The sequence below is a fragment of the Mercenaria mercenaria genome, chromosome 17 (genome assembly GCF_021730395.1).
Source record: "Mercenaria mercenaria strain notata chromosome 17, MADL_Memer_1, whole genome shotgun sequence".
Taxonomy (NCBI): Eukaryota; Metazoa; Mollusca; class Bivalvia; order Venerida; family Veneridae; genus Mercenaria; species Mercenaria mercenaria.
Genome location: NC_069377.1, coordinates 41,327,772 through 41,399,860, shown reverse-complemented (window position 1 = coordinate 41,399,860; position 72,089 = coordinate 41,327,772). Strand labels below are relative to the sequence as shown.

Sequence of the window (72,089 nt, the reverse complement as noted above, 5' to 3'; positions counted from 1 at the left end):
CATATCAACAGCTATCAGAATTAAAGCACAAGGAGCAAAGCTAACAGCAAGAGATGTATTGAATAGAACACAAGCAAAATATTGCTGAGGATTACAAATTCATGAAAAACATTAAAGGTACTGCAGCATATTGGAAAGACCAACTTTATAACTTGCTTGCAAAAATGAGACTGCTGGGTGCACCAACATTTTTCATATCTCTAAGCAGCAATGACTCACATTGGATAGAACTTTACAAATTCATTGACCCTTCATTGACTACCGATGACATTGAAAAACTAACACCTAAACAGAAGAATGCTATGCTGTGTGGCAACCCAGTCTACAGTGCCTTATATTTTTCCAGAAGATGGGAAAAATACCTCAAAACATATATACTAGGCAAGCAACAACCTTTAGGCAAAATAACGGACCATTTTGCTAGAGTTGAGTTTCAAAATCATGGTAGCCCCCATATCCATGCTTTTCTGTGGGTATCTGATGCTCCTGATATGGAAACTGCTGCTGGCAGGGAATCAGCCACACAATTCATAGATAAATATATATCAGCTAACATTCCAACCAATGATGATGAACTAAAAAACTTGGTTGAAACTTTACAACATCACAGACATACCCATACTTGCACAAAGGGTAAGAACACAACAAACTGCAGATTTGACTTTCCAAGGTATCCATCAGAAAAAACCACTGTCGAAATTTCTAACATTTCTACTACAACTGGACGTTTTTACAGCTTAAGAAGAGACGCCAACAGTACTTGGATAAACCCATACAATAAAAGCATACTGAAAACATGGAAAGCTAACATGGATATTTAGACTGTAGGATGTAAGCGTGCAGCTGCTGTATATGTATGCACTTACATATGCAAAAATGAGCCAATATCTTTAAGGGAACAGTTGTCTCAAACAATTCAGAAATTACCAGAAACAGCTACGGTACGTCAAAAGCTGTCAAAGATTGGCAATATCCTTTTAACACATAGAATCATTAGCGCGCAAGAAGCTACATTTAGGCTTTTAAATATACATATGGTGTACTCCTCTAGGACAACAGTATACATAAATTCTAGTCCTCCACACAAAAGACACAGACAACTGAAAACAACAAAGTAACTAAGTGAAATGCCGGCAGACAGCACAGATATATTCACTGACAGTATACATGACATCTATAAAAGACAGCCCAAAGAACTTGAGAACATATGCTTAGCTAGATTTGCTACAAACTATGCCAAAATCTATAATTATGAGAAGAACAGAAAAACACAGGAAAAGGACTACCAAGATATAAACTGTCAGGGACCCCAAATCAATACATACATCAAAGAGAAAAACCAACAGCTTTCCGTTCATATATACCTACGCTTTCAGCTAACCCAAACAAGTATTATTACTCCCTTCTGTGCTTATTTACACCATGGTATACAGAAGCTGATATACAAGGTGCCTACCAAACTCCAGCTGAAGCTTTCAGCCACAAATACTCTCAGGTGGACAAAGAATTTATCGAACATTATAACTACTCTCAAGAGTTTGAAAAAGCTGTCCAACAAGTGAGGATGCTAAATGAAGATGTGTATGGGGACATACAAAGTCAAATAACACCTAACTTTTTTACGCTGCTACATGGTGACTGTGAAGCAAATCCTCAACCTATAGATAGTGTTTTTACATTTGCTGACCAAGACCCACCTTCGGAGAAACAACAAACCTCACAGCAAAATACTTACACATCTGGAGACTTCAAATCGCTATCCCAGTATACAATGACTGATGATGAGTTTAATTCTGCCAGAGTTTCACTTAGCAAGCAACAAAATGCCATCTTGGGGTACATTGACAACGCTTATGACAGAGAAGCCCAAATGCATATATTCATTACAGGTGGTGCAGGAACAGGAAAATCCTACTTGCTGAAGCTCACAAGAGAACATCTCCTACGTAAGAATAAAAATGATTACCCAAACGTTCTTGTCTCGGCTCCTACTGGCGCTGCAGCCTATAATGTAAATGGGTGGACACTACATACCTTGCTACATTTAGATGTGAATCATGACAAGTATACACCTTACATGAAATTATCTGACAAGAAACTCTCACAACAACGCCCCATATTCAGACACGTCAAGGAATTGATTATAGATGTAATCAGTATGGTAAGCATACAGATGTTAATTCATATACACCTCCGACTTACACAGATCATGGACACTCAACACCTACCCAACATGTACTTTGGTGGCTTATCTATTATAGCTTATGGAGACTTATACCAACTCAAACCTGTATTTGGCTCTCCTGTATTTGCAGCACATACAGACCTACCAACTACACACATTTGGAAAGATCTGTTCCATATGGTCTCATTACAGGAAAATTACAGACAGGCAGGAGACACAATGTATGCTTCACTCCTAAACAGGATACAAACTGGGCATCATACTAATCAAGACATAGCTATATTGAAAACTAGGCTTACAAGTACAACACAAGGAAATATTCAACACATTTTCCCCACCACTGCTAAGTGTTCAGAACACAATAAAGAGTGTACAAAAAAACTCCTAGAAGACAAACAAAACATTGTTGTTTCAAATGCCTCTGATGAGCCCCCATCAACAGACATACCTACAAAAGACACTGATTGTGCTGGACTCCACAAACAACTACAGCTGTGTATAGGGTCAAGAGTTATGCTTTTGCGCAATATCCAGACAAGTAAAGGCCTTGTGAATGGAGCGCAAGGAAATATTGTGGGGTTCATATTCCAAAAAGGGAACAGCCAATCGCACACAGGCGAATTACCATATGCAGCTCGGATATTATTTGATGACCATAAAGTTGGAGCATTCTTTGAAGATGGGCAACACACACCTATAAACATATGCCCCATAACAGCTGCGTTTAGAATTAAAAACACAAAAGAAACAATCCACAGGACTCAACTTCCTTTAGCTGTCTCCTTTGGTGTTACTGTCTACAAGGTCCAAGGGCAAACCCTCAGTGAAGCAGCAATAGATATAAGAAGTAGCATTTTCCAAGGGGGCATGGCCTATGTTGCTTTAAGTAGAGTGTCTACATTAGAAGGACTCCTAATTAAAGAACTAGATGCAAAGAAATTATATCCACCTAGTAATGTACATGCTGAATTAAACAGAATGAAACGTTTAGATATATAGATAAACATGTTGGTAAAACTAGCAAATAACTACAATCAAACTAAATTATTCCATGTTACACAGTACTTATACTTTATGTATCATACTTACTGTAATATTCATCTTTATGTCATTATATGTATTTGCAAACAAAACTAGTAGACAATTAAACATATAAATTGTTGGATAAACAATGTAAAGTACTTGCAAGCAAACATGTATTTCATATTACTGCTTAAAGTTTGTATGGTTACATAAATAATAGCTGGCTAAGCATGTTTCATTTCCTCCTTGTGTATAAACTGAAACCTATACTGTTAAATGGGAATTACTTGTTAAAAAACTTACAATTGAATATTTACTACTGACAAGTTTTAACGTGCCAAATGTACATCTACAAATATTTTCACAACTGTTGATTATCAAAATGTATGCTTACTATGTATGGTGTTACTTACTCATATTCTTTTGAAGTGGCTGACTGTTGATGTCTATGTACTTTTAAAATGGTACATGTGTTCTTATGTCTTAAAGAATATATACATTTATATATTTGGTAACACATTATACTATAACTAAACCATTCATGTACATTTCTGTAAGTATATCGATGTCTATTAGAACTTAATTGTTGTTATCTTCTGCTATTCAGCACCAACAACCTATAGCAATAAACATTCATGTTCATTAATGCCAGTGCTGTTGTGCTAAATATACTGTAAAAAAAAACATATCTTCTCTTTTTGGTACCCCTAAATTCAGGACTAAATATTTGCTCTTGTCCAGGTGTATAATTATGAGGCAATCATCAATATATAAAATATGGGTTATAACTTTCTTGTTACAGTTGTTCAATGGAGAAGGCTACCCAACACCTTTTCATGGGGAGTTAGAAAATAGTCCATTAAGGAACATAAATCATACTAACAGTTTTCTTGATGTATGAGGTTTAGAGAAATTTCAGTAGTCCAGCTGATTAATACTTTGATGTAAGTTTTTAGTTTTATGGCAGTTGATACACAATTATATACATGATATTTATATGAAAGAAGCCTATTGGATTCTTAATTTCCGAAAGGATAACTTTGGTTGATTTTATGTAGTGATCAGTTTTCAACACACAAACCCTAGCTAGAAAGCTGGCAGGGTCAGTTTCTGTAAGTTGGTTTTTATGTACTTATGACAACAAAGACCAGGGCTAGAGAGCTGGCAGGGTCATTTTCAGTGTTAATCTTTATGAAATGGTCTGTTCTCAATACAAACCTTAGATAAAAAGCCGGCAGGTTCATTTTCAGTTTTGATTTTTGTGTTGTGATCTATTTTCAGTACAAGCCTTACCTAGAAAGCTGGCCATGTCATTTTCAGTGTGCTGGCTTTTATGTACCGATATTAACAAGAAACCTCAGCTAGAAATCTGGCAGGGGGGGGGGGTCGATAACACTCGAGCGGATTTGCGCGGATTTGCTATCTCGTCAGTTCAGTGATGACCTTGAATGGTCTTTAGATGCAATTGTTTTCCGAAAAATAGAGGGAATTTTTGGAAGGACTGACATTGACTTATTTGCTTCAAGGCTGAATGCCAAGAAACATAAATATGTATCTTATTTACCAGATGCGGCAGCAATGGCAGTTGACGCATTTTCCATTCCATGGAAAACAAAATTTTTATACATATTTCCTCCTTTCAGCCTCATTCCACGCATTTTACAAAAGATACACTTGGATCAGGCAGAAGCAATTCTGGTGGCACCCATTTGGCCTACGCAAAACTGGTGGCCAAAACTCCTGCAAATGCTTATATGCGACTGGCTGGGACTCCAAAGGACACGGAACATCCTTCGATTAGAACACAACCCATCGGCACGCCATCCATTATACAAACTTCGGCATGGTGCTTTTCGTATATCCGACAAGCACGTTGCTCCCAAGGGTTCTCAAATGATTCGGTTGAGGTAATTATGGCATCATGGCGCAATTCAACACAGAAAACTTATTCCACATATTTGCGGAAGTGGTTCAGATTTTGTGAAAATCACTCAATTGATTCGTTCAAACCATCTACAGCAAATTTCATTACATTTCTAACAAGTTTGAATAAAGAAACAAAGTGTTATTCAACTATAGGTACTGCCAGATCGGCTGTACAAACAAAGACTTCAGTGCTTCCAAACTAGTGAATAGATTCATGAAAGGAATTTATGAACTTAGGCCTCAGCTACCTAAATACAATAACATTTGGGATGTAAATATTGTGTTAAATTACTTTAGAAACTCAGTTGCCTTCACAACTGCCAATATCTACATTAGTGAGGAAACTGTGTATTGTTCTTACTTTTGATGGCACAAAGGTGTCAAACTTTACATTTAATATGTTTAAAAGATGGGTTTTTTTTGTCTGGGTTCATGGTAATTGCTACAAATCATGTTTTAAAACAAACGCGACCGGGTCATCACTTACCACCTATAGAGCTAAAAGAATATTCTCCTGACAGGAAATTGTGTATTGTAACCACTTTTAAGGAATACATTGAAAAATCTCGCCTACTCAGGGGCAACACTCAGCAGCTGCTTATTAGTACACAAAAACCATACAAACAGGTATCCCAGGATACTATTTGTCGCTGGATAAAACAAACTTTGTGCAAGGCAGGGGTCGGACCTAATTTCAAAGCACACAGTGTTAGAGCTGCGTCTGTGAGTGCTGCCAAACAACAGGGAGTAAAATTAGACACTATTGTCCGAACTGCTGGGTGGGCAAACTCCCAGGTTTTCCAAAGATTTTATGATAAACCTAGGGAATGTTCTTTTCAAGAAGCCTTATTGGATAATCAGGACAAATAATTTACCATCAGTGATAATTTTGTGTTGTAAATAATATGAAGGAGTAAATTTGAATGAATATCGTTATATAAAATTGTTTCATTTATTATTATTAAAACCAATTCATTTTTTCCAGCATGAAGGATCTACTCTGAAATCTCTGTATGAGCCCTTCCAGGATGTATACGGGAGACAAAATTGTAAGATTAAATGAGACTTACCGACATAGGAGGGAAGTTGATGTTTGATCCAGATTTTGTCGACCGTATACTCCTGGAGGGCTCACACACCCGCCCTCCCATACCCGTACATCTTGGACTTTGATCCTTCATGCATTTATACCAACTTACATGTACCGGTCGTTACATGTAAGTTGGTGCTCTCTGAAGACTGAATTCGCATCGATAATGAGTTAGTCATCTCTGTGTGAGCCCTCCAGGAGTATACGGTCGACAAAATCTGGATCAAACATCAACTTCCTTCCTATGTCGGCAAGTCTCGTTTAATCTTACAATTTATGTTATGTTGTTAACAATCATATTAGGTGAACCATATAAATTGTCCTACAACACAACCAGCTTAAATTCTGTATATTATCTTTTTTTTAAGGATCCTGCTGAAAGTTCAGACCTGTCATCTTGTGCAGAAGAAATGACTGGTGGCTTTACAATGGTATGCATCTAATTACATATTTTATCTCTATAGTCATAAAGAATTTTATACTATGTAAACATTCATCCAGTAGAACAATATATAATCATCATCATTAGCTGCATATTTTTGACTGCAACTTGACCAAAGAAGAAAGTCAAGCTATGAATATTAAGCGATAAAACATGTTGACATGTGAACTGGTAGAAGAGCAAATTGACCATGACATCTAGTCCATGACTGCTAGGATGATTGAAGCCCAGCATGAAAACAATTCCCATAACTCTGTTTGTTTTTTGACAGAGTTATGCCCCTTTTTAACTTAGAATTTTTTCATTTAAAGTTTTATAAAGTTTTTTACAGGCAAAACTCTAGCTCTAAATTCAAGCACTGAGAAAAGTCGAGCACGCTGTCATCAGACAGCTCTTGTTTCATCACATTTTTGCCATATGTTTATTTACATCTGTGAGAATGTTCATAGAAACTGACATTGTAGAAAAAAAAAATTATTCGTTAAAATATTTTGAAAGTTATGATTTTTCCCATAAACATTATGAAAATTTGCACGAGGTCTAAATGTTTCAAATCAGTCAAGCAAATTTAATAATCAAGCACACAACCCTATCGTTTTTATTTGCTGAATTTTCTTAGTAGTGTATTCTGAAGTTTTGAAAATTCAAAGTTTAATCAAATTCTGCATTTTAGAAAGAATTTTGATCCGAACATGCAAAACTACCTGAAGCTGACTGTGTACTCCTGTTATAAAGAATTCACTTTAATTTGAATTAAACATAACTTTTCAGAAGCAGCTACTCTCTAAAGTCACTGGAATCACCAGCTACAGCAAAATGGCTATAATGCTATTTAGACTCCTCTTTCAAGAAGAGGAGTACCTGGGAAAATCTCTAACGGGGGCAGCCTCCAAGTTTGGCGAAAAGAAGCCGGCCATGGACCAGGAGAAGTTACACGGAATTTTTAGTAGGTTATATTTGATTAAAAGCTTTTTGTTTAAAATTTCTTGCAGTAAATATTTAAGATTTTGGAACTGATGTATAAATTCTGTTATTAGAACAGAACTATATCGTGTAAGACAGCTGTATACAGTGCTAACTTTGATTCCATTAGATTAAATTGTTCAATTTCATCCAACACATAACTCCCTAATGGGGCCTCACAGAGATGACGCAGCCAGCAGCAGGAACTCATCAGAACGAGGCTTCAGCTAGGGCCTATCAGTCGTATAGAAAAATTTTGAACAAAAATTGTGTTAATTTAAATTTCATTGGAATCACAACATTCAAAATCGGACAGGAATATATATATTTATTTTTTGGATATCCACGGACACTTAAGGTAAGACTAATTTTCCGATTTTCACAGGATTTATGCATTTGCATCGTCTTGCAAATTATTATTCTTGTTTGGTTTCGTCATGAAGTTCCTCTCGAATTGCAAAATACTGCGACATCATGCTATCATTGTTGCAGTAGATCGGCGAGCTATCTCGCGCAGTTATGGATCAAATTGCTATCAATTAAAGTAGAATTATCAACCTTATTGGAGCATTTGCTATCAAATGTTCGTTGCCAAACTGTCGAGCCACGTGACCGAGCATCAAGTCTGCTTCGATGTTCCGGGACGGAATTTGGCCGTTACGTAATGAGACTAATCGAGGTCAAGGCAGCATAAGAAACTTTCTGTAATTATAAAATAATACAGTTAACGGGTTTGGCAACGTTTCGCGGAGATTTGCCATCAAACTCCGGAGACAGTTTCCACGATAAATCTAAAAATAGATTTTCGTGTGGAAAGGGAAATTATTGTACCGATGGCCGAATCATGACGCTACCGTCGTCGGCTCAAAAACGTATGAGAAAATTTATTTATTTGCTTTTAAGACGTACGATTGTTTGAGATGATCTTATTGAGAAAGTTGGTAAACACGTGGATATTAATTTTCAGACGTCACGTGATGGAGTTGGCCGATGGCCAGGGCGGAGGCGAGAGTTCCAGTGCGCATGCGCCTAATAAAGTGGACAAAGTTGTTGAGGCCCTCGAAAGGCAATTAAGTACTTTTTCGCAAGCCAGTAGCAGCATAAAAACGTTGGCGGAGGCCGTAGCAGGCATACGTAAGGATGTAGATAGCCTGAAAAGAAAAAATGAGGAAGAAAACGATGACGAACCGGCCACAAAACGGGGAAAATCTTCCGGCAATAAATCGGCCGTGAAAAAGACGAAATCTACCGGTGACGAATCGGCCGCAAAAGGGGCGAAATCTACCGGAAATGAATCGGCCGTGGTTGGCGAATCGGCCGCAAAAGGGACTAAATCTACTAGAAATGAATCGGCGGCGGTTGAGGAAAAATCTACAGGAGATGAATCGACATCGAAACAATCAAAATCTACCGCCGATGTTCATTTAATTTCGGCGTCTGGCGAGTCTGCCGACGACGATGAGACCGATACGGACGATGAGTTGCAGAAATTTATGGCCGACTCGGGAGCACCTGGCACTTCAGATATGTTAGTCGAACTTGCCGAATTTTTTAAGGAACAAGAACAGACCGGGGACGCCGTAGGGGAGCACATAGCTTCAATAACAAACAAAGCTTTACGGGGACTCAAAGACAAACGGGATGAGGAGAAACTCCAACAACTGAAAGAAAAATACAAACGCCCTAGAAATGTGGACAATCTACAGGTGCCTAAAATCAACGAAGTTTTCTGGCGTGATTTGGATAGAGATAGCAGAATAAAGGACTTTACACTCCAACAGTCTCTGTCAAATTATGCCTTGGCTTTGGTTCCCGTCATGAAGGCACTTGAGATTCTAAAATCAGATAGAAATGCTGCTGCAACTGAATGCATCATGGACGCTTTCAAAATTCTCTGTTTAAATGTTAAAATTACAAATGCTACCAGAGCAGACAGGGTAAGACAGGAGGTACTCCCAAATACAGGGCAGCATGTGACAATGCCCCATCTGCAACACTTCTCTTCGGAGACGACGTGTCGGACATCATCAAAAAACTTGAAGGACCAAAGACTCAAACCACCACTTCACGCCAAAAGCCTTTTTTATTCCGAAAGGGGAGCAGGCCCTACCAACATCAGCGCCAATCAACACATCGTTTTGTCAATCAGAAACCTGCTCCCCCTCATCTTCAACGACAACAACATCAACATCAACAGAGGAGGAAGAAGATGCAAGGGCAAGCCAAAAGACGTCCATACCAACACACGAGGATGTGATTACAGTAGGTACCTTCGGGTTCAAATTAATTAATACACCGGAAAACTTTGTGGCGGGAAAAACAGAACTTTACAAAGCAAATTGGCATAGGCTGACACGCGATAACTGGATTTTACAAACAATTAAAGGCTATAATGTAGAACTAGACAGTGAGCCTAGACAGAGACACATTCCAAGACCACTGATTTTCTCATTCGAAGAGCAGCCAAAAATTAACACAGAACTGGAACGATTTTTACGATGCAAGATAATTGAAAAAGTCTTTGACACTGACCCGGGAGAGTTCATTTCAAACATATTTATACGACCAAAAAAGGACAATGGAGTACGGGTCATCTTGAATCTAAAACATTTCAATGAGTATCACATGCAACATACACATTTCAAAATGGAAACCCTTCAGTCAGCTATTAATGCCATAAGACCTGCATGTTATTTTGGTTCGGTTGACCTCTCAGAAGCATTCTACTCAATTCCTATCGAACAAGCAGATAGAAAATATTTTAGATTTTTTCATGGGGACCAGAAATACCAATTCACTGCTTTGGTTATGGGCTTAACGACATCACCTCGGGTTTTCACTAAAATATTAAAACCTGTATTTGCTTCTTTGCGGGAATCTGGTCATATCAGCTCATCTTATATTGATGACAGCTGCCTGCAAGGTGCAACATATGATACTTGTCTGCAAAACATAACAGACACCGTTTTGCTTATGGACTCATTGGGGCTTACAGTCCACCCTATCAAATCTGTGCTAAGACCTTGTCAGCAAATAGTGTTTCTGGGGTTTCTATTATGTTCAATCACTATGACAATTAGGCTTACTCCTGAGAAATGTCAGGAGGTAATAGAGTTATGCAAAAGTCTGCTCTCTCAGAGAAGAATCACTATTCGAAAATTCTCCAAGTTAATAGGGAAACTGGTAGCTACCGAACCAGGAGTACAGTATGCCCCGTTGTATTACAAACCCCTTGAAAAGGTGAAAGAAATCCAGTTAGGAAAACACAAAGGGAATTATGACAGCTTCTTTACTATTCCACATTCTCTTCATAGCTCTTTAGAATGGTGGATTTCCAACCTCCCCCTCTGCTATAAGAAAGTGTCACAAGGTCCACCCAAACTTGTCCTTTATTCTGATGCTTCGAAACTTGGATGGGGGGCGTATAACAAAAATGACAATGTCCGTACTGGCGGAGAGTGGTCTATTGTGGAGCAGTCCTTACACATAAACATTTTAGAGCTGAAAGCTTTTCAATTTACAGTCCTGACCTTCTGTAAAGATATTTCAGACAAACATGTCAGAGTATTTACAGACAATACCACTACTTGCTCCTACGTGAACTGCCTAGGGGGGAAAAAGCATGAATTGAATGCTTTAGCTAGAGACATTTGGTTTTGGTGCATAGCACGAAATATTCACATTTCTGCGGCACACGTGCCAGGCGAACAAAATTCTGAGGCAGATGAACAATCGCGAACAGTTAATGATGACCTGGAATGGGCGCTGAAACCTGAAATTTTTCAATCAATTGAAATTAGGTTTCCGGGCATTTCGATAGATTTGTTTGCTTCTAGGTTAAATCACAAAACACCGCAATATGTTTCACGAAAGCCTGACCCAAACGCACTAGCCATTGATGCTTTTGCATTAACCTGGACAGATCACTTGTACTATATTTTTCCTCCTTTCAGTCTCATCCCACGAATTCTGCAAAAAATAGAGGAGGACGAGGCGGAAGCAGTTCTTGTGGCGCCAATATGGCCAACGCAATGTTGGTGGCCCAATCTGTTGCGCATCATCATGGATCAACCTATTCGGCTCCCAAATCCACAGAGGATTCTGTTCCTTCCACACATGCCAGACAGAATACATTCTCTCAAAAAACTCAAATTAGGAGTTTTTCATGTATCAGGACGATCTTCGCAGAAGGGGTGTCCCAAAAATGGCGCGCAAACTCATACTCCAATCCTGGAGGGACAGTACCAAAAGGCAGTATGACACATATCTCAAAAAATGGATTAAATTTTGTGGATCTAACATAAACCCACTGCAACCCCATGTTAACCATATTTTAGAGTTTTTATCAGGTTTATATGCTGATGGGCTGCAGTACAGGTCACTTGGTCTAGCCAGATCAGCAATTAGTAGTTTCCTCAAGATTTGTAGCAACATAGATATCAATAGCTTTGAGGAGATCACAAGGTTCATGAAGGGAGTCTTTGTAAACCGTCCAGCCTTGCCAAAATATACCGCTACATGGGATGTCAGCAATGTTTTACAATATCTAAAGTCAATGGATGTTTCAACTCTACTGCATTTAACATGTAAATTATGTATGCTTTTTCTTTTATTGTCGGCACAGAGATGCCAAACTCTACATTTAATTGAAGTAAATGATATCAAGATATCACATGATAAGATTACCATCCTGCCAAATCATCTGCTTAAACAGTCTAAACCGGGCACACACCTCGCTCCAATGCAATTCAAGGCATATACGCAGGACACTAACTTATGTATTGTCAGTACATTGGGTGAATATCTACAAAGAACTGAAACTCTAAGGTCTGATAAAAAACTGTTGATTGCAACAATAAAGCCCTTTGGACCTGTGTCCAAAAGCACGGTTTCTCGTTGGGTGAAACAGGTAATGCTTAAAGCTGGAATAGACAATTCGTTCGGGCCTCATAGCACCCGATCAGCATCAACATCTTGTGCAAAGTTGCGAGGCGTACCACTGCAGACTATTATCAATACGGCAGGTTGGTCTAATGCAAAGGTGTTTGGACGGTATTATAACAAGCCAATTGAGCAGACAGAGTTTTCTGTCCAAGATGCAATTCTAGGACAATAGACTTATTTCCTACAGGTGTACTACATGTAGTTATATATCAGAGAGACATTAGTTCTGTGCATTAACATACCATCAGGTTTGATTATAAATGATTACAAATTCATTGTGTAGTTATTATTTGATTCGGAATTTATTATTATGAAGAACCATCTCTAAAGTCTCTGTGAGGCCCCATTAGGGAGTTATGTGTTGGATGAAATTGAAAAATTAAACGAGACTTACCTAGTAAGGTGAAGTTTAGTTGTAATTTCATCCAACACAAACTCCCTAAGGGGTCACACACCCTCCCAACCCATCCCACATCTATGATTCTTCATAAAACATACCAAAGGTGAAGATGTGTCGTTTTCACGTTAACATCTTCACTGCTACTCTAAAGACTGATGAGTTCCTGCTGCTGGCTGCGTCATCTCTGTGTGACCCCTTAGGGAGTTTGTGTTGGATGAAATTACAACTAAACTTCACCTTACTAGGTAAGTCTCGTTTAATTTTTCAATTTTGCAATAAGAGTCGCACCAAGCAGTGCAAAACATAGTGCAGACACATTCAAACACAATGAATTTTCCAAACTTTTTACCAAAATTAGCTTGAACTTGTGATGGTTTTTTTTCCAGTTTTATTTGAGAAATGATGCATTTTTGATTTAGGGTCGCAGTTATAGATGGGAAAAAGCCATTCAGAGTTATTACTGAAAGCCATTTAAACAGCATCATTTCATATTTAAAAGATCGTGTTTACAAAATTCTGTAAATGTTGGGGCTTTACTTTACTTAGTCAAAAATATGCATTGTGGGGGCACCAATATGACATGCATCTAGTTTAGTTATTAATTTGATTTAAATTGATTGTCATTATATATGTAAAATCTTTTTCAGAAATTGTTGGTGAGAAGTTCCCACATGTGACTCCTGTGATGATAAGAGAGAAGCTGAGGGACATCCTGAAGCCATCAAGGGCGAATAAAACTCCAAAAACATGTTGAATTTGTGTCAATAATTATGAAAATTGTTGAGTTATTAATTTTTTTTTATTTTAAATTGAACAGTAGTTGCTTTTATTTTGATTTTTAACTACTGAAGCTGAGTAAATAATAATCATGCTGTACTCTTCCTGCGCAATATTTTTCAGAACCATATCACTAAAAGTCTTAGTCAACAGTTAAGTTTAAGAACAGTCAGCTGTGAGTTCAAGACAACAGTAAGCTTTTGAAATACACCACAATCCCGGCATTATTTTTCAGTTTCAAGATTCACCCAATAATAATAATATTATTATGATCCTTCTTTTTCTTATGCATTTTTGCATAATATCATGTAATGTTATATAAGGATCATTAGTCTTAAAACTGCTCCTTTTCATTTTTTTTTCAATAACATACACATATTTGGTATCAAAATTCTTGTCTTAAAATGAAGATTTTGAATATAATGTTTTTAAATGGACATCTTTAATTTATTTTCAATATTCAGGGATTCTGTAATAATTCTAATATTTTTCTATAGCAGGAATTTCTCAAAATTCTAAATCAACCCAAGCTGACTTAAGTAAATGCCTTATGGCTTGTTTTTAGCACTTATTGTTCAACATCCTTTGCAAGTCTTAAAAATCTGTTTTAACATCAGCTTAAGTTGATAACTTATCATGTAAAAATGTATGTGTAAAAGGAAATCAATTTGACACCTTGAGTTAAGCTCTTCCAGCTTGTTTGGTAATAACTTATATAATGCAAAGGGTCCAGTGTCCAGACATCATTCATATTTTGGACATTGGAATTACATGAAATAAATCAGTGTTAAACCAACAAGCCTGCTTTTTTACAGGTATGTGATTTTACTTATTTTCTTTATTAAAGTTTTGGAAACTTAGCATAATGCCTTTATATCTTGTATGTGTAATATCTAAAGTTCTTAAATAATAAATAATTTTGACCGTTACTGTATTTGCTAAGTTGCATACAATTAAAGTTAATTTTATTGTATGTAATTTTGAGAATTGCTTGTAAAATATTAATTAAGAATTTGTTCAAATAAGACTGTCATAGCTCCTGCTCGTTTCTAGTTATTTCTAAATTTGTGATTTATAAGATTTTAAGTGAGCACATATTTTTTCAATGCTTCATAGTTAGAAATTAAATACTTTCATTTTTAAATACTTAATAGCTCAGGTTCCTAATGCAGATTTTAGTTAGTTTTGTTTTGAATAAATACTGTTGTCCGGCTAATTCCAGTTAAATGTAACAACTGCTTAAAGGCAACTATTTTCTAGTAGAATAATTTTTAGGTTGTACTTTTATATTTATTATGTACCTCTCATGCCAAGCGAAATTCCCCAATATTGTTTAATTTGATATGTACAACTATAATAATTGTTAAACAGAATCATTACTTAGTATATACTTGTTATAACATCATTCATATTTTGGACATTGGAATTACATGTAATAAATAAGTGTTAAACCAACAAGCCTGCTTTTTTACAGATTTCTCTAAGTAATCTAAACACCCCCACTCGGTCTCGAGATATAGGAGACGCCCAGTTCCAAACGCCGTCTGTTCGAAGGTGCGCGACAAACGCTCTATAAAAATATTACCTAGTGGAGGTAGATATGATTTAGCTCTAGACGTTGCATGGACATTGTCCATGGATGGCATGGACATTGACCACGGATGGCATCGACTCTTACCCCAGGTAGCATGGACGCTGTCCATGGATAGCATGGACATTGTCCATGGATATCCTGGACATTATCCATGGATAGCATGGACATTGTCCATGCATACCCTGGACAATGTCCATGGTCAATAATCCAGGGAATGCATGGACTTTGAACCAGGGTCAAACAGTTTCGTTCGTGGATAATCGTTCCAATACTCGATCCATGGACATTCTACAGCCAGGATGAGCTTTAAAAATGTACTTGTCCGCAGTCAAAACTTACTTGCCAAGATTTTCAACATTTAAGCATGCATGAAACTACAGTATTTCTTTCTTTTGGACAATGATCTACAGGTAGTAAAAAGCAAACATAATAACGTATAACTGCCTAATGTTCAAGAAATAAGCTTCCAACACTTGCTGGTGTTCATCCGCAAGGTAGTCGAACATTAAACAAAAATACCTAGAAGGCCGCCTATCACGCCATGCGAAACTTTCTCAATCGTACTGGTGAACTCTTTCTGCTTTGTTCAATTTGTCGGCGAATGAAGTTGAAACCAAATTTGTCCAAAACTTTGTGATAACTGATAAACATTTCCGGTTTCTGTACGCCATGTTACTGTGTACAAAATCATGTGAGACTGAGACCAGGAACAAATCAGTATGCAGAAAAAGAGATACTAAACTGCAGGACTCAAGAGGCCCTAAATAATTGATTTATTCATCTCATACGTCTAATTGTTTATAAAATCTATAACCTTGAAGCAATGTTTGGCATTTCATAGTTATTCTTTCCTTTTCTCATTTCAAACCAGAAAATCTGTGCTTGTCCACGGACGAATGGAATGCAAACATTAACTTGTCCACCGTCAAAAATTCCCAAGTTAGACATAGGAATTCAACACCCTTGAGTGTTGTTCACATTTTGGTTTAAACGAAAATTTATGTATTGCTCCACTTTCATGTATAACAAGAAAGGAAAAGAGAAGGACCAAAAGATCTTGCTGCAAGGTATTCAGTTACCAAAGCCTCAAATGACTGGAACTGGAGCTCCTGAACCAAAGATAAAACTTGTAATGTTGCCAGCAGTAAACACAGAAAAGTTTGAGTTCACTTTCCCCCCGATACTGCAGGAATGGCCAAACTGAAGGTACGACTGCAAAAGTTGCCAGTGCTGACACCTTCACAACCTACTTTACCGCCAATTCTGCCGAAGACAATTGTCAACCCTGAGTTTCCTCCATTTATGGCAATTCAGTTACAGCAAGCAGCATTACAGCCAGCAGCTACTGTCCAGAAGTGAAAAGCGGAAAATCAATCGGAGGTGGTTCGGCGGAAATATACAAGGACAGCAACTTCGATCAAGTGCCCTATGTGCAGCCTGGAATGGTTGGAGCCCATACACAAGCAGTACATGGGATATAGGTACTGCGCACGAACAGAAACAGTCCCCTTCAACCAATGGCGCGAAAATTTAAAAGCAAGTGGAGCAGCCGGAAAAAGAAATCTTGATCTTTTTATAACCAATCTAATGGAAGCAGGTGTTGTATATACCGTAGATACCCGTGTATAATGCGCACCCGTGTATAATGCGCACCCCCGATCTTAGTCCAAAATCCTGGAGAAAAAAAAAAAAATAAAAAAATTTTTGGTCAATTTTGAGGTGGATGGAAAACGAAAGTAGAGTTTACATCGACACCGGTAATAAATTTTATCTCCACGGCGGAGAGCAGCATCGGTCTCACGGTACTATCGATTTCTGTTTTCTCGAAAATAAAACCAGTAAATTATTGTTATATTTGTTGTTTTACCTTTTTTAATTCACTATTTTGAATAAATAAATAGCAGCTGATTCATTATTTCGGAATGGTATCTTTCAAAATGACATGAGCTTCTCAATTTAAACTGATAACAAAAGGTGTGATAGTCTTTTTGTCACGATCATAAAGCCAGTAATTACCGGCAATCAACGTGTCACCTCGTGTCAATTATGTTGTTCACAGTTTGATCTCGGTTAAAGATAATTCTCGATCTTTAATTAGTAACATAATTTTTGTGATTTATAAACATTTCTTTCGTCAAAATACTTTTAAATTTATATGAAATTAATTTTGTTTGAAAGAAAAATAAACAATTCGATCTTTTACGGAACGTAACGGCTATCTTAGATTTTAGCGGAGACAGTAAGCGCGGGGAGTAGTTTCCCTTTACCAAAATGGCGAACATCGGTAACAAACTTGTTTTGAAGATTGAAAATTGTCTATACCTGTGTATTATGCGCACCCACGATTCGAGGGTGGTCCCGGGGGTCAAAAAACTGCACATTATACATGGGTATCTACGGTAGATAAAAAAATTGAAATGTAATAGGACTGTTCAAGCAAATTATAAGAAAATAAATATTAATTAAGACTTCTGAGAAAGGAAAGTTTAAGCCAATTCTTTATAGGAAAATTTAAATTAATACAGACTTGTGAAAAAGAAATGTCCAATCCAATTGTGGTAGATAAATTCAAATGAATTCGGACTTGTCAGGAAGGAATGTCCAAGCCGATTCTTTGTAGGAAAAGTAGAGTATTCAGACTTGTGAGGAAGGAATGTCTAAGCCGATTCTTAACAGGAAAATTTAAGTGTATTCAGACTTGTGAGGAAGGAATGTCCAAGCCGATTCTTTATAGGAAAATTTAAGTGTATTCGGACTTGTGAGGAAGGAATGTCCAAGCCGATTGTTAAAAATTTATAAAGAATTGAGAAAATTAGAAGAATATAATGGTATAAATAGTCAGACTTGTGAACACTTTTGTGGAAGCCTTTTGTGAAGAATTTGAGAAAAAATAGCAAAGTTAATTCAGACTTGTGAAAAGCAATGTGGAAGACAATTGTTTAATAACTTAAGTTCACAGAATACAGTAAGCTAGAAAAAAGCTCTAGTTGTCTTCATCTTTTAGTGAAAAGATTACAAATTCATAGTCACACAAGCTCATGCAAAAAGCTTAACAATCAATGTAGATTCAATTTTCCAAGACATCCTTGAGAAAAAACTAAAGTGATAACCAATGCAAATTTTACAAACAGTTTCTTTAAAGGATAATTTTATGAATCACAACGTTCACAGGCCGATATATTTGTAAATGCTTATAATCCATTTTTGTTGAGAAGGCGGCAAGCAAATATGGACATACAAATGGTCAGTGGTATTCATGGCTTAGCGTACTATGTTTGCAGTTGCATTGCAAAAGCAGAACCTGAAGATTTGAAACAACATCTGTCGAGTGTGTTACACAACATTGAAACAGAAGTTCATCCAATTTCATTGCATAAACAGTTGCACTTGATAGGGAACTGTGTTCTTAAGTCACGACGTCTAAGTGCGCAAGAAGCTGCAGCTAGGGTTGGTCATTTGCAGTTTGTTTGGTCATCACGTGTTGTTAATTTCCTTAATACGAGACCAGAACAAGAATGCTTCAAAGTTCTGCTTCCAAACTACAGAGACAAAATTTACCAGAAAATAGCACAGATATTTTTTGTTTAAATGTTATTGATTATTATATTGATCACCCTATGAACTGGAGGATATGTCACCTTTCAAATTTGCATTCTCATATAAATAGTGATCGTCTAAATCTGTGAATGTGTCAACAAGATGCCAGAAAAGGATTCAACTTAAAACAATGAAGAAGAATTACCAGTTACGAAGGAAGATGTGTATAATATGCTTATGCTACATTTACCATTTAGAGAAGAGAAAATGTTAATCCATCCCTACAGTAGTTCTAAAGATGCATTCATCCAGAAATATTGCCAGTCTGATATAAAAGATATTCAGTTTGATTCCTATTTAAATGACATGGAACAAGTAATTGGGATGATGCATGCAACTATGGCTGATATTGGTAATATTGTTGCCCCAAACACAGATGAAAGTAATTTGGAAGATTTCCCTGATCATTTATCTGCTGAGCATGCATCTATGTCTATAGAAAACCTTGGTATAGATAATTATGACAATTCATTGTTCTTTCAACAAGGTCATTCTAACAGTTCCGAGGATGTGTCATTTCATAGACTTCAAGTAGCATTTCTGTCAGAGACGCAGCTTCATGAAAACATGGACACTTCAACAGATGACCAGAGGTTAGTTTTCCAGTTGATATGCAGACATTTTGAATCTGGATGTTCAGTACCATTGAGGCTGTTCATTACAGGGGGTGCAGGAACTGGGAAGTCATATCTTATCAAAACTGCTGTGGAATGGCTAAGAATTTCCACACCTACATTTCCAGGATCTGACCCCGTTATGGTCTGTGGACCCACTGGAATGAGTGCCAAAAATATTCAAGGCAGGACACTGCATTGCATAAGTTACCAGTTCAGCAAGGTTTTGAGCCTTCATACAGAAAGCTATCTGACAAAAGTCTATAAAATCTCAGGAATTATTACAGACAGGTTCATACAATCATAATAGATGAAATTTTAATGGTTTCAAGCAACACACTTACTTTCATTCACAGACGTTTGTGCGAGATAAAAGAGTCGTCAGACTATTTTGGCCGAGTGAATGTAATTTTGATTGGTGACTTCTTTCAGTTCAAGTCTGTAAGAGGATATTTTCCTTTCACTAACACAATACTTCGGGATTTATTTGACACATATCTTTTGCAAACCAACATGCGACAGAGAACTGAAAATTTATACATCAATTTGTTAAACAACATGAGACAAGGCATTCTGACAACAAAAAATATAACTCTTCTTAGCTCTTGTATCACTGACAATAATGATGAGGAATTTGATGGTGTTTTAAAGGAAATTCCTATAGTTTTTTATGCGCATTTTTCTGCGCAGCCGACACTTTCTATGGAAAACTGAACTGAAGTCAACATTTGTTGAAACATGTTACAGACAATCTTAAATATGAGGAATCTTGAATTAAATAACATTTTTGATAAGTTTTATCAGTAATCAAATGTTGATACTGGTTTATGTTGTATTGACAAGTATCATGCCTGACAGGTATCTTGCTACTTTTGTGGTTGTGTTTTCACATCAAATTTTAGAACAAAGACAGTGTTGTTCATATAATGTAAGATAATTGACTTAGTTCTGATAAGACAGTATCACCTTTCAGATTATTTAGTATTCAATTATAGAAAGAATTAAGAATTTTTAAAACTTTTTTTTAACTTTTAGCAGACATCCATGTAATCAATTTGGCCAGGTTCGCGCCATTTCCGTCCGAACAGGTGTTGTATTCTAACGGTCTTGACATAAAATTTAGCCTGGTGACCCATACATATTGAGCCATTTTTATGCTCACAATACAATTCTCTATACACAAGAAAAACAGGAAAAAATTCTATGAAACAGTTTTTTCAAAATTAAAAAAATATTCTTTACTATGGGTATTTTTCATTGAAAAAAGTTCACAAAAGTAAATATGAAACAATACTTTTTTTTCATTTGTACCCATTATTGTAAGGATAGAGTATTACAAATATGACTATGATATCAAATAAGTATAGAAAAATCGCTGGCAGTTTCAGCAACAGTGGGTGTGTTCAAAACAATTTTTCACAAAAACAAGCCTGGTGACCTATTGTTTTTATTTGTTCAATGCTTTCAGCACAAATTTTCCTATCATATATGTGAATTTAAAAAAATTCTATGAAAGGAAAAAAACTATAGGAATTCTCTTCAAGGGTTTACCCAACAACTGCAGAAGTAAACGAATATAACAAACTATTACAAGATAAACTGACTGCTTCTAGCAGTTTATGTACTGAATCTACACATCATTTCTCGTCAGATGATATTGGCTAAGAAGTAGGGTAATTTAGAGTGGAGCCTTCTTCAGGAGCAATCTTCAGGAGCCTTCTTCAGGAGCAATCTTCAGGAGCAATTTTAGTGCACGTGCCGAACACATGTGAAAGAAATTATCATGGAGCAATCATCATGCACGTGACAATTATCGTGCTCACGTGTCAAGTAATTAGGGGCAATCATCGTGAAGCAAATTGGGACATCCGTATAGACCACAATGCACTCGTTGACCCTCTCTATATTCTATATGAATCCACCAGCTCGGTTTGAGGCGTGAATCTATGTATTATTTATATTACTTTGATTCCAAGCTAGTGCAGCAGCGAAGCGAAATGCTTTTCTTTCCATTTATGTCATTGAGCGATAGATAGGGATGAATCGAATTATTTTTGGATAGCGCTAAACCTTTTATGTCACGTTGATTATTCGCTTACATTTCCTTTCTGTCTGATAACATGGATGGTGAAGTAATGTTTCATCACGTCATACCTGTTCTGTGACATTGAATCAGAAATATGTCAATGTAGTATACACCCACATAACCTTGCAAAATTCTTTTCAGCACAAAGAGTCAAGGGGTTACTAGATTGATTACTTGTGTAAGAGTACTTCAAATATGACTAGAATAAGCAACTTACCAAACATGTACTCAAAGACGCCACCTTCAGGGTTTCAAATACGCACGTTTTTATGAGTCAAATCCTGAGGAGAGAGCTATTGTAAATGTATCATGATACGTGGGGGAAAAAACGTCACGTTTATCTATTCATGAGGGTACATGACCCGACCTGATTACAGTATTTTGTAAATGGGAACGAGTCTAAATGCAGTTAATAATGAGGGGTGTTAAATTATAGACGTATTTGCAACACAAACAAATACTGTATAGACCTATTCGTTAAGTTCTTGTTAATCTTCTAACTGAAAGATTTAATCAAGTCCAATTGCTATGTTATAAGGTTTATTATATACAATAAGAACTGAAAAATCGTTAAACACATAAAATTCATAAAACATACTTATAACATATCCAGCGATAACAAATGTTTAACCCTTATTCGGTTGAGTACCTCATAGTACTATTTTTTCCAAATATGGGAGTAACTAGAGTATTTTATCATGTTAAAATCAGGAAAGGGTTAATTAGGTACACCATATCATTCATTCTAAACGACTTGTGACCCACTGAATCTTGCTTTGCTAATGACAAAATATACTCATTGCTCACCCTACGCAAGTTTTTGAATATGGCGTGATTTTTAGTAATTCCAAAAACAATGTCACACGATCTCTGAAGGTGACCTCTAAAAAAGCATGTGGGACTACAGTTCCTATATAAACCCTGACATTTAGAACATGTTTATACACGTTCTTAAGACTTCTTCTATTAGTCTTTGAGAAGTACGTATAATAACAAAATATGGATAACAAAGTAATGAACACCATGTTAAGAGTTATTTGGCAATTCTTCCACATGGGGTCAAACAACATACTCTGCTTTCACAGAGTTTGTAATTAATGAAAATAAACAATTAAAATGTGAATTGGAACATTAAAAGAAAAATGCGGTGGACAGACAGCAGGAGCTGTTAGATGAAGTGGCAAGACTTCGTGAGATCAACATACAGTTGAGCACAAACAACGTTACAAACAATCCTTCTAGACGCTCCACTTCAACTGTCAGCGCTCCAACTCACCAGGAATACACGCCTAAGTCCGTTCTGAGGGTGAACAACGTCACGAAAAAACCTGTTAGAAGCAACGCTTCAACCACCGCCAACGCTCCGACTCACCTGGAATACACACTGATGTCTACAAACAAGCCTGCTAAAAGCAACGCTTCAACCACCGTCAGCGCCCCAACTCACCAGGAATACACACCGATGCTTATTATGAGCGCGATCAACGCTACGAACAAGCCTGCTAGAAGCAACGCTTCAACCGCCTTCAGCGATCAGACTCGCCAGGAATACACACCAACTTCTATTCTGAGCACGAACTTTACAAACAAGACTTCTAGAAGCATCGCTTCAACCGCTGTCAGCACTACGACTCGCCAGGAATACACACCGATGTCTGTTACGTGCGCTAACGTTACAGACAAGACCGCTAACAGCAGACAGACAGGACAAGAGTACATACCAACTTCTATTCTGAGCACGAACTTTACAAACAAGACTTCTAGAAGCGTCGCTTCAGCCGCTGTCAGCGCTCCAACTCACCAGGAATACACACCTATGTCTGTTACGTGCGCTAACGTTACAGACAAGACCGCTAGCAGCACTCAGACTAAGCAAGAATACACAACATCTATTCTGAACGCTATAAGCACCAGTTCAACCACCGTCAGTCCTCCCATCGAGCAGGGATACGCACCGATGCCTATTCTGAGTGCAAACATTCAAAGCACTCCCATTGATCAAGAATACACTCCCACGTCTATTCTATACCAATGCCTATAAACCGATTTAAAAGACCTAAACTGGTAAACAGAAACAGTACCACCACGACTGCCACCCAACTACCTGTGTTTGCCACATCTGATGGTAGTGCTCAACACAAAAGGAGTAAGAGGAATTACAGGCAGAAAGTCAGTGTACCGTCAACAGAAAGCGTTAATCTCTACCGCAAAGCATCAACGGTACAAACACCAACTCTATACGATCCATTTGTGGTTCAAATCTCATCAGAGGATGAACGAATTTGAGGTAGGTTTTGTTAATCAACTTTCTATGTTCACTCTGTGTTAGCCTTACCATGACAACTAGTTTCGTCTACCTTTTTATCAATATCACCTGTCAGCTTGACACAAAGAAAATATGGCACTATGTAATATCATTCATTTGGTTAAGATTCATTTGGTTAAGATTCATTTGGTTAAGATTCAAATCCACAACCTGGTTATCTAGCTACGTTTTACAGTACTCCGTCCATATACAACTTGCTATTTGAAGCTAATTCTCAGTTACTTGTAGTAAATCATTTTTAGTATAAGTCTTGGATAAACATTAGACAAAGTCTATGCATAGATACATAACGTTTTTTATTCGTATTTTTGTTTTTCATAGAAAAAGTCAGGACAAAGTCCGTCATAAGCTATTATCAAAAACAAAAAGTGCAAATTAAGATTATGTACTTGAATACTAATGACTAATCAAAGCTAAATCAGTTTTCTACATGGCGTCTTCAAATATATACATATCACAACATCTTCATATCACAGATACTATGCAAAAATTACGTATCTAAAGATGAATGCTACATGAAAATTTGCAATGTTGGAAGGCATTTATAATTGAACAAATGTAGCCAGACTCACTAACTGAGCAGGGATGGAAAGGATAATGTCATTTAAGCGAAATAATATCAAAAATGAGAGGAGTATTAATTGTTTAATATCTGGAACTACTGATTATATTGATATGAATAAGTAAAACAAAAACATCATTTAAAACAAAAACATCATTTAAAACAAGAGCTGTCTCCATAGGATGACATATACTCCCGATGGCACTTTGAATGAATAGTTATGGCCTATCAATGCCTACCAATGCACTATCCTTTAAAGTTTAAATGTGACCTTGACCTTTGAGCTATGGACCTGGGTCTTGCGCGTGACACATCGTCTTACTGTGGTACACATTTGTGCCAAGTTATTTGAAAATCCATCCATCGATGACAAAGATATGGACTAGACACGAAATTTGGAGCACACACACACACGCACGTACGGACACACGGACGGACGGACAGTGCGATTTTAATATGCCTACCTTCGAGGACATAATAACATTTACAACCGAATTAAGCTTAAACTTGTGAACTAGGGAATGAAATACACGAGCGTGATCACCCCTACTTTGAATTTGCATGTGGGTTGTGTTTGAGAAGAGAACAACTTTGACGTTAGAAGTTTCCACCTTCCAATCCTTCTCCATATGGGTCTGTCGACTTTGTAAAATTCAGACTACTATAACCTTTTACCGGACACGGAAACCGGCATTTAGTTTCAACATTTATTGTAAACCAGTCTGCTCAATCGATTCCGATTGCCAGTCTGTCGTTTTTTCAGCGGAGGAATATATGTGTACAATGTAAACAAAACTTTCCTATTAAATCATAATCAATAAATTATGACATTATTTTTCGGCTGATTTGGGGATAATCTCGTTGAAAATCTCTTTTCTTACATAGAAATCAATATATTACTGGACATTTCATTCAAAACTATTTTAAAATAAAACAATGAACAATCGCACTCTATTTCATGACCAAATCACTGCTTTAAAAGTAAAACCCAGGAAAAATGAAAATGGCGTGGTGGAGACATTAGCAATTGTTACACTTTTGTTATTATTATTAGTTGATTGTCTCATTGTTATAGAAGACTTAGAGTGTAAATCTACAACAACTATGATGAAATGCGAGTGGCAAGTTCCAGGCACATACAACGCAACAAATCTGCACAAGAACATTGAAAGAATATTGTTCGATAGGTTTCAGAGCAGCATTTTGCTGTTAAATAACTTTCCAAGTGTGACTTATTTTGAGATGAAATATTCGCCAAACGATGGTTGGGAAATATGTCGGCACATTCAAGGAGCACAACATACTGTCACTGTTACTATGGTTCAGCCAAAACATCAAACAGTGCAATGTGTAAGTACCCCACCCACTCGATCAAAATAATGTGCATCATGAACACCTACCCCAAAACATTCGCTGACTGTGGAATTTTATAATAGGTGCGTCAACGCATAATGTTATGTGAACTATGTGTGATAGTTTTTTACACCAACTGATTCAATGTATATATCTAATGCAATTTCACTCTTGTATTTCCCCTATACCCATTAACCATTAAAATAAAAATAACGGCAAAACCTGCTCGGTTTGCTCATTCGACAAAGTCAAGGGTTGTGCACTGAGGATAGTCGGTTTAAGCTCTGACACACAGACTCCTTCAACTGGAATTGCGGGAAGAGCTGTCTTACCGTACTGGTTAAAAAATTCAGGAGATGAGTTAGCTAGCCTGCTGTTGCATTATGACTAAAATTATTTTGAAAGGAATGCTAAAGACCAAGCAAATATTACTTTTTACAACTTACATAGTGAATAAATGCAGGGTTTTTATTAAGGGACTGATCACTTATCCATGATCAATCGAAATTGGTAAGAGCAAGTAAAAAATCAGTTGATCATTTTTTTTTTTATTTCATTTGCTTTCAGAGCAGTGCCCGAACCATCAAGCCAACTACATAAAAGGCTACCACCGAAGCTTCTAGCACCACTAAAAAGGCTACCACCAAGGCTACTAGCACCACCAAGACTACTAGCTACTAGCACCACTCAAAAGGCTACTAGCACCACTAAAAAGGCTACCACCAAGGCTACTAGCACCACTAAAAAGGCTACTAGCACCACTAAAAAGGCTACCACCAAGGCTACTAGCACCACTGAAAAGGCTACTAGCACCACTGAAAAGGCTACCACCAAGACTACTAGCACCACTGAAAAGGCTACCACCAAGGCTACTAACACCACTGGAATCCCGAATCACACCTTATACATTACCAGTATATATTCTAAGAAGCATACCCTTCAAACCAGTAAAAAAACATTATCAGTAGCACATCTTGTTACCATATATTGCTTAATTGTTACTATATTGCTGATGGTTTTAATGACAGGGTTTTACTACAGTTTGAGTGATGACACTCCTTCCAATCCTGTTATGCAAAGCACCTTGCTGGAACATAGCACAAGATCTTTGTCTGACTCCGCAATTAATAGATATAATAATGAAAGTATCAGTGTTATTTGTGAAGAAGGAGATAAACCAAGATACATGACACGTCTACTAACTAGAAGAATGAATCAGAATCTGTAAAACAGTGTAAGCAGTGGTAGTGTTCATGCGGAAGAATCAAACTCGGAAGAATCAAACTCGTATTTCATTATGATACCTCTGAAGCAAGAGGACAGTGTTTTACTGTTCAGTTGTTCTTTTGTGTTTCTATCTTTTTTTTTTGTTTTGTTCATTATACTTATAGTAACTTTGAATAGGCAGGGATGACTTACTACCTCACTGGGTTAGAATTAAATTCTAACGAATTGTCGTTTCCATATGTTAAATAATTCGGAGGTGGGGGGGGGGGTGGGGTGTCAATCACATATTTCAAAGCTTCCATTATGATACCTCTAAAGCAAGAGGATAGTGTTTAATTGTTGTTCTGCTGTTCATTATAGTAACTTTGAATAGACAGGATTGACTTACTACCTTGGGTTAGAATTGAATTCTAACAAAGTTTTCCATATGCTAAATAATTTGGGGGGTGGGGGCATTTGATTTTTTAAATACATTCGCGCCCAAACATTGGCTTCGTTGTCTTTGTTGACGTCGTTAGGAGATAAACCATTTAATCCTCTATGTGGACTCGTGTTTATGCTTGAAACGATATGTTGAAGATCGTCGATAAAACGATAGGTTCTCTTGTGTCTCATCATTCAATGCAGCCGTTCTTTCAAAGTCCGTTGACTTCTTCCCACAAAATTACTCTTGGGAGGGTTGTTTGTGGTAAAAAAGTAGATGTCATTGTCTTTCATATACTTTTTAAACCACTGGTTGGAAAACTCACTCCCTTTATCTGCCGGATTTTTTTAATTTTTGTAGGTGAAATGTCACTAAGAATGTCTTTCATAGCGCTTAAAATGACCTTTGCCGTCTTGTTTTTCAGTGGTCTCACCAAAAGTTTCCGTGATAGTATATCAATAGCGCATAGAAGAAATCGCACACCATCATTCTCATCGGCTAGGTTTGATACGGACAAAAGATCGATGTCTAGTTGTTCTCCAATTGCAGTAACTCATACATTTGCCATTTTAAATTTGTGACGCCTCGGCTTCTGCAAAGCATAGGCATCCTGATCATTAAGCCACTGTTTTACGTACCTGATCGTGAAAGTTCAAGGATACTTCTTTCCTAGAACACTAAAAAGCTTTTGAGCACCCGCATAAGCGGCGGGGTTTTTTGCATCAAAATAATATCATCGTAAAAGTTCATCTTTCTTTTCAACATCCATGTTTCACTCGCAATGTTTAAACATTAACTGCTTTGTTGAAGATGTAATTGAAATTTCACCTCTAGTTCTCCAATGACGAATAGTTTCATACACATTAATGTTGTCAACAATATGCTCAGTCCAACAGTTTACATTTATAGCGTCGAGGTTAAAGTTATATTCATCCTCTTTAAGAACTTCAGTTATGAAAGATCTGAACTTTTCAAATGTTTCCACACGATTTAACCAATGCCTTATCTTCTGATTGCTGCTCAAGACAAAATAGAAATCTTCAGGTAAAACAGAGAACAATGTGAGCTTGTATAACTCGAAGTCCAGTATATGTTTTAAAGGAATCCATTTTGTTTGTTTGTTTTGGGTTTAACGCCGTTTTTCAACAGTATTTCAGTTATGTAACGGCGGGCAGTTAACCTAACCAGTGTTCCTGGATTCTGTACCAGTACAAACCTGTTCTCCGCAAGTAACTGCCAACTTCCCCACATGAATCAGAGGTGGAGGACTAATGATTTCAGACACAATGTCGTTGATCAAATAGTCACGGAGAACACACGCCCAGCCCGAGGATCGAACTCGCGACCCCGCGATCCGTAGACCGACGCTCTACCTACTGAGCTAAGCGGGCGGGTTTTAAAGAAATCCAAGGCTTCCTCACAAAATCGTCGTAAATTCTCCTACATAAATGAGGAGGTAAAACGTTACTTTTCCTCGACTCCATCAAAAGAAGCGCTTAGTGAGTTGAACCAAGTATTTATCTATCGCGCAATGACATAAATGGAAAGAAAAGCGTTTCGCTTTGCTGCTGCACTAGCTTGGAATCAAAGTAATATAAATAATACATAGATTCACGCCTGATCGAGTCTGAAATTTCCCTCTCAAACCGAGCTGGTGGATTCATATAGAATATAGAGAGGGTCAACGAGTGCATTGTGGTCTATACGGATGTCCCAATTTGCTTCACGATGATTGCCCCTAATTATCTGACACGTGAGCACGATAATTGTCACGTGCATGATGATTGCTCCATGATGATTCTTTAACACGTGTTCGACATGTGCACAAAGATTGCTCCTGAAGATTGCTCCTGAAGAAGGCTCCTGAAGATTGCTCCTGAAGAAGGCTCAACTCTAAATTACCCTACTCAAAGATCAAAATATTTCGCAATTTATCCCATCAGATGATAGAGATGCTGGCGGTCTTCCTTTAAGACTTCGTCTTTCTAAAGGGACAAGAGTTATGCTTATTTATGAGAAATATAGCAACTGACCAAGGTTTAGTAAATGGTGCATTAGGTTTTGTTGAAAGAATAGAGTATGATGGAAGTGATATTTCAAGCATATATATTTCCTTTGATGATCCTAGCATCGGGAGAATGTTCTTTAATAAAGAGGTTAATGCTGTTGAGATAAAAAGAATTAGTCAAGAATTCTACTATCGAGGACGTTCTGTGTATCGAACACAATTTCCTTTAATTCCTGCATGGGCCTGCACTATTCATAAGGTGCAAGGCATTACATGTGAAAGAATTGTTAACAGTTGTCTGTTTGGTAAAGACTGTCTATGCCAAGGGACAGGCGTATGTTGCCTTATCAAGGGTGAAAAGCTTACAAGCACTTGGTATAAGAGCATTGGATATCACCAAAGTGAAGGACGATGAAGATGTTGTGAAATTTTACAAATCACTTTCTATGGAACGAAAGCATAAGCACTAATTCTGTTTCGAGTTCTTCTCAATCAAGGAGTACAATTTGAACAGTCATGTTAGAGGACCAGTAGGCAGATATCGAAGGCCTAGTCCTTGTACTTTCAGAAAGAAGGCTTTCAAAGCTTTTCCTGTATGTTATAGGCATGTATATGTAAAACATGTGACTCAATTCCCAAACAGGGTCACTTCAACCCAGGGACATAATCCAAAATGATATTGATCAAAATCTAAAGAGATCATGTTAAGGTTATTTAAAGAAATTGGAGGAATTAAATTGATTACAGACTTGAAATAAACGACATTACAGACTTGACATAAACAACAAACATTGACAAATGACAGTGTAGCTTTATAATACCATGAGCAGTCAGGTGCTAAAAGTAAAAAGAAAACCTTTTTGTAACTTATATAATGTAACTTATATAATTATATCGAACTGAAAAAGTTAACAAGTTTTTTAAAGACATGCACTCGATAAAGGTAGAGCTATAGTATAAACTGCTGATTTTAAAATATTTATGAACTGATTTGTAATGAAAGTCTCCATTTTTAAACAAGAGGACCATGATGATCCTGAATCGCTCACCTGTCCCCACATGACCAAGTTTTGAACTGAGTATGACATCGTTTTTTTCTATTATTTGACACAGTGACCTAGTTTTTTCGCTCATGTGGCCCAGTTTTGAACCTGACCTAGATATCATCAAGATAAAAATTCTGACCAATTTTCATGAAGATCCATTGAAAAATATGGCAGAGGTCACAAGGTTTTTTATTGTTTGACCTACGGACCTAGTTATTGATGGCACATGACCCAGTTTCAAACTTGACCTAGATATCATCAAGGTGAACATTCTGACCAATATTCATGAAAATCCATTCAAAAGTACGGCCTCTCGAGAGGTCACAAGGTTTTTCTATTTTTAGACCTACAGTTTTTGACGGCAGTTGACCCAGTTTCGAACTTGACCTAGATATCATCAAGATGAACATTCAGACCAACTTTCATACAGATCCCATGAAAAATATGGCCTCTAGAGAGGTCACAAGGTTTTTTTATTATTTGACCTACTAACCTAGTTATAGATGGCACGTGACCCAGTTTAGAACTTGACCTAGCTATCATTAAGGTGAACATTCTGACCAACTTTTATGAAGATCCATTCAAAAGTATGGCCTCTAGAGAGGTCATAAGGATTTTCTATTTTTAGACCTACTGACCTAGTTTCTGATCGCAGTTGACCCAGTTTCGAACCTGACCTAGATATCATCAAGATGAACATTCAGACCAACTTTCATACAGATCCCATGAAAAATATGGCCTCTAGAGAGGTCACAAGGTTTTTAATTATTTGACCTACTGACCTAGTTATTGAAGGCACGTGACCCAGTTTCGAATTAGATCTAGATATAATCAAGGTGAACATTATGACCAATTTTCATGAAGATCCATTCACAAGTATGGCCTCTACAGAGGTCACAAGGTTTTTCTGTTTTTAGACCTAATGACCGCAGTTGACCCAGTTTCAAACTTGACCTAGTTATCATCAACATGAACATTCAGACCAACGTTCATACAGATCTTATGAAAAATATGGCCTTTAGAGAGGTCACAAGGTTTTTTATTGTTTGACCTACTGACCTAGTTTTTAAAGACACGTGACCCAGTTTCAAACTTAACCTAGATATCATCAAGGTGAACATTCTGACTAACTTTCATGAAGATCCATTGAAAAGTATGGCCTCTAGAGAGGTCACAAGGCTTTCTATTTTTAGACCTACTGACCTAGTTTTGGACTGCACATGACCCAGTTTCAAACTTGACCTAGATATCATCAAGATGGACATTCTGACCAACTTTCATAAAGATCCCATGAAAAATGTGACCTCTAGAGTGGTCACAAGCAAAATTTTACACACGGACGCACTGACGACGGACGCTGCATGATCACAAAAGCTCACCTTGTCACTTTGTGACATGTGAGCTAAAAACAGGTGTATTTTACAAAAGTCGTAAGATTGGTGTGCACAAATCTCATAATGCTAACATGACATCAGGCAAGAACAAAATGTCTAATATTTGCTCTTGACATCTTGTCATGTTTACGTAACAGGATGTTAAAGCGACATTGTATGCTCACCTTGATGATGAATATGTTTGCCTCAGCCAGTGATTTTTGTTTTTTTTTTCCCTTTTGGGAAAAAAAAGTCCGGTAACAGATAAATTGGCAAAAATAGCAAGGCTTTTACTCAGATTGGGAATTCTTATAGTTAATTAATAACATAATTTAGAATACTTCTTCCTTTAATTCCATGTAAATATCATCAAACAAACTGTTTGAATGGTTAAATCATGGTGAAATGTCAATGTAACTAAGTTTTCCTTCCGCAATCATCAAAGTGCAAACTTAATTTGGTCATTTGGGGAATTTTTGGGATGATAATTGGGAAAAAAGATAGCATTTTTCAATTGGGAAAAGGTCCTTTTAGAAGTACTTTATAAAGAAGGAAAAAAATCGCTAGCACTAAAAATAAGCCACGAAACTCAGTAGATATTCGGTAGAGGGGCGCTATGTCATTGGTTAGTACTACCGAGATATCTACCGAAAATTGGCCAATCAGAAAATAACGTTCTTCCAAAATTGCCTACCGAAATTAAGAGTAAAGAAACAGGTACCGCCATATTGGATTAGATTTCTGATGTTGTGACCCAGATTGTAAATATCATCTGTTTAGATCGATTTTAACGTGATACAAGTTATAACATAAATAGGATATTGTAGGTAAGTTTATGACTAATTAAACTAGAGCTATCACTAAAGGTGATGAATGTACCCCCCGCATGCATTGACACAGTACATTGCAATTTGACGTACACAAGATTGCATAATTATGTGGACTGTATGTATATAGACTGTATGTATACAGTATAGTAACAAGAAACAAAGTCCCATAACTATGCAGAATTTTTATCTAAAAGAATGTAACATGCACCATGCACAACTAGGGTTGGTACTAATCACTTGTGTGAAGTTTCATTAAATTGTGTGTAAGGGTTTGGTAGATTAGGCACGCACAAGATTGCATATGCAGACTGTATGTACATAGTATGTTAACAAGAAACAAAGTCCCATAACTCTGCAATTTTTGTCGCTGAAAGAACTGTACATGCCCCATGCACAACTACTGTTGTTACTGATCACTTGTGTGAAGTTTCATTAAATTGTGTCAAGGGGATGAGGAGAGATGGTGGGCACAAGATTGTGTCTATGTATATAGTATAGTAACAAAAAAAACAAAGTCCCATAACTCTGCAATTTTTTTTTCTGAAAGAACCTAACATGCCCCATGCACAACTACTGTTGTTACTGATCACTTGTTTGAAGTTTCATTAAATTGTGTCAAGGGGATGAGGAGAGATGGTGCGCACAAGATTGTGTCTATGTATATAGTATAGTAACAAAAAAACAAAGTCCCATAACTCTGCAATTTTTTTTCTAAAAGAACCTAACATGCCCCATGCACAACTACTGTTGGTACTGATCACTTGTGTGAAGTTTCATTAAATTCTGTCAAGGGGATAAGGAGAGATGGTGCGCACAAGATTGCGTCTACGGACAGACGGACAGACAGACAGACAATCTGAAACCAGTATTCCCCCACTTACAACTTTGTTTTTGGGGATACAATAACACCGACTTTATGTGTGTGTGTTACGTTTTTTCTATGGATAATTGCTTCAGAAGTAATTTCAAGATTGTAAGTAGGTCATGTTTATTTACATTTATGATCTTTTTTTATTTCTCTGGGAACCAACGATATACACAACTGATTCTGCAATTATGACTGAGGATAAGTAGTATTGGTATTCCTGAAAGTGATAATTATGGAAATCAACGTCTGAATTACGCTGTTTACTAAGAGGATATATCACTTTTTGTGTGACATTTCGTCACGAATGTGTAAAGTAAAAATGGTCTTTGTTTAAACTAGTGGCCATTAATTTTGAGACATGAGGGGTAGTCGTTGTACAGATCGATTTAGACACATATAAAGTCTCTTACATATATAGGGCTATTATTTGATTATATGTCTAGCACCTATAGTAGTTAGTTATTTACACACAAGTACAATATAAACAGCGAGTGATATAAATGTTATTGAAAAGTCTGCCTTTTCCTTTAAGACAACACCTGTATGACAGTCTGCAGTTTAATATCTCAACCAGAAAACTTGGTGAGAGGCACTGAAAGGTATCTAAGAAATATTGAGGGCAGTAACCGGGTTCAAACCTTGTACCTCTATTTGCTAGGCCAACAATATCACTATATACATGCTGTCCAAAACTGATGTGTCGCTGTAGTAATGCGAACTGCAAACAACATGAATAAAATGTCACTTATTCAAACTTCAGTGTCATGGAGCCAGTTTTTAGGAGGTCGGTATCCGGGAAGCTCTCTCTGGCAGACACTTATGAAGCCATTGCCATTAGAAGTGAGCATAGAGAGAGAGAGATTACTCCAAGGCATTGCCTGCTGGATTGGTCAGGAAACGACCAGAGGCTGCTGTCAGACACCTGAATGGAGATTTGAACAACAAAATACATTTGCTTGGACAGTTCACCATACAGTTTGGGAAGTTCAGGTATAGCATTTATTACGAATAATCTGAGTTAAAACAGGCAATAATCTAGATATTTGCTGGACAATTTCGGTTGTAATAGTAAATATCTTTCATACTTTCATAAACTATCATAAGACAAAACAAGAGCACCGCCTTGCGGGTGCTGACGCTCATCTGATTTTTTTTGTATAATAGAAATATTGTCCTACCCATGATTTTCTAAGTCTAAAAAGGGCCATCATTCTTGCAAAAAGCAGGATATAGTTATGTTTCTTGATGTGCAGTGTCCACTTATGATGGTGAAAAACTGTTGCAAGTTTTAAAGCATTGCCCCCGGCACTCTTGGATTATGATCTTTTAATTTAGGCCAAATTTTAGCCGACGAAAATTAGCAAAAACCATACAAAAACACTGAAAATAGTACCTTTTTGTGCCAAACAAATAGTTGCTTTAAGATAAAATGTCCTTGCATTTTACAATATGAAGTATTTTCTTTATTTTTCAGAAATAATGCGGGAGAAGTATGGGGCAGAGGAAGCTCTTGTGAGGTTTCGTTTGAGAGACTTAATGAAGCCGTCACGGAATAATGATACTGTCTAAAACAGAAAAAAAGGTGTATATAAAAAAACAGAAAAAAGTGTTTAAAAGCAGAAAGACAGTATAAAAACAGAAACAGAAAACTGTGTATAAAAACAGAAAGAGAAAATTTACTCTGTATATATGTTTATTGTTTAAATAATAAATTTAATGTTTCAGATATTTTTGTTTGAGTCATCTTTCAGTGATGCTCATCGAATATTGATTGTTGACAAACCAGTGTCAAAGGTACATTAAAATGATGAAAATGTCAAGTTCTGGAGAAAGGTTACATCTAATAATTTTTTTTTTTTGAAGTGATGTACATACATCAGAATGTATAAATTCTTACTTTTAAACTGTAAATGACATCTGAAAATGTCCGCGGAAAATTGTCCGCATATTTCCGGATACAATTGTCCGCATAGATCAATTATTTCCGCATACCTTTGTCCACATATTTTTGTATTTTCCGCATACAAATGTCCGCATATATCTGTTGTCTCCGCATACAAATTTCCACAGATTTCCATTACAAATGTCCACATACCTCAACATTCCTTTTACAAAAATTTTCTTAGAATTGGCGGAAAAGATGCGGAAATTGTGTTCCAATACTCCGCATAAAGTTTTCCACATAGTTTCCGCATGAATATGCGGAATATCTGTGGCCGGGAATAGCTTTGATAGTTTATGAGAAAAGTTGACTTAAACATAATATTCAACCAAGAAAATGATTTTTCTAAGTCTAAAAGGGGCAATAATTATTGTAAAATGCAGGATGGAGTTATGTTGCTTGCTGTTCCGGGTCAGCTTATGATGGTGAACAAGAGTTGCAAGTTTTAAAGCAATAGCTTTGATGGTTTAAGAGAAAAAGTTGACCTAAACATAAAACTTAACCAAGAAATCTGATATTTTCTAAGTCCAAAAGGGGCCATAAATCTTGCAAAAAGCAGGATGGAGTTATGTTTCTTGCTGTACAGGGTCAACTTATGATGGTGAACAAGTGTTGCAAGTTTTAAAGCAATAGCTTTGATAGTTTAGGATAAAAGCTGACCTAAACATAAAATTTAACCAAGAAAACTGATTTTCTAAGTCCAAAAGGGGCAATAATTCTTGCAAAAAGCAAGATGGAGTTATGTTTCTTGATGTACAGGGTCTGCTTATGATGGTGAACAAGTATTCCAAGTTTCAAAGCAATAGCTTTGATAGTTTAGGAGAAAAGTTGACCTAAACATAAAACTTAACCAAGAAATCCGATATTTTCTAAGTACAAAAGGGGCCATAAATCTTGCAAAAAGCAAGATGGAGTTATGTTTCTTGCTACACACAGGGTCAGCTTATGATGGTGAACAAGTATTCAAAGTTTCAAAGCAATAGCTTTGATAGTTTAGGAGAAAAGCTGACCTAAACATAAAACTTAACCAGGCAACGCCGACGCAGACGCCTGCTCAAGTGATGACAATAACTCATCATTTTTTTTCAAAAAATCAGATGAGGTAAAAATGCATTTTTAGCTAATACTGCTACTAAGAAAATTCATAGGACTGTGAAAGAATTTCGAATGTAAAGTAATAAAATAATAAGTTATAGTATATTTAATTTCAATAAAAGTTATCTTTCATGATAAATGTATACTGATCAGGACACACTTAAGCAGGCTTTTGTCATTCTCATCCATCAGATGTCCGTCAAAATCCCGAGACGAACCTCTGATTTATTTCTGTCGTTTATTTGGTGAGCATGCGCACTCGTAATTACTACCGAGAGAAGTTTCAGCCAATCAATGTTCGTCACTATTTGGCACGCAGAATTGAAATTTCAAACAATATGTAAGCAAGGTAGTTGCTAACGATGGATAAAGGCGATATTCCATGATTTCGATAAATAAAGATTTATTTCTGTTATTCGATGTTAAGAAATTTACCTGAAGAAATAATGATATGCCTCGTAAGTCGGCATCGATATGAATGGACGCGGTCACGCTTTTCACGGACGATTTTGATTGGTTCGCTACATTTTGTCGCGAAACGACGCTGATTGGCTGAAACGTTTTACCTGTAATGTAACCAAACCACAAATATCGGCGAAATGTGCCAGAGGTTCATCCGGGGAACCACGGTAGACCTCTGGTATGCGAGAATGGCTTTTGTAGAAATGTAAAATTTCTTAAAATTTCAGAAATGAAACATTCAAATGGATTGTATCTAATTCTCTGGGCTTAGTGCAGCTTTTATGGTGGTTTCCTCACAGAATGATCCAGCATCCGCTGATGCACGATGGGTAAATAAGATGGCACTCAAGAATTACCTGAGTTTATTCCCAGAGGGACTAGAGGCTATCAACATCAAGAAGTTAGAGAAGCAGGGTTGTCAGGCGCCTGCTAAACCCTCGTCTCAACTGGTTGGAGGTATTCTTTGAAAAAATTAATCCTTATCCTGACACATTTCCTTAATTTGTCCATCTTTCAGTTTGTACATTATCATTTACTGTGAAAACGGGTTCTTACCAAAAAGATACTGATACTGACTAAATGGCAAACAGTGCACTTCATGATCAGACTGCATGGATGCTGACTGATCATGATCTACACTGGTCACAAAGGCAGAATGAGTCTTGTTAAGCATGCTTAGGGTTAATAATTTCTTATTATATATTACTAATTAGATTCTTTTAAAGAAACAAAGCCGCAAAATTGTACACAATGCATATTATAATGTTTTATATTACAATGTTACTATTTAAGTTCCCTTAGTTTTGAAACAGGGTGAATTAATCAAGACAGTTGTGCTGTGTGACTTTTCGTTTTATACATGTTTTTAAGTAAAATGTTTCTATTTATCTTTTAAATCAGAATGAGCTATTTTTCGATGCATATAATTACGATGCTTTATATCATGTCGATGTGACGTCAAGATGATATTGTTGTAATGATTTAAGCATTGCTAATCATATATGAACAGAAATTAATGCACATTGATGTTAATTTCAGCTGCCACTGATCTGATGTCTGACACAGATGACAACGAGTTGTCTGCGATGGCAGAGAAGATAGAATTTGACCTTCAAGGTACTATAAGTTTATTTAAGAAGTGATTTTTTTTTCATGAGAAGTTCATGAGAAATAAAAGCAGAATAGGACTGGCAAATCCATGAATCATGCTAGTGATGCATGATTCTGTTTCCTATTCTGTCGGTCATTTTGCATGAAATCTGAAAAAAAATCAGTTCTAAAATTTATATTTTCTTTCCATATGTAAACAGGTTGTAATTAAAAAGCACACATTTGTTGCATTAAGCATTAAAATCAGCTTCCTGGCAGACGGAAGAACTGCAACATCATCTAAGGAACATTCTCCCCGACTATATGAAGATGTTTTCGAAACAGCTGCTTTGTCTGTTCATACAAAATGAACGTCTGTTCATACAAAATGAACGTCAGTATTTTCAATGGAAAAAGGGGAAAGGTACCTTTACAGAAGAAAAAGGCCTGCTGCTCTGCCGCGTACTACTTGCTGCGTACATGCTGTGGACTACATAGTACACAGGATGTACGCTGGAGGAATTTAGTATGCAGGGAAATAGTACGCAGCACATACACTTTTCACATGCAAATGAGCCTGCGGTGTACTGCCCCTGCGGCTTACATGCTGTGTACTCCTGCGGCGTACATGCTGTGTACTCCTGGCCCGAGTCCTGCGGCGTACATGCTGTGTACTCCTGCTGCATACATGCTGTGTACTCTTGTGGCGAAACTGCTGTGATAATGTAAATTCCTTACCCCACCAACTTTTGTATGCAAATGCTGATCATTTGGACAGAAAAAAACAGAAAAAAGATAAGTGACATCCATCAATAAGTATTTACCCTTACCAAAATAATGTAGATTGATGTTATCAAATAAATTAGTATGCTTTTCTTCATCCACTTTTCAATGAAATAAATCAATTTTTGTAGCATGTAATTTGGTAAACATTTGAAGAAAATGGCGTAACTGCATCAAGGGGAAACAACTTTAATGCAACTAAATATAAGTGTTATGATGTACTATAGACGATGTGTGCGTAGTATGTATTTATTTTGATTAAAATCCATCTGAGAAAAATCTAGGACTGGAATTATATAAGCATTTATACACTTTTACGTCTGTAAAAAGTAGCGCACCAAAAAATTTTGGATTGATTTTTTCCAATGGGGCGAGCGCAATTAGCCAAAAACGTTCTGAAAATATACAAGCGGCAAATCCCATGAACAACTTTTTAATTTGGTGAGGCCTCAATGAGTTAACATAATGAGCATTAAAGCCTTTATAAAACATGATAGAATGGTGTTTTGCTTAAGAGTATTCAAATAACAGTGAGAGCTATTAATTTTTCTCATTCGGGCGCTGTTGAGGCATTATCTTGGTAATTATTTCGTGTATTACAAAATGTAATGCAACAAAGTTCAAATAAGGCTTTTCAATTATCCAAGTTAGAAAGCTCCAGGATTAATTCAAAATGAAAAAGAATATACTTTTACACTGCATGCAAGGTGCAGCTCAGAAATCACTAAGATGTAAGCTTCACAAATAAACATTGCAAATAGTTTGGCAAATTTTCATTGTTCAGAATACTGGTAATCTGAACTATTCTATGCTATTAAGATAAAAGTTACTCGGAAATCAAGTTCTTGCTTCCAAAAAAAAAAAAAAATTGTACGAATCCTTCCTGTATGAAGTGTACTTCAGACTTTTACCTAAAAAAAATCAAAGTATAAACACCAAAAGAAAATGAACAAGTCCCTCCCGCGTATATGAAGTTTACTTCAGACTTTAACTTATAAAAAAAAACTAAGTATAAATGCCAAAAGAAATTGTACAAGTCTTTCCCGCGTATATGAAGTGAACTGCACAAATTTCAAAGTATCTGCGGTGTACATGCAGTGTACTATTTTCTTGTACAAGTCCCTCCTGCGTACATGCAGTGTACTCCTTAAATTTTCAGAGTCTGTGCTGCGTACTTGAAGTGTGCTAGTGACCTCCTGTGTACATGCTGTGTACTCGTCGAAATAGTACGCGGCATGTACGCGGCATGCGGTGTATGTAAAATGTACTCCTCTGGCGTACTACTGTATTCGCGGCATATACACAGCAAATACGCAGCATGTACGCCACAGAGGCTTGCTTCTGTAAGGGTAATGTGCGAATGTAAATATCAAATGGCCTGACCACAGTGTTTCCATATCTTAAGAAATGTTGAGATACAAAAGCAGTTTTACATGTAATTTTCAGATTGAATTATATGGCAAAAGATTTGATGGTATAAACGTTCAGTACTTTGCACATGTAATTATGAGAAAAAATAATTAATGAGGAATGAATTAATGAACGCTTGCTAACTGATCAGAGTCTGTCTCGTTTGAGAGCAGGCCGCCTGCTTAGCTCAGTAGATAGAGCATTGGTCTACAGATGCGGGGTTGTGAGTTCGATCCACGGGCAGGGTGTATGTTCTTCATGACTATTAAACATCATTGTGTCTGTAATCATTAGTCCTCCACCTCTGATTCATATGGGGAAGTTGGCAGTTACTTGCAGAACAGGTTTGTACAGGTACAGAATCCAGGAACACTGGTTATGTTAACTGTCCACTGTTGCATGACTGAAATACTGTTGAAAAACGGCATTTAACCCAAAACAAACAAACATTCTGCAAGATAATTATAATGAAAGGAGCCTTTGTATCAAATGAATTTTGTTTCCAGTGAAAATTGGAGAGTGGGTAAGACCACTGACTTACTCACTAAAAGTAAGCCTTTTTCTGATTGAGGGTCATAGGTATGAGCCATCGCTTACAAGCTGACTGTGTGTGAGAATGTTAGCAGTTTCTAACAGAGGGTAGATGTCTAGTACTGGTTCTTCCCAGGGACGATAGTTAGGTAACTGCCGGTTTGTATATAAATGACATACTGATTGAGTGGAGATGTGTTGATACTTACAACAATTTTTAGAATGTGTTGAATATATGTTTAAATGAAATGTTTTTCTTTTGTTTCACAAGCTGTAGATGCTGAGGCCTAAATAATACATATTTTTGTTTCCTCCTGCATAGTTCATTTTTGAATGGATCCCAGTGAGATGTTAATTTCTGTTTGGGTTAAAAATGTATATATAAGTAATAAGTAAAAATTCAGGTTTTTTTAATAAGTCATTACCAGTCAAATTAATATCCTTATTTAAAATTAAACAGGGCCACTCCTTTAATAGCAATTTTTTAATGCAAGAGGGAACAAAGGGTATTTTAAGTTTGGCCTAGGTAAGTATGGTATTAATTTGTAGTGGTGGTGTCAACTTATGTGCTAGTGGCTTGTAACTTTACCGAAAGTAAGAAAGATCTGGTAATCCTTGTCATTAGTACTGTACACAGGCCAGGAGGAATAGGGAAAATATTCTAAGTCAAGAGCCAATGAAAATCAGTTATTCTGACTTCGAGTCTATTGGAGTGTCACAGGACTTGTTATTTTAGACTAGAGTGACTTTGAGTGGAATTTCTTGAACACAGTTGAAGAATTTTTTACTGTCTGTTTTTAGACTCAGGACTGGAAGTCATATTCCTCATTGCCTGGACTATACTTTTATAACCAACAAAATTCATAATTTTCCACTGTAAAAGTGTTCACTTTTTGGGTTGCAGTGTGGTTTTTAGGCTGGCAATATTCGCCAGACTATTATAACCATATCTCAGGTCTTCACAAAGTTCAAGAGGTGCTGAGACTGACAACACAAAATTTCTATCAAGCGCATTTCAAAAAGTTCGCCACGATTGCCAGTTTTACTAAAAAGATGTATAAAGAATGTTAGATTTACATGTATCAATAAATGTTTTTGCACAAATGTAATATAATGATTTTTTTTTCTTACGAAAAATACTTGAAAGGAAAAGAAATATGACTATAAAGGCGTTGATAATTCCATATTCAAACTTACTACGCGTTTCTTATGTTTTATTCATTAAGCAGGTAGAATCTAAAGAAAACATGGGTGAAGTACACTCAATACAATTTGTATAACCATGCTATTCCAGATCATCAACAATTAAAAGAACATAGGAAACTGAAATATCATTCTTTTTATGATGAAAGAGAACATCTTAAATGAGAAAGAATAACTAGTTGCAAATATCGAATCAACCTTGAGGGTAGTACTCCCTACACAGAAAATGGAATCGGTTGGCCATTTCCGTGATTTTTTTTTCCCCAAAGAAATTTTATTTTTCATTTTCAATTTTCAAAAAAGGACTGATTTGGTGTTGAATTTCAAATCTATTTATGGTTTAAAAAAAAATAATAAAAAATACGTAAAATACATCAGGAAATCAAAATAAGGAATGTAAATTGTACGGATTTCAGGATTTCATGTAAAATCTGACAACTGATTTAACAAGAGCTCGTCGAACACGAAATGCCCCCCTTGATGCATTCAGTAATTGCACAAGGAACAGAAATTATATGCTCACTGTAAACACAAATTCCATTTCGGAACACAAAACTATGCAAGTGGTTCAAATTTGAAGTCTGTAGCTTGAGAAATGTGAAAGTAGGTCACTAGGTCAAAATCAAGGTCAAATTTTATTTTGGAACAAAAAACTATGCATGTGGTCCAAATTTGAAGCCTGTACCATCAAAAATGTGAAAGTAGGTCACTAAGTCAATAACAAGGTCAAAGTTTTTTTCAGTACACAAACCTATGCATGTGATCCAAATTTGAAGGCTGTAGGTACAGAAATGTGGAAGTAGGTCACCTGGTCAAGATCCAAGTCAACTCATGTCAAGGTTCATCTTGCCACTCAAAACTATACATGTGGTCCAAATTTGAATGATGTAAGTTATGGACATGAAGATTCTAAGTTTTTCCCTGTATAAGTCTATATGAACCATATGACCTCTGGGGCGGGGCCATATTTGACCCAAGAGGGATAACTTGAACAAACTTGGTAGAGAACCACTAAATGATGCTACATTACAAATTACCAAAGCCATAGTCTTTGTGGTTTGGACAAGAAGATTTTCAAAGTTTTTCCCTATATAAGTATATGTAAACCATGTGACCCCCACGGCGGAGCCATATTTGACCCTTGGGGAATAATTTGAATAATCTTAGTAGAGGACCACTAGATGATGTCATATACAAAATATCAAAGCCCTAGGCCCTATGGTTTTTCCTATATAAGTCTATATAAACCATGTTACCCTAGGGTAGGGGCCATATTTGACCCCAGGGAAATAATCTGAACAATCTTGGTAGAGGACCACTAGATTGTGCTACATACCAAATATCAAAGCCCTAGGCCCTATGGTTTTGGACAAGAAGATCAGAAACCATTTAACTGTTCCTGGCCAATGTAACCTTGACCTTTGACCTAATGACCTCAAAATCAATAGGGGTCATCTGCTGGTCATGGCCAACCTAACTATCAATTTTCCTGACACTAGGCCCAAGCGTTCTGAGTTATTGCCTGGAAACCATTTTACTGTTCCTGGTCACTGTGACCTTGACCTTTGACATACTGACCTCAAAATCAATAGGTGTCATCTGCTGGTCATTACCAACCTCCCTATCAACTTTCGTGATCCTAGGCCTAAGCGTTCTTGAGTTATCATCCGGAAACCGTTTTACTGTTCAGGGTCACTGTGACCTTGACCTTTAACATACTGACCTCAAAATCAATAGGGGTCATCTGCTGGTGATGACAAACCTCCCTATCAACTTTCATGATCCTAGGCCCAAGTGTTCTTGAGTTATCATCTGGAAACCGTTTTACTGTTCAGGGTCACTGTGACCTTGAGCTTTAACATACTGACCTTAAAATCAATAGGGGTCATCTGCTGGTCATTACCAACCTCCCTATAAACTTTCGTGACCCTAGGCCTAAGATTTCTTGAGTTATCATCCGGAAACCGTTTTACTGTTCCTGGTCACTGTGACCTTGACCTTTAACATACTGACCTCAAAATCAATAGGGGTCATCTGCTGGTCATTACCAACCTCCCTATCAACTTTCGTGACCCTAGGCCTAAGCGTTCTTGAGTTATCATCCGGAAACCGTTTTACTGTTCAGGGTCACTGTGACCTTGACCTTTAACTCAAAATCAATAGGGGTCATCTGCTGGTCATAACCAACCTCCCTATCGACTTTCATGATCCTAGGCCCAAGCATTCTTGAGTTATCATCCGGAAACCGTTTCACTGTTCAGGGTTACTGTGACCTTGACCTTTAACATACTGACCTCAAAATCAATAGGGGTCATCTGCTGGTCATAACCAATCTCCCTATCAACTTTCATGATCCTAGGCCCAAGCGTTCTTGAGTTATCATCCGGCAACCGTTTTACTATTCAGGGTCACTGTGACATTGACCTTTGACATACAGACCTCAAAATCAATAGGGGTCATCTGCTGGTAATGACCAACCTCCCTATCAACTTTCATGATCCTAGGCCCAAGCGTTCTTGAGTTATCATCCGGAAACGGATTGGTCTACATTCTGACCGACCGACCAACCGACCGACAGACCGACCGACCGACATCTGCAAAACAATATACCCCTCCTTTTTCAAAGGGGGGCATGATAAGAATTCTGGGATTTCCCTTCAGAATCTTGTGAAAATATTCTTATATTATTATAAAATCATGCATCCTATATATTGAATAAGAAGATTATATCTTTTTCGCAAAACTCTCCCATAAAATGTTATTTTCGTAATCCTTCCAGTTTGCCGAAAAAAGGCACGCTATCTTTCGCGGGCTTTTGTCACAACAACAACATTGAGCGAGTCGACTAGTGTATTTGTCAGAGTTTTAGAGCAAAATCATAAGTAATTTTATCAATTTATATTAGCTGTGTACATTATATATTCAGTATGTAGAAATGTATTGGGCTGAGGTTGTTTTTTTTTCTGTTGAGTGCTTTGAAAATCGAATATTATTGCACCGAAGGAAAAGTTCTCCACCAGCCTAGGTCTGCGGCCCTGTGTAAGTGTTAGTTGTTTTTGTAAACTCTGGTAAGAGCGAATATTTTACAGTTACAAATCATTTCAGCATTTCCTGTGAAAATCTACTGCATAACTGCTCAGTCTTTACTGTGTTCCTTTGACTTTGTTTGTTTTGTCCTGTGTTCGGAGTGGTGTATTAGTAAGTTAACCAAATTACGACTATTAATTGTCGTGTTGTTTCCGTCACATATCTAGTCCGATACATGACCTCACACGTGTTTCAGTTTCTTTTTTACAGACACGTGATGAATTTGGCAGAAAGCCAGGGCGGAAGTACGAGTAGCTGTGCATCACATATGAGCGAAACACGAGGCTACAATGGGGAAAATTCTGAACGGGATATGAAACAACAGTTGGCAGAGTTCGGAAAGGCAACAAAGGGCCTAAAAACATTGGCGGAAGCAGTGCAGGTCATGAGGAAGGACATATCTGAGTTGAAAAAAACGGAACTGTGATTCGACGGAAGATAGTTCTAACAAGAGACAGAAAATTACTTCTGATGATCAACGATCCGGTACTTCCGGGTCAAGAGATCAGCTGTCTGACACTTCAGGTTTAGTTGATGATCATGATTTGTCTGAAGCCTAAAATAATGATTCAGATATTGATGATTTCATGAATGAAAAAGATGGAACAGACAACGACTCCCTGTTTGAAGAATTAGAGGAGTACTTCTCAGAACAAACAACAATGAGGGAAGAAACTAGTGAAAGACTAGCCAAAGTATCGGATAGAGCTCTAAGGGGAAAAGATAAAAACAATGGGGAAAAGTTGAAAGCTCTCAAAGAAAAACACAGAAGACCAAAAAACATCAACAACCTTCAGATCCCAACTGCTGAAGATGTTGTTTGGCGACAACTACAACCAAATACCAAAAACATAGACTATATTCTACAGAAGGCAACTGGAAATTACGCCCTAGCCCTTAATCCAGTCATCCGAGCCTTAGATTTGATCAAAAACAATGGCATAAAAGGACGAGAGTGAAGCCAACATCGCGGATGCCTTCAAAATCCTATATCTTTCAATTAAAGCAACAAACACGGCCAGACAGGAAAGGATAAGAAAGGACATTAAATCACAATACAAGCCTATCTGTGACATAGAACAGTCTCCTACTAAACTGTTTGGTGACAATATTCAAGAAAACCTAAAGAAACTGGACAGTTCCAAAGTGAACCAACTCGTGAATCCTACTGGACATGGGGAAACATTTCTTACCGAAGAAGGGGGGCGCCAGAGCAACATCTTACCATCCAATGAACCAAAGGTTTGCCCCCTAGGGAAATCAACCTCAAAGTAGGAGGGACAATATCAAGAAACGACCAGGATAAATACACAGAAAATAACTGTAGGTACATCAAGATTAAAACCAGACATTCAATTAATGAACACTCCTGACAACTTTATATCTGGGAAAACAAAATCTTATATAAACAATTGGTAGAACATCACTAATGATAAATGGGTATTAGATACTGTTCAGGGTTACAGAGGTGAAGTCGAAACTGAGCCAAAACAGAAAATTATACCAAATCCTTTAAAAATTTCTAATGAAGAAAGGAGAAAAATTAACATAGAAATTGAAAGATTTTTGCAGTGAAAGATTATTGAACCGGTTGATGTTGAAGACAGAGATGAATATATTTCAAACATTTTTATTCGACCGAAAAAAGATGGTAGAGTGCGGGTTATACTCAATCTCAAAACATTCAATGAAAAAGATAATTATGTCCAATATTCATTTTAAGATAGAAACTCTTCATTCTGCAATTAACAATATGCGACAAAATTGCTATTTTGGCTCAGTTGACATTTCAGACGCTTTTTATTCTATTCCTATTGATGAACAAGATAGAAAGTATTTCAGGTTCTTTCATGATGGAAATAAATATCAATTCACAGCCCTTATAATGGGTCAAGCAACTTCTCCCCGAGTCTTCACAAAAATTTTATAACCAGTTTTCGCAAACCTGCGAGCAAGAGGTCATGTAAGTACCATACATAGATAATTCATGTCTGCAAGGCAATTCATATTCTTCTTGCTTAGACAATATACATGATACCATCCATCTTACGGACTCACTTGGCCTTACAGTGCAACCTCAAAAGTCTGTATTGGTTCCTTGCCAGAAAATTGTCTTCTTAGGTTTTATCTTATGTTCCATTACAATGACTGTCAGAATGACTCCAGAAAAAATTAAAGAAATCATAGAATGTTGTGAAACCATGATCAAAAAGAAAAGGGTCACGATAAGAGAGTTTGCACAGCTCATTGGCAAATTAGTAGCTTCTCAACCAGGGGTAGAATATGCACCCCTTTTCTATAAACCTTTGGAAAGGGTTAAAGACAAGATGTTGACTATACATAAGGGCAACTTCAATAGCTTTATGACAATTCCACAGTCTGTATACCCTACCATAACTTGGTGGATAGAAAACCTTCAATCGGCCTTGAAATGTGTGTCTCATGGAGCCCCTAATATGATACTTTATTCTGATGAGTCGAGCACTGGGTGGGGAGCATACAATAAAACTGAAGAAAAAAGGATCGGGGGGATGTGGTCACTAGCAGAACAAGCCCTTCACATTAATCTGCTGGAATTGAAGGCTTGCCATTTGAATTTATTGATGTTCTGTAAGAATGCCAGAAACCAACATATAAAAATTTACATGGACAACACAACAAGTTGTGCATATATCTCTAAGTTAGGGGGCAAAAAATCAAATGCTCTAGCTAGGGAAATTTGGTTTTGGTGCATCGAGAGGAAACTTCATCTCACGGCTGCACATATAGCAGGTCACAAAAATGTTGAAGCTGATAAAGAATCTAGGATCATTAATGATGACTTAGAACGGTCTTTATGTTGGCAAGTTTTTGAAATAATTACACAACTTCACCCAGGGTTATCAGTAGACCTGTTTGCATCAAGACTAAATTTTAAATTGCAGAAGTATGTTTCACGCAGACCTGAACCTAACACATATGCAATTGATGCATTTTCCTTGACATGGTCACATGACTTCTATTACTTGTTTCCTCCTTTCAGTCTTCTGCCACGAATCCTGCAAAAGATAGCAGAAGATCAGACGGAAGCAGTGTTAGTTGCACCAATACGGCCAACTCAGACCTGGTGGCCCAGCCTCCTTCAAGTGATAGTAGGCGAATGTTACAACCTGCCAAGTCCTCAAAAGTGCCTGTTCTTGCCGAACAAGCCAGACCGGAAACATCCATTGAGAAAGATGAAATTCAGACTTTTTCGAGTATCAGGACGGCGCTCAAAGATAAAGGTGTCCCTAAACAAGCTAGAGATATCATTCTTAAGTCATGGCGAACAGGCACTAAACAGCAATACAATACCTACATTTCTAAGTGGTTCAGATTCTGCTATGATAAAATTGACCCCTTTAAACCTTCCATAAATCAGGTCCTTTTGTTCTTGTCAACACTTTTTGAAGATGGACTAAAATACCGGTCTTTAGGGGTGGCATGGTCAGCGTTAATCTGTGGTAACATCGAAATAAGTAAGTATGAAGAACTTACACGGTTCATGAAGGGAGCCTTTCATGGAAGGCCACCTCAACCTAAGTATGCAGTCACATGGGATGTTCAATCAGTTCTGAACTATTTAGACTCATTAAGGGACACTACACTGCTTCAATTGTCTTGTAAATTTAGTATGCTGTTTCTGCTTCTGACGGCACAGAGGTGCCAGACACTGCATCTTATTAAAATACAGGACATTGATTTGTCCAATGACCAGATACATATACAACAGAGACATATCTTGAAACAGTCTAGACCTGGTTTTCAACCAGATCCAATTCATTTAAAAACTTATAGCAACAAGAGCTGTCTGATGACAGCGCGCTCGACTATTCGAAGAATTGACTGCAGAATGGGGTCAAAATATTTCCACGGATATTCAGACAAAAGAAATAAATAGATTAGACAAACGTTCCTGTATTACTTTGATTTCCATAAGTCTTGCACTAAATGGCAATATATGAGCCAATTTGAGAGTCCAAAAAGGGCCATAATTCAGTCAAAATAGTTATGTACTCTTGCCTACAGATGGAAATCATAATGATAAACGAGTGTTCAAAGTTTTATGCCATATGTCAAATAGTTTTGACAAAACATGGCTTTGTATGAAAACAGAACCAATTTCAAAGTCCAAAAAGGGCCATAATTCAGCCAAAATAGATGACAGAGTTATGTTCTCTTTCCTACAGATAGAGACTATTATACTAAACAAGTGATAAAAGTTTCAAAGCCATATGTCAAAAATATGAACTGGTACGAAAAACTTAACCAAGATTTCTAAGTCAAAAGGGGCCATAATTCAGCCAAAATCCTTGATGGAGTTATGTACTCTTGCCTATAACTGGACATGGTGATGGTAAACAGGTGTTGAAAGTTTCAAAGCTTTATCTCAAAAGACTTTGTCAAAATATGAACTGGTACGAAATATTAACCCAGATTTCTAAGTCAAAAAGGGCCATAATTCAGCGAAAATCCTTGATGGAGTTATGTGCTCTTGCCTATAACTGGACATGGTGATGGTAAACAAGTGTTGAAAGTTTCAAAGCTTTATCTCAAAAGACTTTGTCAAAATATGAACTGGTACGAAAAACATAACCATGATTTCTAAGTCAAAAGGGGCCATAATTCAGCCAAAATCCTTGATGGAGTTATGTGCTCTTGCCTATAACTGGCCATGATGATGGTAAACAAGTGTTGAAAGTTTCAAAGCTTTATCTCAAAAGACTTTGTCAAAATAGGTGTGACGCCGACACGACGCCATGCTGAGTAGGATAGCTCTACTTATTCTTCGAATAGTCGAGCTAAAAACAGAAACTTATGCATAGTTCATACGCTCAGAGAATATTTAAAACGAACTGCAGAATTAAGACAAGGATCAAAATTACTTATAAGTACAGTCAAACCTCACACAGCGGTCTCAAAAAGCACAATAGGTAGATGGGTCAAAATCATTATGCGAAAGGCTGGCATTGAAGATAGTTTTGGAGCTCATAGTACTAGGTCTGACGCTACATCTAAGGCGAAATTGCAAGGAGTTCCCTTGCAGAACATTATTAAAACTGCAGGTTGGTCTAAAGCAAACACTTTTGCAAGATTTTATGATAGACCAATATCCAAACAACTCACTCTGCAAGATGCAGTTTTAGAGAGTTAATTGAAGGTTTCTACAAAAGACAATAACAGATATTTTAAAGTGTATCTCAATGACATGTTAAATGTAACATGTGTATTTTGCAGTTATAAATGTAATGTACAATAGTTATATATGTCTATATTGATATGCTTTCATAAAATACAAATTTGATATAAACACTTTTAGTCTTATTTGATGACTTCTATTTCATTATGAAGGAACATCTCTGAAATCTCTGTGGGACCCATTAAGGAGTTATGCAGGAGATGAAATTAGAAAATTAAACGAGACTTACCTAGTAGGGTGAAGTTTAGTTGAAATTTCATCGACTGCAAACTCCTTAAGGGCTCACACACCCTCCCTACCCTTCCCATGCTACATATTCCTTCATAAATAGGTCATGATACTGTACTCCTAACTTAGGAGTGTAGTACCATACCCTTTCCTCTAAAGACTGATAAGCCTTGTTGGAAACTGCGTGATCTCTCTGTGTGAGCCCTTAAGGAGTTCGCAGTCGATGAAATTTCAACTAAACTTCACCTTACTAGGTAAGTCTCGTTTAATTTTCCAATTTTCTTCTATGTAACATAATCCTTCTACCTTAAAATACAATATTTAATATATGCAGGTGTCTCCAGTCAAATATTGTCAAGAGGGCAGTTTAGCGGTCAGGTGTCTGGGCCTAAAGGACGAGTCTGGGCTGGCGAAGGTAGCCCTTTTCAGTGACCTTGCTGAAAAGACTTACAGAGAGTGCAAAGTTATTGAGCTGTCTGGTGTGTACAAGAAGGAGCACCAGTCGAAAAAACAGCTGGCCATGACTCATGGAACAAAACATCAGGTTAGTGTAATGAAGTACATTAACTGTCATCATAAACTTATATGTAGTTTCAACTAAGCATTTTTGAATAGACAAAAGGAAAAATAAACAAAAAAGCATATGACTAAGCTGTTCTTCAAAGAGAATAGCATGCATGTTTTTTTGGTTTTTGTAAATCTTTCTTATAAGATCATTTCTCTGGTTAAGTTGGTATATTTTTATGCCTTTAATAAATAGGCCAGTATCTTGACTCATGTTTTACCTCGTAAAACATTGGAATACAAGTAACATTAAACAACACAAAATACAACTATGTTAGTTAGAGTTGTTTAGGTTTAAAAAAAACAACTTAAAATTCATTTGTGAAATTGTGACAATCAAATGCACAGACCTGTGAAAATTAAATTGTGCATCTGTAAATGTATGTTTCCGACTAAATCTTTTTGGAACCTTGCGTATAGTGTTTTGCTTATAGATCACCTTTGTAGCTCTCTTTTCATTAATTCATCACTGTTTCACTTCATTTCCAGTTCTTACCTGATGACACTGTGAAAGTCGACATAACTGAAGGGGACTCTGAGCACTTCAAAAGTGATAAAGATTTTTGTCTGGAGGACAATGAAATTCTGTCAAATTTTGAGCTGGATGCCATATATGAAGTGACTGGGTACGACTGTTGTACCAAACAAGGTAACTTCACAGACCAGACAATGTTTGTTTTGGATATCAAATATTTTAATTCCTGCTACACTAGTCATTATATAAGACAACTACATTGACCTCCTCGTGTGGTTCAATATATACATATTGAATGTAGCTAATGTTCATGGTACTTGTTTAAAATATGATTTCTGTATCATATATTTATGATCTTGTAACATGTTTTTAGCTCACCTGTCACATAGTGACAGGGTGAGCTTTTGTGATCGCCCTTCGTCCGTCGTCCGTCCACAATTTCTTGTCTGCACAATAGTGGTTTCAATTATGATTTTATTTTAACCAAACTTGCACACAACTTGTATCACCATAAGATCTTGGTTCCTTTCTTGAATTGGCAAGATCCCATGTGTTCCAGAGTTATAGCCCCTGAAAGGGCCAAACTTAGCTATTTTGACTTTGTCTGCTCAATAGCAGCTTCATTTATGATTTGATTTTAACCAAACTTGCACACAACTTGTATCACCATAAGATCCATCTGTCTGTCTGTTGGTTAGCAATTTCCCTGCCGCTCTGTAACTCTTGAACCCCTTGAAGGATTTCAAAGAAACCTGACACAAATGTTCACCTCATCCAAACGATGTGCGGAGCGCATGTTTTGGATGGCTCACTTCAAGGTCAAGGTCACATTTAGGGGTCAAAGGTCATATGGCTTTGTTTTGTGTGTATATTGCTCTGCATTTGCATTCCATTGCAGTGCTCTTGTTTTTATTTGGCAGATCCTTCTTTTGTTCACTTACAATAATTTTTTTTAATTACTTCCCTTTTAATGTTACTATAAATAGCTTATTAGTAACTATTTTTATTACTGGCCGTAGGGAAAAACCGAGACCACTTTCCTGTGGTACAACATGGATGGTACCTCCAATTTATAAGTGTATTTTGACGTATCTATACCTTTAAGAAAATTTCAACTATATTTTCTCATTCTTTTGATTGATCTTGATTATGATTTTTTGACCTTCTTGTCCTTAAATGCAATGATGACAGGTGAGCGATATAGGGCCATTATGGCCTTCTTGTTTATAGTACTATAAACAGTGTAAGGTTGCTAGATTTACAGAATACAAAAGATTTTGCTTTTTATAAGAACTGGATTATGTACTGAAAACTGTTAGAATTTCTCTCTCAACTGTGTAAAATGCTAAACAAATTTAAATAAATTTAGTTTACAGAATTTTTGGAATGCAAATAAAGAATAAATTGCTTAAGTGTTCATTTATGGTGAATTTTGCCATAAGAAAAAGTTTGTGGCTGGCATATGCCCTCTCTGCCAGGGGGATCAGAAAGGGCGGACATACCTCGCAAAAGTTTCGATTATCGGTGATAAAAGTCAAAGGGAGATCACCCTGTTCCAACGTGACTTGGAGAAGCTATTCGGTACTTTTAAGGACATAGCTGATGAAGATCAACTGATTCTTCAAATGACTGACTTGTTGCCAGTTAGGTTCATGGGAAAACTGACCGGCAACAGTTTGTATAATATTCAGAAAACCTAATAATGTAGGTTGTCTATTTTAACTCACCCGACTGCCATCATGTCTAAAAAGGGATATGTTTTTTTATTACGGGGTTTTTTTTTAGCTGCTGATACATATTGTTTTTCATGATGAAATCCTGTTGTTCAGTAACCTTAGGCATTTGTGACATATCTATAACTACACAGTTTGTTAAAATTTGAAGAGTTTTGAATATTTAAAGACTTGCTCCAGTCCTATACTTTTAATCTTATTGCCACTGAGAAAACATGAAAATCCTGTCTATGAGCCATATGACACCTGTCAAAATAGAGTCTATTTTAAATGATATTCTTTATAAAATACTATTGGTTTTGCATGCTAGTATCGCATGTTGCTGTTAACTGTAACTTATTTTAATCATGGTTTCCATACATGCAGTAGAATTTGAATAGGTGCCGAGCAAATATTTATTTTTGACGTTTTTGTAAATGTACATTACTTGCAGAAATTTACTTAAATAACATGTTTAATTATGAATGTCAAATTTTGTGATATATGTAACTCAAGAGCTGACTTTGACATTTGTAATCCCATTTAGCCTTTTTTACATGTCCGACTTAAAGTTTGGCTGGATTTATTGACATGAAATCTGTGTTGTTGTTTTTTACGAGCAGAAGATAAAAGATAACGACATCATATTTTTAAAATGATGTTACAATTTGTTAAAGCTTCACCTAGCAAAACAGGTACTAAATTATGACTGAATTATAATATAGTGCTTCAGTGTTTTGAATAAATCTCTTTTTTTAGTAACAAAAGAATACTGTATTTTTATAATACCTCAAGTTTTGAGAGACACTCTGTACTTTTGTAAAATTCATCATTTATATATTTGTAGTCTGAAGGCAACAAGCTAATTGTTCATTGGACATTTTTCTCATAAAAAAAGAGACAGCAGATATTTGAAATAAGACATATACATTCAGCTTGTTAAATTTTTTTTGTACACAATTTTGTTAATAGTTTCTTGATAGTTTTCTTGGTTTATTTTTTCCTTTCAGCTCACTTAACACTTAGCTACTTGTTGGCAACTTTAATGTGCAAAAAATATTGAGTATTGTATACTTTCTTTTCAACTTCTGTTAGAGCCCCATTTTTACTTGCAACAGTTTAGACACAGATTAGATTATTTCACATGCATAAGTAGTATTTATAACTTTGTTTTCATTTAATAAACAAAATAACATGTTCTGATCACTTTTGTTTGTTTGCATCATGATATTTGGTTCCTAGTCATAAGCTGATAGTATTTTTATAGTGTACATATTTATGTTTTTATATCTGACGAGGTTTACTTGTTCATTTTTTTTCCTAGTCATATATCGATCTCCCTCTTGTTTGGCTTTGGCACTCAAAGTCTTAAGCATTTTTAGCCTTGTTTAGTATAATATAGTTGCAGTGCAATCACTTTGTTATCACGACAATTTTTCTAAATGTTTGTTCTTACAATTTCTTGCTCAAGTGCTTTAACTTGAATAAAAACAAGAGCACCGCCTTGCGGGTGCTGACGCTCATCTGATTTTTTTTGTATAATAGAAATATTGTCCTACCCATGATTTTCTAAGTCTAAAAAGGGCCATCAGTCTTGCAAAAAGCAGGACAGAGTTATGTTTCTTGATGTACAGTGTCCACTTATGATGGTGAAAAACTGTTGCAAGTTTTAAAGCAATAGCTTTGATAATTTATGAGAAAAGTTGACTTAAACATAATATTCAACCAAGAAAATGATTTTTCTAAGTCCAAAAGGGGCAATAATTATTGCAAAAAGCAGGATCGAGTTATGTTGCTTGCTGTACAGGGTCAGCTTATGATGGTGAACAAGAGTTGCAAGTTTTAAAGCAATAGCTTTGATAGTTTAAGAGAAAAAGTTGACCTAAACATAAAACTTAACCAAGAAATCTGATATTTTCTAAGTCCAAAAGGGGCCATAAATCTTGCAAAAAGCAGGATGGAGTTATGTTTCTTGCTGTACAGGGTCAGCTTATGATGGTGAACAAGTATTCCAAGTTTCAAAGCAATAGCTTTGATAGTTTAGGATAAAAGCTGACCTAAACATAAAACTTAACCAAGGAAACTGATTTTCTAAGTCCAAAAGGGGCAATAATTCTTGCAAAAAGCAAGATGGAGTTATGTTTCTTGATGTACAGGGTCTGCTTATGATGGTGAACAAGTATTCCAAGTTTCAAAGCAAAAGCTTTGATAGTTTAGGAGAAAAGCTGACCTAAACATAAAACTTAACCAGGCAACGCCGATGCAGACGCCGACGCCGACGCCGACAACCGCTCAAGTGATGACAATAACTCATCATTTTTTTTTCAAAAAATCAGATGAGCTAAAAAACTTACATATTTCACAATATTTCATTGAGAAAGTGGCTGGCAGATTTAAACGTTATTATGTTAGCCCATATACACATCTTTTTACTGTTTCCATTGCCAAAGAAATTGAAATTTGTGTCCAAGAAAAGAATGATTTAACATGCATAATTTCTATATATCCCATATACAAAAGCAAATGTCATGAATGTTTTTCATTTACTTTTGGAACATCACAGAATATTTTGTATACTCTTACTTTATGATGATTGCACTGAGCCGTATTTATGTCAAACATTTCTAAATGGTCAATCTCTGTTTGACCTAATGCTCAAAAGCATTCATGTTAGTCATAAACCATCATACTAGATTGCCATGCAATGTGTGTACACATCTCAGTTGTTTCACTTGTTCTTTTATATTATTGTTATTTAAAATTTCCTACACACTGACTCTTGCCATATTACTTAAACCAGTCAGGCGCATTTTGTCACTACTTTAAAGGTCAAGATCACTTTAATGACATTAAATTTTGTTCTCTCTTTTTCCCCCCAGAAGCGTGCTGAAGTTATTAATTTTCAAATCAGATGTTTCAGGCAGATCTTTGATGAACTTCACATCCAGAAGCGTGCTGAAGTTATTAATTTTCAAATCAGATGTTTCAGACAGATCTTTGATGAACTTCACATCCAGAAGCGTGCTGAAGTTTTAATTTTCAAATCAGATGTTTCAGACAGATCTTTGATGAACTTCACATCCAGAAGCGTGCTGAAGTTATTAATTTTCAAATCAGATGTTTCAGACAGATCTTTGATGAACTTCACATCCAGAAGCGTGCTGAAGTTATTAATTTTCAAATCAGATGTTTCAGACAGATCTTTGATGAACTTCACATCCAGAAGCGTGCTGAAGTTATTAATTTTCAAATCAGATGTTTCAGACAGATCTTTGATGAACTTCACATCCAGAAGCGTGCTGAAGTTATTAATTTTCAAATCAGATGTTTCAGACAGATCTTTGATGAACTTCACATCCAGAAGCGTGCTGAAGTTATTAATTTTCAAATCAGATGTTTCAGACAGATCTTTGATGAACTTCACATCCAGAAGCGTGCTGAAGTTATTAATTTTCAAATCAGATGTTTCAGACAGATCTTTGATGAACTTCACATCCAGAAGCGTGCTGAAGTTATTAATTTTCAAATCAGATGTTTCAGACAGATCTTTGATGAACTTCACATCCAGAAGCGTGCTGAAGTTATTAATTTTCAAATCAGATGTTTCAGACAGATCTTTGATGAACTTCACATCCAGAAGCGTGCTGAAGTTATTAATTTTCAAATCAGATGTTTCAGACAGATCTTTGATGAACTTCACATCCAGAAGCGTGCTGAAGTTATTAATTTTCAAATCAGATGTTTCAGACAGATCTTTGATGAACTTCACATCCAGAAGCGTGCTGAAGTTACTAATTTTCAAATCTGATGTTTCAGACAGATCTTTGATGAACTTCACATCCAGAAGCGTGCTGAAGTTACTAATTTTCAAATCAGATGTTTCAGACAGATCTTTGATGAACTTCACATCCAGAACCGTGCTGAAGTTACTAATTTTCAAATCAGATGTTTCAGACAGATCTTTGATGAACTTCACATCCAGAAGCGTGCTGAAGTTATTAATTTTCAAATCAGATGTTTCAGACAGATCTTTGATGAACTTCACATCCAGAAGCGTGCTGAAGTTATTAATTTTCAAATCAGATGTTTCAGACAGATCTTTGATGAACTTCACATCAAGAAGCGTGCTGAAGTTATTAATTTTCAAATCAGATGTTTCAGGCAGATCTTTGATGAACTTCACATCCAGAAGCGTGCTGAAGTTACTAATTTTCAAATCAGATGTTTCAGGCAGATCTTTGATGAACTTCACATCCAGAAGCGTGCTGAAGTTATTAATTTTCAAATCAGATGTTTCAGGCAGATCTTTGATGAACTTCACATCCAGAAGCGTGCTGAAGTTATTAATTTTCAAATCAGTGTTTCAGGCAGATATCTTTGATGAACTTCACATCCAGAAGCGTGCTGAAGTTATTAATTTTCAAATCAGATGTTCCAGGCAGATCTTTGATGAACTTCACATCCAGAAGCGTGCTGAAGTTATTAATTTTCAAATCAGATGTTCCAGGCAGATCTTTGATGAACTTCACATCCAGAAGCGTGCTGAAGTTATTAATTTTCAAATCAGATGTTCCAGGCAGATCTTTGATGAACTTCACATCCAGAAGCGTGCTGAAGTTATTAATTTTCAAATCAGATGTTTCAGGCAGATCTTTGATGAACTTCACATCCAGAAGCGTGCTGAAGTTATTAATTTTCAAATCAGATGTTCCAGGCAGATCTTTGATGAACTTCACATCCAGAAGCGTGCTGAAGTTATTAATTTTCAAATCAGATGTTCCAGACAGATCTTTGATGAACTTCACATCCAGAAGCGTGCTGAAGTTATTAATTTTCAAATCAGATGTTTCAGACAGATCTTTGATGAACTTCACATCCAGAAGCGTGCTGAAGTTATTAATTTTCAAATCAGATGTTTCAGACAGATCTTTGATGAACTTCACATCCAGAAGCGTGCTGAAGTTATTAATTTTCAAATCAGATGTTTCAGACAGATCTTTGATGTACTTCACATCCAGAAGCGTGCTGAAGTTATTAATTTTCAAATCAGATGTTTCAGACAGATCTTTGATGTACTTCACATCCAGAAGCGTGCTGAAGTTATTAATTTTCAAATCAGATGTTTCAGACAGATCTTTGATGTACTTCACATCCAGAAGCGTGCTGAAGTTATTAATTTTCAAATCAGATGTTTCAGACAGATCTTTGATGAACTTCACATCCAGAAGCGTGCTGAAGTTATTAATTTTCAAATCAGATGTTCCAGACAGATCTTTGATGAACTTCACACTAATAACACTTTGAATCTGAATATGAACAAATATGTAAGTGCATTCAATTTCTGACCTTAGTATGACCTACTTACCTGCCACAATGGCAGAAAGTGCTCAAGGTGAGCGTTTGTGATCCCCCTGTTTCAGAAGTCATGCGTCCATCTTCAGTCTGTTGCAACAATTTGACTGTTAACACTCTAGAGGTCACAACTTTGGCCCAATCTTATTTAAACTTAGTCAGAATGTTATCTTCAATGAAGTCTTCAACGAGTTCAACATTGGGTCATCTGGGGTCAAAAGCTAAGTCACTGGGTCAGATCAAAGGAAAACCAAGTTAACACTCTACAATCCACATTTATGACCATATCTTAATGAAACTTGGTCAGAATGTTAATCTTGAAGATCTTTAGGTCAAGTTTTAATCTGGGTCTTGTGGGGTCAAAAACTATGTCATCGGGTCTAATCAAAACAAAAGCTACTTAACACTCTAGAGGCCACACTCATGGCCATATCTTAATGAAACTTGGTTAGTATATTCATCTTGATGATCTTTAGGTCAGTTTTAAATCTGGGTCAGATAAGGTAAAAAAAACTAGGTCACCAGGTCAAATCAAATATAAAGTTTGTTAACACTCTTGAGGTCACATTTATGACCATATCTTAAAAGTTGGTCAGTGTTAATCTTGAAGATCTTTAGGTCAATAGTTCAAGTGAGCATTACAGGGCCTTCAAGGTCCTCTTGTTATAGTTTTTAACCTTTTGTCTCATTTACTTTGTTAATAGGTACAGTCATGCAATTTAAGAATGTGACAGCAAAAAATAAGCTACAGTCATCAGTGACTTTTAAATACATTTCCTTGCATTTCTATTTGCTCAATTTCATACAACTGATTGTATTATATCTTGTTACTTGTTACTTTTTTACTTGTATAAATATAATTTTTATTATACATGTAGTTTGTTTTGTTTCTGTCCATTGCTGTAAAACTTTGAGAAAATATTTTCATTTTAAACATTTTTTACACCCAGGCAATTGGTTTAAATAGTTGCTAAATTTCTACTTGTATTAGATTTGATTATTTATGCCCCCCACCGCCTTCCAAAATGTTACAGAAAAACTTGCGCCTAGAAGCTGACAGCAAGATTGATCATGGTCAGCAGGTGACCCCTATTGATTTTGAGGTCTGTCGCACTGAACCAGTTAAAGCATTAGGATCATGAAAGTTGATAGGGAGTTTGGTCATAACAAAAAGATTACCCCTACTGGTTTGAGGTTAGTAGGTCGAGGTCACACTGACTTTGAGCAAAAAAAACAATTTATAGTCAGTAACTTGACAAAAGTCAAGGTCATAGGGACCTGAACATGGAAAGCCATTTCCAGTCAGTAACTTCAGACCCACTAGGCTGATTGGTCATGCAGAGTAGATGAGCCCTATTTTGGGTTCACTTTATTTAAGGTCAAGGTCCCACTCATGCAAAAACATATAGTTGTTTCTTGAAAATGCTTGGGGTTAGCGTCAAAAAGCTATATGATTGCAGTTAATGTATTTCAGATACAACACTTGGCGGCGTCTTTGATGCTTGCATCAATGAATTGCCTTGTCAAGTGTTGAAACAGGTGCACAAGAAGCTGTCTATCTTGTACTGCAGATGCCATTCAGAAGATGTACCAGACAGGCTGTATATGTTGAGGACACCCATGTCTTATGGACAGAGGTCTAGTTGTTCTGAATTTTGTCTTTATTTTAAACAAGAGTGCAAGAATGTCACAATATACGCCCGTCACAGCAAATTTCTTTACTCTAGCACCTGTATTTGCAAATGGAATTTTAATTTTGTGGTTGTTTAGTAATAACTAAGTGTTTTGTTTTCGAAGTCCACAAAAAACTCCTTACCAGGTAGAGATACCTTAAAATACACCTAAAATTGGAAAGTAACATCTATGTTGTACCACAGAAAAGTGGTCTTGGTTTTTCCCTACGGTCAATTATAAAAAAGTTACAATATAAGTTATTTATAGTAACAACTAAGGGAAGTTAATCTTAAAAAAAAAAAAAAAAAAAAAAAAAAAAAAAAAAAAAAAAAAAAAAAATTGTAAGTCCTCACAAAAATCTTTACCAGGTAGAGACTGGTCAAAATACACCTCAAAATTGGATGTAGCATGCATGTTGTACTACAGAAAAGTGGTCTCGATTTGTCCCTACGACTAGTAATGAAAAAGTTACAATATAAGCTATTTATAGTAACAACAAAGGGAAGTAATTCTAAAGAAGGGAACTGCGCATGACACTTCGTCTCATGATGGTGTATAATTGTATCAAGTTACATCAAAATCCCTCCATGCATGAAGAAGAAATGCTTCGGACAAAGTCATTCTTGTATCTGACCTTTGGCCTCTAAGTGTGACCTTGACCTTAGACCTAGGGACCTGGTTCTTGCGCATGACACTACGTTTCGTGGTGGTATACATTTGTGCCAAGTTATATCAAAATCCCTCTATGCATGAAGAAGAAATGCTCCAGACAAGGTTTTCATTCTTGTATCCTTTGACCTCTAAGTGTGACCTTGACCTTAGACCTAGAGACCTGGTTCTTGCGCATGACACTCCGCCTCATGGTGGTGAACATTTGTGCCAAGTTATATCAAAATCCCTCTATGCATGAAGAAGAAATGCTCCGGACAAAGTTTTCATTCTTGTATCCTTTGACCTCTAAGTGTGACCTTGACCTTAGACCTAGGGACCTGGTTCTTGCGCACGACACTCCTTCTCATGATGATGAACAATTGTGCTAACTTTCATCAAAATCCCTCTATGCATGAAGAAGATATGCTCCGGACAGTCATTCTTGAATTTGACCTTTGACCTCTAAGTGTGACCTTGACCTTAGACCTAGGGACCTGGTTCTTGCGCATGACACTCCGTCTCATGATGGTGAACAACTGTGCCAAGTTTCATCAAAATCCCTTCATGCATGTAGAAGATATGCTCCGGACAAGGTCTGTGGACGCCGCCCATCCGCCCACCCGCCAGCCCGCCCGCCCGCCCGCCCGCCAGGGGCGTTCCCATAATACGTCCCGTTTTTCAAACGGGCGTATAATAATTCTTGTTGCACAGAAATTTTCTTGTAATAGGAGATTAATTGTTATTCCTTCTGGAATACATACAGGTCCCATTTTCAAGTGGAACAAGAGTGCCAGAATGTCACAATATACGCCCGTCACAGCAAATTCATTTACACTAGCACCTGTATTTGCAAATGGAATTTTAATTTTGTGGTTGTTTAGTAATTATTGTAATTCTTTTGTTTTTCTAAATCCACATAAAACCTCCTTACCAGGTAGAGATAACTTAAACTACACCTAAAATTTAGAAGTAACATCTATGTTTTACCACAGAAAAGTGGTCTTGGTTTTTCCCTATGGTCAGTTATAATAAAGTTACAATATAAGTTATTTATAGTAACAACTAAGGGAAGTTAATCTTAAAAGAAAAAAAAATTCTCAAAAAAACATTGTAAGTCCACACAAAAATCTTTACCAGGTAGTGATAGGTCAAAATACACTTCAAAATTGGATGTAACATGCATATTGTACTACAGAATAGTCACCAGGTCTCGATTTTTTCCTACGACTAGTAATGAAAAAGTTACAATAAAAGCTATTTATAGTAACAACAAAGGGAAATAATTCTAAAGAAGGGACCTGCACATGACACCTCGTCTCATGATGGTGTACAATTGTGCCAAGTTACATCAAAATCTCTCCATGCATGAAGAAGAAATGCCTTTTCATTCTTGTATCCTTTGACCTCTAAGTGTGACCTTGACCTTAGACCTAGGGACCTGGTTCTTGCACATGACACTCCGTCTCATGATGGTGAACAATTGTGCAAAGTTTCATCAAAATCCCTCCATGCATGAAGAAGATATGCTCCGGACAAAGTCATTCTTGAATTTGACCTTTGACCTCTAAGTGTGACCTTGACCTTACACCTAGGGACCTGGTTCTTGTGCATGACACTCCGTCTCATGATGGTGAACAACTGTGCCAAGTTTCATCAATATCCCTCCATGCATGAAGAAGATATGCTCCGGACTGTCTGTGGATGCTACCCGCACATCCGCCTGCCCGCCAGGGCCGTTCCCATAATACGTCCAGTTTTTCAAATGTGCGTATAGAAAGGAAGTTCAGTGACTTTTGGTTACATTTGAACTTGCATCTCCTGTGCATATGTATTGTAAATGCAAAAATGAAATTAAGCAACAATTCTTTGATTTAATTTTCAGATGTCGACAAAAACACTATACAGTTGTTCTGGGTTAGCACCTTACAGTAAGGCGTTCAAGGTTAAAATCGTTGCTTCAGAAGATAAACCATTGCAGTATAGAGGAAAAGACGAGAGTGCCCGTTCATCACTGACCCTGTGTGTCAGTGATGGAGAGTCGGTTATGAGATTAGTGTGTTATGATCTGGCCAAGTTCCAAAAGTCAAGGTAAGTTTCTTATATATTCTATGTCAGGTTGAGTGATAGAGCTTTTTTACCTTATTTGTTCTCCATACAACCTGAACTGTGATTACTTATTGGAAGAATTGTTTAACATAATCAACTGAAAATCTTTTATTAATTTGGTCATAATTAGTGAAGAACAAATTAAGGTTTGAAACTGATTTCTAGACCATAGATGTTCTGCAGGTCATGTTTTACTTCATGGCTGACCAAAACTTAATTATATCTGTTGAGTAGAAATAAATGAGTATCAATTACTTTGCTTGTGCATGGTTAAAAGAATCTTGCTAAACAAACTATATGTATATACATCAATTTATTAAATAATACATTTCGAAATTGCAGTTTTTGACAAAAAGATGAAAATTTAAAATTGAAATATACAGGCTTTAAGATCTGAAGGAAATAAATGATCTTTTTTTTATATTAAGGTTGGTGCGACACTTCTGTTGAGGGAAGTGATAAAAAGACAAGAGGAAGGGCGACAGGTCCTCATCCTGACTAGCTCAACCAGAGTGTTGATGTCAATGCCAATGAATGTCCCTGAAGGGCATGCAGAAGAAGGCAGGCTGATAATAAGGCCACCACCAGCAGAAAAAGTGGAGATATCATCAGCACTGAGATCTCCACTGAAGAAGCGCCCGACAATTTCAGGAAAAATAGTGCAGGTAAGCCGAGTACTAATAAAAAAGTTTTGAATATAGTTAAACGTAGTTAATACTGTAAAAGACCTCTATGGAATGTGCAGGCTGTTTCTGATGGATGGCGCCTCCGTGGCCATCTGGTTAAGGTCATTGACTCGGGTACCTTGCCCATTGCCAATGTAGTTTCAACCTTGTTGGTGCTTGGGAAAGTTTACCAGCTGGCTTATGGAAGGCTGGTGGTTCTACTTGGATACCCTCTCGTGATTGACATAAGCTGGAAAATCATCAAATGACCGAAAATTCTGTCAGTGTATATTTAAAACCATCAAAAATGAAACAAATGTCTTGGATGGAATTCTATTTGATACTTTGGTTAATGTGTTCTGTTTAACTTAACTGTGAGCAGATATTTACAGAGACTATTGGTCCCTTTATTTCATTACTAATTTACATAGTCTTCAGTGATTCTGTTATAATTTTCCAAAATTAACTTCAGCAGTAATTCAGTATACCAACAAAAAGTATTCATGCAATGATGTAACAAAAAGACATTTTTAAAACTTCCGGATAAACAATATACAGCATATTTTCCCCTCCTCCCAATTTTAAATATCCTAAGGTGCTGGATTCCAAAATAAATAGAGGACACTTTACTTAGAATATGCAATATTACCGTATTTTCCCGTATTAACGCCCCCGAGGGCGTTACATTTTCGAAAGAGGGTGCGTTTATTTGAGGTAAAAAAAATAAAAAATGAAATTTTTTACAAAACTTAAAAACATCGTTCAAACTAGCTGTAAAGTGTTTCTGAATTGTTTAATCCCCCCAAACCGTAATTATTTGGCATCCAATTTAATGCAGTGTACCTCGTGTATTCCATGTCTGGCTTTTTGACACGCTCACGACACTACACATTACATCATGACCCAAACAGCTGTGTACTCCGATAACATTTTCCTTAGTACATGCGGGTAGCTAATAGCGCAATACACAATGTCAATGGTTTGACATGCTGCTGTGCCTGCTTTTGAATTAAAAGTTCTGCCGAAGAAAAGGGTATATCATAAACACATTGCTGCAAGTTTGTTTAAAGTCGGCAGGAAGCGTGTGCGCGAGTGGTGTAAAAACAAACCAAAAATGTATTTACCGTTTAATTTTCTGTTTGATGATTGGATATGTACCGTACTTAGTACAAATGTTTTGGACTTACGGTACATGGACTGTTTAAAAGTGTGTTTAATTTTTAATACATTGGACTTTAGTACTGTAAATTACTTATTATATGGACTTATAAAAATGAGGTAGGTGATTTTTTTTCTAGTTCTTGTTGACTTTTTTCCCCTCCAAAATGGGTGGGGGGGGGCGTTAATTAGAGGGGGGGCCTTAATTCGGGAAAATACGGTATTTTAAGTTATCAATAAACTTATATTTATTTATTTAAAGAGGATGAGCCTAGCAGAGTTGATGTCAGAGGAGAAGAAGTATGTTTGAAGAACGTGTATGTTGAAGATGCCAGCGAGAAGGCGGAAGTAACATTGTATATGTTGTACACTTTCAAAACATTAACAAAACATTGATTGATTTTATAATCAAATTTGGTTTAATTTTTTTCCAGGATGCAAAAGCAGAAATGGCCCAATTCATAACTGTTCCACTGAATATGTACCTCAGAGATATGAAGAAGAATGGGAGGTATGCAGACTGCATAGTTCTACAGGCCTTATCGGAAATGCTTTGAAAGAACAATACAAGTTATTCATGCTGACAGCGAGGATGTGGTTCTGAACTCGAATGTTTCAACGGCTTCACAACTAGTTCTTGGCTACAGATACAACATTATGTTAGTCTACAACCAAGGTATTAAAATATGAATATATTTTACTACATGTGTTTAGGAAAAGGTCTACGTGATCAATTAAATTACCAGTGCAAACACCTTAATTTTTTGTTCAATTTATTGAGCAATAATTCTTAAAATATCAATATACATTTTTGGCATAATAAAGTAATTAATAGTATCACATAGCTAACAAGAGGACCATGATGGTCCTGAATCGCTCACCTCTTCCCACATGACCCAGTTTTGAGTATGACGTCGTTTTATCTATTATTTGACATAGTGACCTAGTTTTTGAGCTCATGAGACCCAGTTTTGAACTTGACCTAGATATTATCAAGATAAAAATTCTGACTAAATTTCATGAAGATCCATTGAAAAATATGGTCTCTAGAGAGGTCACAAGGTTTTTCTGTTATTTGACTTATTGACCTAGTTTTCGAAGGTACGTGACCCTGTTTTGAATTTTATCTAGATATCATCAAGGTGAACATTCTCACTAATTTTCATGAAGATCTTGTGAAAAATATGGCCTCTAGAGAGGTCACAAGGTTTTCCTATTTTTATACCTACTGGCCTAGTTTTTGACCACTTGTGACCCAGTTTCGAAACTGATCTAGATATCATCAAGGTGAACATTCAGATCAATTTTCATGAAGATCCTTGAAAAATATGGCCTCTAGAGAGGTCAAAAGATTTTAATAATTTTAGACCGCAGTTGACCCAGTTTCAAACTTGACCTAGATATCATCAAGATGAACACTCAGACCAACTTTCATACAGATCCCATGAAAAGTATGGCCTCTAGAGAGGTCACAAGGTTTTTCTATTATTTGACCTACTGACCTAGTTTTTGAAGGCACGTGACCCACTTTCGCATTTGACCTAGATATCATCAAGGTGAACATTCTGACCAGTTTTCATGAAGATCTCATGAAATATATGGCCCCTAGAGATTTCTATTTTTAGACCTACTGACCTAGTTTTTGATGGCACGTGACCCAGTTTCGAACTTTACCTAGATATCATCAAGATGAACATTCAGACCAACTTTTAACAGATCCCATGAAAAATACGGCCTTTAGAGAGGTCACAAGGTTTTTCTATTATTTGACCTACTGACCTAGTTTTTAAAGGCACGTGACCCAGTTGCAAACTTGACCTAGATATCATCAAGATGAACGTTCTGACCAATTTTCATGAAGATCTTGTGAAATATATGGCCTCTAGAGAGGTCACAAGGTTTTTCTATTTTTAGACCTACTGACCTAGTTTTTGAAGGCACGTGACCCAGTTTCGAACTTGACCTAGATATCATCAAGGTGAACATTCTGACCAATTTTCATGAAGATCTTGTGAAATATATGGCCTCTAGAGAGGTCACAAGGTTTTTCTATTTTTAGACCTACTGACCTAGTTTTTGAAAGCACATGACCCAGTTTCTAAATTGACCTAGATATCATCAAGATGAACATTCTGACCAACTTTCATAAAGATCCCATGAAAATTGTGACCTCTAGAGTGGTCACAAGCAAAAGTTTACGGACCCACGCACGCACAGACGACGGACACCGCGCGGTCACAAAAGCTCACCTTGTCACTTTGTGACAAGTGAGCTAAAATTGTCGGGTGCTATGTGGAGACTGTAAAATGTAGCCCAGAGCTTAATCTAAGTGGTGGAACTTATACGTTCTGGTTGTTCCAGAAAACCAGTGTCTGCTAGTTTCTGTATTTTGCTTTCAATGTTGAACGATCAACATAGACTTAGAATTTATCTGAGTGAGACAGTACATATTGTTACTGGGTAAAAACATCCCAGGCTTCGGCAATATATGCTGGCCATGCTGTTTGTGTTAAGAAGAGTTATTGTTTCATCTTTGAATAAAATTGAACATGTTCAATACTCTTTTTATGCTTTCTTTTTATCCTTATATTACCAAATATTTTGATATTGGGATGTTACTCGTGCACAGAATATTTGTATATTTCATCCTTTACATCCCATCTAACTCAAAATTCAGAAAGGTACTGATACACATTTCTATTTCATTTCTATAGTTTTGTGTAATTTTCAACAAATTTTTTTTATTTTTTCATTTAGATTTTCTGTCAGTAATAGGCATATTTTTTAAGTCCAATGCAAAGTTTTCTATAAAACAGTATTTGTTTGATAAAATCTGAAGTTTTGCCCGCTAGAAACAACTAAGTTATTTACATTTGCAAGAACTTTGTTTTTTTACAAAATGTCAAGCTTATTTTGCTTTAGGCCATATATTCTGACAAAATTTCATAAAGATGAGGTAAAAAATGTGGCCTTTAGAGTGTTAACAAGAATTTCCTATTAATTGGCCTAGTGACCTAACTTTTGAGTACAGAAAACTCAGTCATGAGATTGTCCGAGATTTCATTGAGCTAGGAGGCGCTCTACACTCTGCGAGTTTTAATTATCATTCTACCAAACGGATCCATTTATTCTGATCACATTAAGATGGACCAACTGATTTTATGAGTTCAGTGACAGATAGTCACTGACAGAGGTGCGAGGTATTACCGGTATACCGGTAACCGTGGTACCATCTTCCCGTGGTACAATACCGCGGTATCATCTGGGAATACCAGTATTTTATCAACATTATCCCTGCTTCTGTTCATGTTTAATTTACACTGTCTGCATGATTTTCCGATTTTATATCTCTGGAATTCCTATTCTACTATTATTAGTTTCCAAAAATAACCACCCAATGGAACATGCATGATCGACCGCGTAACCCCCAATCAAAACCTTCGAAAACCTCCGGACTATTCCATATAGATGGATGATCTCATGGGCGCACTTGATTGTACATTAAGTCTGGTAAATTCGGTGAGTCCCGACTTCTTGTTTAACCCTTTACCACACAGAACAGAAGCCAAAGTAACCTCTTTTACATAACACTGATAAGTGATAATCAATAATCAATAATCGGTATATGGCTGATAAGCGTGACTGTCTTATCTGAACAGAGGTGTTGACATTATTTTGTGATTACCATTCTCATCCATCAGAGGTTCGTCAAAATCCCGAGACGAACCTCTGATTTATTTCCATCGTTTACTTGGTGAGCATGCGCACTCGTAATTACTATCGGGAGTGGTTTCAGCCAATCATTGTTCGCCATTATTTGGAACTCCGAATTGAAACTTCAAAAAATATGTAAACAAGATACTTGCTTACGATGGATAAAGGCTGTATTCCATGATTGTGATAAATAAAGATTTATTCCTGTAATTCGACGTTAAGAGATTTACATCAAGAAATAATAATATTCGTCGTAAATGGACATCGTATTCCCTCGATAATATTGAAAGGACGCGGTCATGCTTTTCACGGACGATTTTGATTGGTTCGCTACGATTTGTCGCGAAACGACGCTGATTGGCTGAAACGTTTTACCTGTAATGTAACTAAACCATAAATATCGGCGAAATGTGCCAGAGGTTCATCCGGGGAACCACGGTAGACCTCTGGTATGCGAGAATGGTGATTACACACACTTATGTTAAAAATGTTATTATTTTAATATTTTCTGTAAGTTTGACATTATTTTTGTCAATATAAAGTTTATAGCAATTTAAATTCTCTTTCCGATGATAAAAAATTGATTGTAGTTTCTCTTTGAGTTTTGAAGATATAAAGTGTTAAAGTAAGGGAAATATATTTTTAGGCATAAAATTCTGTTTTGGATTACTTTCACTTTGAAATACATATACAATTTCATTTTGATGTTTGAAAGTTTGATTTATAGTTAATAGACTCATCTTCCGGATCGAAACTGGTAACCCTTACAGAAGCAAGCCTCTGTGGCGTACATGCTGTGTATTTGCTGTGTATATGCCGCGAACACAGTAGTACGCTAGAGGAGTACATTTTACATACACCGCATGCCGCGTACATGCCGTGTACTATTTCGACAAGTACACAGCATGTACGCAGGAGGTCACTAGTACACTTCAAGTACGCCGCACAGACTCTGAAAATTTAAGGAGTACACTGCATGTACGCAGGAGGGACTTGTACGAGAAAATAGTACACTGCATGTACACAGCAGATACTTTGAAATTTGTGCAGTACACTTCATATACGCGGGAAAGACTTGTACAATTTCTTTTGGCATTTATACTTAGTTTTTTTTTTATAAGTTAAAGTCTGAAGTAAACTTCATATACGCGGGAGGGACTTCATGCAGGAAAGATTTGTACATTTTTTTTTTTTTGGAAGCAAGAACTTGATTTCCGAGTAACTTTTATCTTAATAGCATAGAATAGCTCAGATTACCGGTATTCTGAACAATAAAAATTCGCCAAACTATTTGCAATGTTCATTTGTGAAGCTTACATCTTATTGATTTCTGAGCTGCACCTTGCATGCAGTGTAAAAATATATTCTTTTTCATTTTGAATTAATCCTGGAGCTTTCTAACTTGGATAATTGAAAAGCCTTATTTGAACTTCGTTGCATTACATTTTGTAATACATGAAATAATTACCAAGATAATGCCTCAACAGCGCCTGAATGAGAAGAATTAATAGCTCTCACTGTTATTTGAATACTCTTAAGCAAAACACCACTCTATCATGTTTTATAAAGGCTTTAATGCTCATTATGTTAACTCATTAAGGCCTCACCAAATTAAAAAGTTGTTCATCGGATTTGCCGCTCGTATATTTTCAGAACGTTTTTGGCTAATTGCGCTTGCCCCATTGGAAAAAATCAATCCAAAATTTTTGGTGCGCTACTTTTTACAGACGTAAAAGTGTATAAATGCTTATATAATTCCAGTCTTAGATTGTTCTCAGATGGATTTTAATCAAAATAAATACATACTACGCACACATCGTCTATAATAAATCATAACACTTATATTTAGTTGCAATAAAGTTGTTTCCCCTTGATGCAGTTACGCCATTTTCTTCAAATGTTTACCAAATTACATGCTACAAAAATTGATTTATTTCATTGAAAAGTGGATGGAGAAAAGCATACTAATTTATTTGATAACATCAATCTACATTATATTGGTAAGGGTAAATACTTATTGATGCATGTCACTTATCTTTTTTCTGTTTTTTTCTGTCCAAATGATCAGCATTTGCATACGAAAGTTGGTGGGGTAAGGAATTTACATTATCACAGCAGTTTCGCCACAAGAGTACACAGCATGTATGCAGCAGGAGTACACAGCATGTACGCCGCAGGACTCGGGCCAGGAGTACACAGCATGTACGCCGCAGGAGTACACAGCATGTACGCCGCAGGAGTACACAGCATGTACGCCGCAGGGGTAGTACACCGCAGGCTCATTTGCATGTGAAAAGTGTATGTGCCGCGTACATGCTGCGTACTATTCCTCGCATACTAAATTCCTCCAGCGTACATCCCGTGTACTATGTAGTCCACAGCATGTACGCAGCAAGTAGTACGCGGCAGAGCTCATTTGCATGTCAAAAGTGTACTACAAACGTACTATCGGTGTATGTGCGGTGTATATCCTGCGTACTATTGATTTCAGTACACATCATGTACGCATCATATACGCTGTATGTACACAGCAAGAGTACGCAGCAGGCCTTTTTCTTCTGTAAGGGAAGTATTTATATAAAACAAGAGGACCATGATGGTCCTGAATCGCTCACCTATCCCCACATGACCCAGTGTTGAACTGAGTATGACGTCATTATTTCTATTATTTGACATAGTGACCTAGTTTTTGAGCACATGTGACCTAGATATCATCAAGATAAAAAATTCTGACCAATTTTCATGAAGATCCATTGAAAAATATGGCCTCTAGAGAGGTCACAAGGTTTTTCTATTATTTGACCTAATGGCCTAGTTTTTAGCCCACCATCATCAGATGGTGGGCTATTCAAATTACTCTGCGTCCATGGTCCGACGTCCGTCCTTCCGTTAACAATTTCTCGTTATCGCATCTCCTCAGAAACTACTAGGGGGATTTTGACCAAACTTTGTCAGAATGATGTATTGGTACCCTAGTTGTGTCCCCCTGAAAATCAGACTGGTTCAACAATTCTTTAGTGAGTTATGGCCCTTTGTTTATTTCTATAATTTACATAGATTTATATAAGGAAAAACTTGAAAATCTTCTTGTCCAAAATCACAGAGCCTAGAACTTTGATATTTTGTATGCGACATTATCTAGTGGTCTTCTACTAAGATTGTTCAAATTATTCCCCTAGGGTCAAATATGGCCCCGCCCCGGGGGTCACATTGTTTACTTAGACTTATATAGGGAAAAACTTTGAAAATCTTCTTGTCAAAACCACAAAGCCTAGGGCATTGGCATTTGTAATGTAGCATCATCTAGTGGTT

At 36.7% G+C, this 72,089-nt stretch overlaps 3 protein-coding genes across 3 annotated transcripts; all 3 read left to right on the top strand.

Moving 5' to 3' along the window:
* The first annotated feature begins 16,362 nt into the window (after positions 1–16,362).
* On the top strand, positions 16,363–16,973 carry LOC128549988 (uncharacterized). The gene is made up of 2 exons (XM_053527803.1): positions 16,363–16,512; positions 16,725–16,973. The coding sequence occupies exons 1-2, from the start codon at positions 16,363–16,365 to the stop codon at positions 16,971–16,973; spliced, it is 399 nt and encodes a 132-aa protein (XP_053383778.1).
* A 30,431-nt stretch (positions 16,974–47,404) lies between these two features.
* LOC128549987 (uncharacterized) lies at positions 47,405–48,655 on the top strand. The gene has a single exon (XM_053527802.1). The coding sequence runs from the start codon at positions 47,405–47,407 to the stop codon at positions 48,653–48,655; it is 1,251 nt and encodes a 416-aa protein (XP_053383777.1).
* Positions 48,656–50,914: 2,259 nt separating this feature from the next.
* LOC123535655 (uncharacterized) lies at positions 50,915–54,309 on the top strand. The gene is made up of 3 exons (XM_045318395.2): positions 50,915–51,250; positions 51,760–51,919; positions 54,305–54,309. The coding sequence occupies exons 1-3, from the start codon at positions 51,035–51,037 to the stop codon at positions 54,307–54,309; spliced, it is 381 nt and encodes a 126-aa protein (XP_045174330.2). The 5' UTR covers positions 50,915–51,034.
* The last annotated feature ends 17,780 nt before the right edge of the window (positions 54,310–72,089 follow it).

Excerpts from the sequence above, each read along its gene's own strand:
- LOC128549987 (XM_053527802.1), top strand. The coding sequence starts at position 47,405 with ATGACTGTCAGAATGACTCCAGAAAAAATTAAAGAAATCATAGAATGT.
- LOC123535655 (XM_045318395.2), top strand. The coding sequence starts at position 51,035 with ATGCAGGTGTCTCCAGTCAAATATTGTCAAGAGGGCAGTTTAGCGGTC. Across the intron at positions 51,251-51,759 it reads CTCATGGAACAAAACATCAG|TTCTTACCTGATGACACTGT; the intron begins GTTAGTGTAATG and ends CTTCATTTCCAG.
- LOC128549988 (XM_053527803.1), top strand. The coding sequence starts at position 16,363 with ATGTATAACAAGAAAGGAAAAGAGAAGGACCAAAAGATCTTGCTGCAA. Across the intron at positions 16,513-16,724 it reads ACACAGAAAAGTTTGAGTTC|GTGGTTCGGCGGAAATATAC; the intron begins ACTTTCCCCCCG and ends AATCAATCGGAG.